Source organism: Mauremys mutica, chromosome 8 (genome assembly GCF_020497125.1).
Source record: "Mauremys mutica isolate MM-2020 ecotype Southern chromosome 8, ASM2049712v1, whole genome shotgun sequence".
Lineage (NCBI taxonomy): Eukaryota > Metazoa > Chordata > Testudines > Geoemydidae > Mauremys > Mauremys mutica.
Window position 1 is genome coordinate 88,345,084 of NC_059079.1, and position 59,874 is coordinate 88,404,957.

Below are 59,874 nucleotides of genomic sequence, written 5' to 3' on the forward strand. Positions count from 1 at the left end.
CCACAAGATCTTTAAATGCCTTTGTTTTACATCACCTCCAACAGCACAGTGCTTGCTAAGGGCTTGTTTATGTGGGGAAATTGATTGAAATAGCTATAATCTGCAATAACTATTCCAATCAATTTTCTTGTGTAGACTAGCCCTAATACAATGCCAGGGCATTCATGTAATACTGACTCTGAGGGAAGACTGTCACTAAATCATCCAATGCAGCACACTGGCTCTTCCCCTTAGAGATCTTCCATTCAAATATGGATAAGGCCCAATCCTGCTCAACTTGGCAAGATCACAGCCCAAGCAATAACTGCTGCTAGCCATATGCTGTACCATAAACTTTAAAACAAAGAAATGTAAATAGGAAACGACAAGTTTCTACCTGAACACAAGACACAGTTTTATCCCCAGTTTAAAATTACAGGGGTAAAGGCTCAGAGACTTTAGAAACACATGTAGCCAGACAGCTCTTAAGTAACTAATCATCAGTACAGTCTCAAAGACGTAATACCATAAGACAGGGGTGGGCAAACTATAGCCCGTGGGCCCATCCTGCCCGGATCCTGAGCTCCTGCCTCAAAAGGCTAGCCCCCGACCCCTCCCCTGCTGTCCCCCTCCCCTGCAGCCTCAGCTCGCTCGCTCCAGCGCTGGCGCAATGCTCTGGGCAGTGGGGCTGTGAGGTCCTGGGGCAGTGCAGCTGCAGAGCCTGGCCTGACCTGGTGCTCTGTGCTGCGCAGTGGCGGCAGTGTGGCCTGGCTCCAGCCGGGCGGCATGGCTGTAGCACTGCCAGCCACCAGTGCTCCAGGCAGCGTGGTAAGGGGGCACTGAGCAGGGAGGGTTGGATATAGGGCTGGGCTGGGGAGTTCTGGGTGGTGGTCAGGGGGCGGGGTGGTCAGGGGGAGGATAGGGAGTTGAATGGGGGCAGGGGTCCCGGGGAGGCAGTCAGGAAGGAGAGGAGGGGTTGGATGGGGCGGCGGTGGTCTGGGGGCAGTCAGGAGACAGGGAGCGGGGGGGTGTGGATGGGGCAGGAGTCTGGGGGAGCGGGACATGACCCCCTCCCCTAACCGGCCCTCCACACAATTTCCAAAACCTGATGCGGCCTTCAGGCCAAAAAGTTTGCCCGCCCCTACCATAAGAAGTCAATTGGGGAGGAGGGAGTGAATTGGAGTCTAGCAACCATAAAGAAAGAAATGTTCCTGGTTAGTTCCCGAGTAAACACAAGGGAAAAAAGCCTGATATAACCTTCATTAGATTAAGGATGGATGCTTTGCAGCAACTTTGTGGGTCACAGACAGTCACAGCTGGGTCCCAGAATAAGAAGTCATGCCCAAAGCCAAGGACAAGTAGATCCAAAGGGTTTCTTCAGATTTAAAACTCTAGCACTGGAATGCTCATTACAGGAGCCATTTTGCTCTTCCCTTCCCTGCTCAACCTAGAAAGCTTCATCCAAGAACTTTCAGAATTACTCTGCCAAAACAGATGGATTTCATACAAAAATGTCTTCTGGAAAGTCAAACTTAAGACCGGAGTGACAGAAATAAATGATTGTGAATGGACTTGTGTCCAAGAACTAGCAGCAGCTGGATATGGTGGAAAGGAACATAAGGAAACAGTCAGTGAAAGAATTAAAATCAGCATTTATACAAAACAGCACAGATAGAAATTACAGAAAACCAAATCCAAGCCCAAAATAGGCAAAGCCCTGGCATTCCTAAAGGAAAATCCAGATCCCTTTGTTATCTTGGAGCAAATGATTCCTTCAATATTACATCTGCAAGTGCAATCTGACTTTATATATGCTAAACAGTATAGGATTCTGGCCAAAGAATAATCTACAATGAACAAAGTAGGCCATACTATCATTGCTCCAATTTCAGATCACAGAAACAGAGGGAGATTTTAGAAGCAGTCGCAGGCAGATGCGGGAGGGAGGAAGGAAAGAAGGAACATAACAGATAAAGGAAACAAAATTTTAATTTCCCTAAATTTTAAACTCAGTGAGATGGTCCCCCAGGATAGAGCTGGTGGAGGTCAGGAGCCTTCCAAAACGAAAACACAAAAGCTACAATTCTGTATTATTTCAAAGCTTGGACTTGCAACAGAAATAGCACATTGTTTTAGAACACAAAATCAACTTAACTAAAACTGTCTAAGGATGCAGATAGGCCCCTAGTGGGATTTTCAAAAGTGCTTAAGCAGATTATGCTCTAAGTGCCTAGGTCACTTGAAAATCAAACCTAGGCTTCTATATCAGTTAGGCACATTAGAAAATTTTATCCATAAACCTTTGTTCTGTTTGTTCAAGTGTTTTGGTGACATATTTGAGTAGAGGTTTTTTACTGCTTCCTCCCCAACAAAATGGACTAACGTACCTGGGGACTACAGAATATGAAGTTATATCACAAAGAAGGTAAACTTGACATTTACGTATTTGGTATATTTGATTAAAGGATCTTTGGGGCAGGGACTATGCCTTTTATGTTTATACAGCCTGTACCACATGGTGGACTCTCTTGAAAACAGGTAATAATCTTCCCGCAGCTCCCATTGGCCAGAAACGGTGAACCGCAGCCACTGGGAGCTGCGGGCGGCCATGCAAATGTAAACAAACGGTCTGGCAGCCCACCAGGGCCTTACCCTGGTGGGCCACAGTTTGCCCACCACTGCTTTAGACCCAAGTTACATTTGTGCATCTTGGATTTAGTTTCTTCTGTATTAAGATATTAAAAGAATAAAGATTTTTTAAATAAAAAGTCAGTTGTAACTTATGCATCCAAAATTAGAAGAATGTGACTACAGAATATGAAAAAAAAAATCAGCATTTTAGTAACCTGGATTTTTGTTTGTTTGTTTGTTTGTTTGTTTAAATGCACTGCTATGCAGAGATTCATTTCCATTAATGTGGGTGGCATGGCTATCTCAAGATGCATGCATTTTAGAAGACAGATGAAATCACACAGATTGCAAGACCATACAGGAAGCAGATTCCAACCTTGGGCTCTTTAACTTATAAATAAGCAAGGGACATGCCAGAATAGATTTAATAGCAGAATTTGGCCCCAGGTGCTCACTGACATTTGTACATTTTTATATCATCTGGTCTATGATTACAGCTTTGGATGGAGTGAATAATGGATTTAAATCAATTCCCTGTATGGACATTAGATGAAGCCCCAATCCTTAACTTCTCACATGTTCACAAGAAACTTAGCATATAATTAACTTTTCAAATTCAAGCAGAGACTTCTGGGGCATGTGTGTATATGTTGGGATTTTACAAATCCTTTAAGAATCATTCACAAATCTGACAAAAATGAGCTCTGAATTTTTATGACCAGGAATATCATTTGCTGATCACAAGGGAAAATAACTGATTATTTTTTCACCCCAGCCAATTTTCTGTAATAAATCATGACAATGTTTAAAACCAATTATTTTAAATTAAAGCTAAAAACTGTTTTTCAGAGCACTGCTTCTCATTCAAACCTTCTCATCTAGACTGTTCGTGAAGCAGTTTAGCTCTGCTGTATGCAACTAAACCTCGATCTTCATTTTCTGTCTCTGCTTTAGTTTTATCCATGTATGCTATTTGCAATTTACCTATCCATTTGTAATTCATTCGGCATCTGATCTGATTTTGTATTGGTTAAAAGGTGCCTTTTGTAAATAGGGAAGCTTTGCAAACTTATCAAAAAAGGTACCAGCCCAGGTTAGAATGGGTTAGCTAACATATGCTGTGGGAGCCATAAGCTTTGTCTATACTGCACTTTTGTCATTAAAACGTTTGTCACTCAGGGGTGTGACACCCCCCCCCCCACCTCTGAATGACAAAAGTTTTGACGATGAAAAGTGCCAGTGTGGACAGCACTTCGTTGGTGGGAGCCACTCCTGTTGACGAATATACCGCCTGGCTGCTGAGGCACAGCCGCACCACTGTAAGGTGTGCAGTGTAGACATAGTCTAAGAGAGGTAGCTATCATGTTCCAGCATCACACCTTTACATCCTAAACTGCATCTACACTAGGAGGGTTGGCCAGTATAGCTATACAAGTATAGCTATGCCAGCAAAACCTGTCTAGTGTAGCTCAGGCCTATACTACCAAGTTTTGTCAGCGTAGCTGTGTCAGTCAAGGATGTGAAAAAAACACACCCCCTATCTGATGTAGCTATGCCAGCAAAACCCCCAGTGCAGATGCAACTTTAGTCTAGATAAGGCCCTAGAAAAAATATCTATTAACCTACCCCTGCCATGACACGAGCACATAGCACCTCCATTTTCCCCTCCTCAGGTCATAAATACCCCCTATAAAACCATACATATACCTCAGGCCTGTCTATATTGTTCTTATTTGCATTGATGTGTTTTTCCCAGTGACACTGCCATGTGTAGATGTCCTGCATCAGTGCAATTTATCCTGGTATATTACTGGGGTAAGTTGCACCAGTTCACACCGTGTTTTACCCCAGTGCAGTGCGTCTACATGAGTGGTTTACCTCAGTGTAATTATGTAATTACACCACTACAAACTTCCTTAGTCTAGATAAGCCCTAAGTGCACGTACATACATACACAACGCACAGACAGCCACTCTCTCTCTTTCTCTCACACCCCTAGATTTTCTTTTTTACACAGTTCAATTCAGTAATACTTTGTCATGACAAGCTTCTATACCAGTGTTGCTACTGTGCATGCACATCTGAAAACAAACTCACACTTATGCACATGCAAACATTCATGCCCCGTTAACTCATTCACTCTCATAATCCTAGGCATATACACACAACCAACTCTCTCTCTCACACACACACAGATCTCTGTTTCTCACAGTCACAATACACTGATGTTTGCTCACTCAGGGCTACACTGCAAACATGCAAGTTACGTCAGCATAAAGGCACCCCAATTAGTATATCACTTGTGTGTGTGCATGCATTCTTGGCTCCTTGTGTCAGCGCTGCTCATACTCTCCAGGAGTGTTTATACTGATGCATGGTGCAGTGCCCCGTGGGTAGGTGTCCCAGTGTACAATGTGCTAGCATCCAGCTCACTGTCTTTTGAGAAGTTTTGACAAGCATGATGGGGCAGAAACAAGTTACGCGGGGATGACTGGGAGCAAAGGGTCAACTTCCCATCGTGCATCTGTCTCCATCTCACAATGTCATCTATATTCCATAATTTTAATGCCGTTTTAAAAAATCCCACGAACCCCCAGCCCTCCTCACTGTCTACCATCTATAACAGATGCCTGAAGCCTGCACAGCTTTACATTATTGTCATAAGCATTGCAAGCACGATCCTCCAGTAAATTTGCAGAGTCATAAGAAACAAATCAGCGGGGGCTATGACAATTTCTTCAAGGACTGATTGCTGTGGGACATGGCACGAACCAATTTAAGGTTGCTGGTGGCGTTCACAGAGCACCTGCAGATGGTGGAGTGTCGCTTCTGGGCCTGAGACACAGGGCCGGTGCAACCAATTAGGCGACCTCGGCGGTCGCATAGGGCACTACCATTTGGGGGGCAGCATTTTGGGTCCTTTGGCGGCAACTGCTGATTGGCGCCGCAAGTCTGGGAGATGGGAGAAGTGGAACGGCGACAGAATGCTCGGAGAGGAGGCGGAGCAGAGGTGAGCTGGGGCAGGGAGCTGCCGCACGGCTCCCTGGGCTGGGGGGAGCTGCTGCAGGGGGGGACCCTCGGGGGGGTAGGGGAGAGCTGCCGCGGGGGGGGTGCCTGAGGGTGGAGGGGGGGGGGCGGAGAGCTGCCATAGGGCTCGGGGGAGGGGGCACAAGGTGGAAGTTTCGCCTAGGGCTTGAAACATCCTTGCACCCGCCCTGCTGAGACAGGAGCACTAACTGGTGGGATTGCATTGTAATGCAGACTTGAAATGACAAGCAGTGGTGGCTGCAGAACTTTTGAATGCAGGTGGCCACATTCCTGGATCTGAGTGCCAAGCCTCGCCCTAGCCTTCCATTGCAGTGAGAGCAAATAGTGGTTACAGCTTTGGATGGAGTGAATAATGGATTTAAATCAATTCCCTGTATGGACATTAAATGAAGCCCCAATCCTTAACTTCTCACATGTTCAAAAGAAATTTAGGATATAATTAACTTTTCAAATTCAAGCAGAGACTTCTGGGGCATGTGTGTATATGTTGGGATTTTACAAATCCTTTAAGAACCATTCACAAATCTAACAAAAATGAGCTCTGAATTTTTATGACCAGGAATATCATTTGCTGATCACAAGGGAAAATGACTGATTATTTTTTCACCCAGTCAGCGGGAAGTCATTTTGGAATTGGAAAATCCACTGTGGTGGCCACTGTGATGCAACTGCGCAGGGCCATGAATATGTCTCCTGTTACACAGGGCTGTGACTCTCAGCAATGTCTAAGACATAGTGGGTGGATCTGCAGCAATGGGATTCCCAAATTCACTAGTTCTATTCTCTCTCCACAAAAACTAACTACTTCCCTTCCCTCAGATTCATCAATCTCTTCCTTCCATTTTCACCACTGATTATTACTTGCATTATAGTAATGCCTAGGGCAGGGGTCGGCAACCTTTCAGAAGTGGTGTGCTGAGTATTCATTTATTCACTCTAATTTAAGGTTTTGTGTGCCAGTAATACCGTTTAATGTTTTTAGAAGGTCTCTTTCTATAAGTCTATAATAGGAAATGAAACTATTGTTGTATATAAAGTAAGCAAGGTTTTTAAAATGTTTAAGAAGCTTCATTTAAAATTAAATTAAAATGCAGACCCCGCTGGACCGGTGGCCAAGACCCAGGCAGTGAGAGTGCCAATGAAAATGAGCTCGCGTGCCGCCTTTGGCATGCGTGCCATAGGTTGCCTACCCCTGGCTTAAGGTCTCCAAAAACAGAACAGGGCCCCACTGTGCTAGGCACAGGGAACAAAAAAGACAATCCCAGCCTAAAGTTTACAGGCTAGGTTTATGACGGGATGAAAGAGCAGGGTGAAACAGGGAGATAATGGTCAAGGGAGCACCTGAGGGGACAAAAACAGTAAAACAAGCAAGTTTTTGCATAATAAGTAAGTCTCTTCTCCTAACCACCTAGCCTTTGGCATAACCTACTTCTGAAGACAGGGATAGCCTATGCTACTATATTTCTGCATCTGCCATTAGATCAGAGTGGCATACACATTTGTTTACATCTTTTCACAAACACTGGGCTTTTGAAATGTAAATTAAATTATAAAAAATCCTTTTACATTCATTCTCAGGACTGCTGGAAACTTTATTAGGTATAAATTGATGACAATGTTAGCATTTTAATGCTTGCTGTATGACATAAGCAACACTTCTGGCAAAGCAGGGTGATTTCAGAAAACAACACTGCAGTTTTGGAAGAGGAATTCTTCCATGTTACTCCCATCCTTTGGAAGTCTGAATTTAACATAACAAAGAGCCTGCTGGGCTGAGCTACTGGATCTCAGTGTCCCATTAGTTCAATGACTGAGTAGCCTCTTTGTATTGATTGGTGACTTTTTGTAGGCTAGAAATTACTGCCATTCTTCTCTACTAGGTCCTAGCTACACTACAGAAATGAACTGTGGCTAACTGAACTGATGGGATCTCTCTGTTCTAAGCACCAACGGTACAGTGTATCCACCATGCTGTTTTGAGATAAAACCCATGACAGTTTTGGCCTCCTCTACACAAGTGCTGTTTTACAGCTTTGCCATTGCCCTACTCCCTGGGTATCTCACGATTCCTATCACAGACTTCTGGAACTTATTTTTGTGCTGCTTTCACTGGGGAGTAATAGCTTGCCCTGCTACTGTTGCTTAATTGAGTAAGGCCTGGTCTACACTAGGACTTTAATTCGAATTTAGCAGCGTTAATTCGAACTAACCGCTCAACCGTCCACACCAGGAAGCCATTTAATTCGAACTAGAGGGCTCTTTAGTTCGAATTCGGTACTCCACCCCGACAGGTGGAGTAACACTAAATTCGACATGGCTAGCTCGAATTAGGCTAGGTGTGGATGCAAATCGAACTTAGTAGCTCCGGGAGCTATCCCACAGTGCACCACTCTGTTAACGCTCTGGACAGCAGTCGGAGCTTGGATTCTCTGACCAGCCACACAGGAAATGACCCGGGAAAATTTGAATTCATTTTCCTGTCTGGGCACTTTGAATCTGACGTCCTGGCTGGACATCGGGGCGAGCTCCGCAGCACCTGCAACGATGCAGAGCTCTCCAGCAGAGGAGTCCGGCCAATCCAAGAATAGAAAGAGGTCCCCAGCATGGACAGACCGGGAAGTCCTGGATCTGATCGGTGTGTGGGGCGAGGAGTCTGTGCTGTCGGAGCTGCGCTCCAGCAAGCGGAATGCAAAGACCTTCGAGAAGGTCTCCAAAGCAATGATAGAGAAAGGATACAGCCGGGATGCAATGCAGTGCAGCGTGAAAATCAAGGACCTGAGACAAGGCTACCAAAAAGTCAGAGCGGCAAACGGACGCTCCGGAGCCCGGCCCCAGACATGCCGCTTCTACGAGGCACTGCATGCCATTCTAGGTGGGTCTGCCACCACTGCCCCACCAGTGACCGTGGACTCACTGGATGGCATAGTGAACCTGGACAGTTCCTCCTCGATGTTCGCCGATGGGGAAGATGAGGAAGGGTCTGTGGAGGACGGCGCAGGCGACAGCGAACACAATACCGCTTTCCCTGACAGCCAGGATCTCTCCATCACCCTCACAGAGATCCCCTACCAACCCTCCCCGGCCGTTAACCCGGTCTCTGAATCAGGGGAAGGATCAGGCGGTAAGTGCTATAAACATGTAAACATTTATTTTTTATAAAACAGGTATAAAAATAGAAATACTATATATAAAATTTTCAATGAAAAACTATATGAAAAGTAGGTCCACACATATAGGGATTGAACAATAATCCTCCAGGGACAATTCAAGAAAGGTCTCATTTAGGTCCTCGAAAAGCCTCCGCAGGAGGTTCCTGGGGAGAGGTGCCTTGTTGGGTGCTCCGTGGAAGCACACTCTTCCGCGCCAGGACATCCTTATGTAGATGGGAATCATCGCCTCCACAAGCATGGCCGCATATGGTCCTGGTCTCTGCAGGGCTTCCCTTAGCATCCGCTCTTTGTGACTCCGAGGGACCCGCCTCAGGGTGATCTCGTTCATGAAATGCTGCATCTAATTAGGGCAATTAGTGTATTGTTACTGTTGTGAATGGTTGACTTTTACTTTGCATAACAATGACCCTCGCTTAACAGCCACGTGTTGTAGGCCACATAGGAAAAGCATACATTGATCTTTCCCGTGCACTGGCGGGAGTGGCTGGAAAAGGGTCAGAGTATATGATTTCCAGATTGCCTTTAGCGGGAGGGCACAGCTATCCATTAACTGATAAGCAGAATGTACTGTAAGGCTTACCAGGACTGTCTGCTAGACGGATTCAGCTGTCTCTCCCCACTTGTCCGCTCTCCTGTGCAATGCCGCAGCCAATGAGAGCGTATTCCGAAATCTCGAACTTGTCCTGAGATCTCGTGAGACTTGTTGCCCTGTATGGTCTTGTTCAGAGAAACTGACTAGACTGTGTTCACTGTTCGCAAACATGTATCTGTTCAAGGAAATCAGTTACTTTTCCCATCACACAGCTTCGGCTCTTTCCCGGACTGCCCCGGCATCCCCCTCGCAGAGGCTGGCGCAGATTAGGCGGCGAAAGAAAAAGACTAGGGACGAGATGTTCGCGGAACTGATGGCCTGCTCCAGAGCCGAGGCGGCAGAGCAGAGACAGTGGAGGGAGACCCTATGTCAACAGCATCGCACACACATCGAACGGGAGGACAGGTGGCGGCAGGAAGACCAGCAGGCGACTCAAACGCTGCTTGGGCTAATGAGGGAGCAAACGGACACGCTCCGGCGCCTTGTTGATGTTCTGCAGGACCGCAGGCAGGAGGACAGAGCCCCCCTGCAGTGTATCTGCAACCGCCCTCCCCCGCCAAGAAGTCCTGCCCCCCCCTCACCCAAAAGTACAAGACGGAGGGGCGGTAGGGGCCGTGAGAACTGTCACTGCACCACTGCATAGCGCTAATGTACCACACACCTCTCACGCTATAAATTTGTAGAAGTGCTTCCCTTACAGGCTCACCTAGTCCCAAATCCAAGTTTCATCCCCCCACTGTGTATTAGATTATTAAAAGCTGTTTGCTGTTATTCACTGTTTCGGTCACGTCTTTCGTGTCAGAGGATTTTTTTGTGTAGGGGGGGGAGGGGATTTATAATTGCACGGTATAGCCTACATTACCAGGGTACAGACTTGGGGGCATGATCAACTGCAGGGCACACACACATTGCAGTCAGTAGGCACCAGGGTCACTCTGTGTGGCGTATGCTGCCCCGGGTCATTCTGTGATGTGTATGCTTGTCCAGGGTCCTAGCGCCTGCCACCCCCTTAATGTTAAGGCACGCTGCCCTTACCATGCACTTCCACCGTAGCAACGAGCCTCTCCACTGCCCTGAGCCCCAACAAGAGCCCTCATCCACGGACAGATACTCACCCTTCCCCCACACCCCTCACCCCTTCCTACGCCCAAACCTGCAGCCCACTGCCGTCATCCAAACCCCTATCCAAAGAAGGCACCACTCGCCCCTTCCTGCAAACCCACCCCTTCCTGCAATCCCTCCCCTTCATGCACAACCACTTGCAACCGTCCCCCACCCCAGAGACCTATGTAGGAGCAGGAGGATGTCATTCCTCTATGGAACAAGCGGTCTGTACATCAGTGCACACCGTGCCCAGCACAGTATGCGTCCATGTTTCAACACCTGAACAGAAATGCAAAGTAAAACAAAGATTTATTAATAATGAGTGTAACAATTAATTTGCTTTAAAACGTGCTTTGGAAGTGGGGGAAACTTGGAGAACGGGGTATGTAACCGCAGATCGAAATCGACACATACAGACACAGGCCCAGGGTCAGTTTCTCTTGAAAGCAAGTGGAGAGTCATAGGTTACCCTGCTCTCCGAGGAAACTTGCTTTCAAAGCCTCCCGGATAAACAGCGCTTCCCGCTGGGATATTCTCTCGGCACGGGTGTCTGGCTGAGCGTAAACTGCAGCCAGGCGATTTGCCTCAACCTCCCATCCGGACAAAAAGGTCTCGCCCTTGCTCTCACAGAGATTGTGTAGCACACAGCAAGCAGCAATAACTACAGGGATATTCTTTTCGCTGATGTCCGAGCGAGTCAGTAAGCTCCGCCATCTCCCCTTGAGACGTCCGAAAGCACACTCCACCACCATTCTGCACTTGCTCAGCCGGTAGTTGAAGAGTTCCTTCTCTCTGTCCAAGGCGCCTGTATAGGGCTTCATGAGCCAGGGCATTAGCGGGTAGGCTGGGTCCCCGAGGATCACTGTAGGCATCTGCACATCCCCAACCGTTATTTTGTGGTCCGGGAAGAAAGTACCTGCCTGGAGGCGTTTAAACAGACCAGAGTTCCTGAACACACGCGCGTCATGAACCTTGCCCGCCCACCCAACGAAGATGTTGGTAAAACGTCCCCTATGGTCTACCAGTGCTTGCAGCACCATTGAAAAGTAGCCCTTTCGGTTAATGTACTCGCTGGCCTGGTGGGCTGGTGCCAGGATAGGGATGTGAGTCCCATCTATAGCCCCACCGCAGTTTGGGAATCCCATCGCGGCGAAGCCATCTATGATGTCCTGGACGTTTCCGAGAGTCACTACCTTTGAGAGAAGTTGCTCAACGATTGCGTGGGCTACTTCAATCACAGCAACCCCCACGGTAGATTTGCCCACGCCAAAGTGGTTTGCTTCTGACCAGTAGCTGTCTGGCGTTGCAAGTTTCCAGAGGGCTATGGCCACTCGCTTCTGCACACTCAGGGCTGTTCGCATCCGGGTGTCCTTGCGCTTCAGGGCAGGGGCCAGCAAGTCACACAGTTCAAGGAAAGTGCTCTTACGCATCCTGAAGTTTCGCAGCCACTGTGATTCATCCCAGACCTGCAGCGCTATGCAGTCCCACCAGTCCGTGCTTGTTTCCCGGGCCCAGAATCGCCGTTCCACACCATGAACTTGACCCATTGCCACCATGATCTCCACGGCGCGGCGTACCCTGCTTTGTGAGAGGTCTGCGCCACTCTGTGAATTCCTGTCCTCACCGCGCTGCCGGAGCCTCCTCGCCCGATTTCTCAGCAGCTGACTGTGGAAGAGGTGGACGATAAGGTGCGAGGAGTTGACAACGGCCATAAGTGCAGCGATGATCGCAGCGGGCTCCATGCTCGCAGTGCTGTGGCGTCCGCGCTGTAACCGACCAGAGAAGGGCGCGAACAGATTTCCCGCCGGAGCTTTCAGGGAGGGAGGGCGTGATTGACGGTTCAATGACAACAGTTACCCAAAACCACCCTCAACACATTTTTCCCCCAGGAGGCATTGGGAGCTCTACCCAGCATTCCAATGGGCAGCGGGGACTGCGGGAACTGTGGGATAGCTTCCCACAGTGCACCGCTTCCAAAGTCGATGCCAGCCCCGTTACTGTGGACTCAGAAATTCGAATTAGTGTATTTACTGTGGATACACAAATTCGACTTCATAAGGTCGAATCCACAAATTCGACTTAAGTAGATTCGAAATAGTCTTGTAGTGTAGACAAGGCCTAAGATAGTAAGTTCCTGATTTTGGGGAAGGGAGTCTCAGTTTTCTAGGAGTCTCTCATCTGTTGTCACAATTCTGGAGAGTTGCAATAAAATAGGAAGGAAGAGCAGAGACCTAATTCTCCTTACTGTCCCCTCCTGCATCCCTCTGAAATGAAAAATATTTCTGAGGGTATGGCTACACTTGCAGCTGTACAGCGCTGCCGCGGCAGCGCTTTGAAGTGTGAGTGTGGTCGTGGCGCCAGCACTGGGAGAGAGCTCTCCCAGCGCTGCAGGTACTCCACCTCCCCGTGGGGATTACCTTACAGCGCTGGGAGCCACGGTCCCAGCACTGGGGCACTGTTTACACTGGTGCTTTACAGCGCTGTAACTTGCTGCGCTCAGGGGTGTGTTTTTTCACACCCCTGAGCGAGAAAGTTGCAGCGCTGTAAAGCGCCAGTGTAGCCAAGGCCTGAGTCATTCATAGCCTTTGAAAACCTTTGGGGGCCAGTGTTATTTTGTCCCCAGTACACATACCAGAATATACAGAACAATTCTGAAACGCAAAACTGAGATCTTACCTCTGATGTGAAACTGAAATCATTGCACAGGTGCAGGTTTTGAAGCTAACGTATTAGTAACTCAGCAGCAAGACAAATCTCACTATTTTGTAGCATACTGGCAACAGACATATTCAGCCCTGCGGGCTCCTAGATGGTTGCCCCTCTTTCAAAGCATGATGGCCTCAGGAAACAGTATGCAGGCCTTTAAAAATAAGCCCCAACAGAATGTTTAGAGACAGTTTAGGCATTAATATTAATGTTGGGTAGTTCTGGAAAACCCTCACATCGACTTGGTTTTGTTTTAGGCACAAATCATACAGCTCTGAGTCCATCTGCTGTTTCTCCCTGACAGAGACTGACAAAGATCCAGGGATGATGGAGAATAAACACTGCAATTCAATATGCTACTCTGTAGTACTAACCTCCTCACAAACACATATTTTATTCCAACCACACATCCCTTCAAACAGTAGATTACCTAAGAATATGGTAGATTGTATAATACTGAGCTATTCAACTATTTTATATTTTAAAATTTCATTTAACTCAAGAGCTACATTTCTAAGGCATTTTCTGTCTCTAGAAATGTATGTACACATAAGCCCTTTACAAACTATATGAGGCTGATGCTGCAAGCATTAGGACCTAATTCACTGTTGCCCTGCAGCTTGTACAGTCAGTTACACCAGTGCAAAGTGAGCATAGAGCGTTATCAAACCCGAATGGTGTTATATGCCTTCCTTGCATTTGTGCAAGTCACTACACATGATGGATAGCACTGGGATGGTGAATCTGGTCCTTTGGACTACAATGGGACTATGTATGTGGTAGTACTAGTATGCATTATGTTTAGCATTTGCAGGATCAGGTTCTGTTTACATACAGATCTCTCCAGCCCCTTCTGCTGTGATGGGAGGCTTCAAACCCAGCTCTTGGTTTATAACAGGGGTCGGCAACCTTTCAGAAGTGGTGTGCTGAGTCTTCATTTATTCACTATAATTTAAGGTTTTGCGTGCCAGTAATAAATTTTAACGTTTTTAGAAGGTCTCTTTCTATAAGTCTATAATATATAACTATTGTTGTATGTAAAGTAAATAAGGGTTTTAAAATGTTTAAGAAGCTTCATTTAAAATGAAATTAAAATGCAGAGCCCCCCGGACCAGTGGCCAGGACCTGGGCAGTGTGAGTGTCACTGAAAATCAGCTCACGTGCTGCCTTCGGCACGCATGCCATAGGTTGCCTACCCCTGGTTTATAAGGTTTTATAAGAAAGATTATTTTTATTACTTGCATTACTGTACTGCTATAACTGCATGACATTCAATTTTCCCAGTGTGGAAAGATTAAAGGCAGTGTATACAACTAGGCTTTGAAACTGCGGCGGGATTTGCTTCGGTATCCTTTGCCAAAATTTCACTACTCCCTCACTGTCATTGCTTTATGTTAGTTGCCTGCCTAATTACTGCCTTCCAACAGAGAGGTGGCTACATTTCAGTGACGCTATAAACCTCTTTAGAATCCTTCAGAAAGGATAACTATACATTTATTATTAAAACTATGTATTAAAACTATGTAAAATTTAAAAATTAATTTATTATTAAAACTATGTAAAAAAACCCTCAAAACATTAGAGATTCAGGTCATTACTCTTCCACAAATTTCACTCTCTGCCAATAGTTTATCCCCTATAATTGCATTGGTGGGGATTAAGGACTACAAATTACATTCATGCTAAGCATCTCTGGTCTAGCTCTTCCCCTTGCATTCTTTCTTTCACAGATCTTCTCCTTCTGCCCTTTAACTGTCCATCTATCTCCTCTGCTTCATCCTTCCACATCCATGTCAACTTTCCAAAATATATAATGTGGCTGATTTATAGCATCCCAAGGGGTTTGAATCTGAGGAGGAATGACCAAAACTGGGAAAATGTTCATAGTTTTGGGAAGAAAAGGCAAGTATTGATTCAAAGTACCATATGAGCCACACTGTAAAATATACAAGTGTCATTTGCTTTTTTTCTCCCTTCGCTCCCTATTCTCCACTTCTCCTTTGATACCCTGAGTCTTTTCTTCAATCTCTTTGTGTCTAATTTTTCACCTTTAAGAAAATGTTATAGTTCACTCCCTGCTTCCCCTTAAAATCCTCTTTCTTCCAGACATTTTTTCTTTTCTGATTTGGCCACCCTTTATTGACTTTCAATATTTTTTTCCTTCTCTTTTCCCATTTCTCTCCATCTTTTGTCCCTTTTGCAATGGGTCCTGCTCACCCGCCCAATGTGGGAGTCTTGAAACTAGAGCTGGTGAGATCACTACATTATTTGTGCTGGAGCAACACCTGAGTCAGAATCAGGACACCAAGGTGCTAGGTGCTGTATGGACAGTCTCTGTCCCAATAAGCATCTAGTCTTGAAGATGAGGCTACTAACCTCTCATTGCAAGTGAGTTAACCTCACACCTCTGTGCCCTTGCCCCCCTCCCACTCAAACAGGAACCTCCCCTTACACTGAACCCCAAGCCAGAGGCGCCCCATCTCAGTTTGATGGATGTAACTCTGTACCAATTAACAGCCTCTCAGAGGGTTGAAGGGGGAGGAGAGTCTTCCCTGCGCCAATAGGAAGGCAGAACTGCCTCATGAGTCGGCCCCTTTGATCTTTAGAGGTCTAAACTCAGCCCCTTCTTCCTCTTCCCGACCCCTGAATGAATGAAGTCCCTAATGGCCAATGAGAAGTTTTCGTTCGGCTTGATGGACTTTCCCACTCTCCAATAGGAGCTTAGAATCGTGCCGTAGCCTCCAATGCGATGTCAATGATGAGCGCAATGGGCGGGCTCTGCCTCCCAGGCGGGCGGAGAAGGCCGCGGTTATCGATCCCGCTGCTGGAGGGAGGCGGCGGCGAAGCAGCAGAGAAAATGGCGGCCATGGCTGCGGAGGCGGCGGCGACTGCAGCGGTGCCGGGCGACGGGGGAGCCGGCGAAGCCGAGCCCGAGATGGAGCCCACCCCGGGCAGCGAGGCCGGCGCAGACCCCCTCCCCGCTGTCAGCGAGGCCGTGGAGTCGGCCGTGCCCGATGGGGACGAGGCCGACGGGGGAAAACCCGCTCCGGGGGAGGCCGAGGAGCCGCCGCCGCCCGTAGAGCTCGCCCGGAGCCCGGCTAGGACCCAGGAGCCGGAACCTGCGAGGACGGAGCCGGAGGAGCCGGAGGAACCGGAGCTGGGTTCGCCCCAGTCCGAGCCTAGAGAAGCGCCCAGCCCGGAGCCCGAGGAGGCGCCGCAGCCCTGCCCGCCGCCTGCTGGGCACCCTGAACTTCCCGAGGAGGAGCCGCAGCCCTGCCCGCCGGCTGCTGGGGGCCCCGTGGAGCCGGAGCCCGGGGAGGAGCCGTGCCGGCCGGAGGAGGAGGAGCCGGATGCTGCTGATGCTGCCGCTGTAAAGCCGGAGTCCCCGGCTGCCGGCTCCCCGGTGGCCCCGGCCGCGGGGGAGGCGGAGGCTCCGCTACTGCCTGGCTCGGAGGTGCGGGTCACCCTGGACCACATCATCGAGGACGCGCTGGTGGTGTCGTTCCGGCTGGGGGAGAAGCTCTTCTCCGGGGTCCTCATGGACCTCTCCAAAAGGTGAGATGCCGCTGGAGACCAGCTCCTCCCGGCCGGGGGAGATCAGCGCTTCGGGGGGATCCCCGGGCCTGACCCCGAGGCCCTCAGGGACTTCCGCAAAGGGGGAGAGCGGGCCCGGGCTCCGCAGCTCTCCGTCAGCCGCCTCCTCCCCTCCCCGTTGGGAGATGGCGTGTAGGGGACTCAGACTCCGTACAGAAGGAGTCCTTGGCCCTCCATCCTTCCTGGAGGTGGAGGCGAGGTGCTTGGAGCCGATTTACCCCTTCAGCTCAATCCCGTTGTGTGAGGGAGGAGGAGGAACTGACCCGTGTTAATTACTCCCTATCTAAAGAACCCGGCCCTTATCGCAGGGTAAGCCCCAGGCCGTGCCATGATGGGTGGGAACGGTGCCCCAGCAGCCTCGTTGCATTGAGACAATGCCTAACAGCACCTTCTCCGACCGCCAGTTCTGATGCGATGTAGCCTCTGCTGCTGCCACGCACGCTCTCTGGTCCTCTGGCCTACTACTGGGTTAAAGGTAAGGGAGAGGCCCTTTCCTTTTAAGTAATAAAAATAGGATAAAAGCTGGTCACCAACCAACAAACCTCCCCCCAGCCCCGCTGTTTTGTGCTGCTGTTTTAAATAATAAGAGTTGTTGCCTTGTGGGAATTAGAAAATATGAGAGAGGCAGGAAGAGCACATGGTCATTTTCCTCTAACTCAGTTAGGATTCATCTTGGGCCTTCCTAATCCTACCGTCCTGGTAACAGTCATGAGCCTGAACTGCAGAGAATTTGCCTGAGCCTCCCTCAAATCATAGGGGTCTTCAGATCCAGAGTTCTGTTTTGGGTGCTTATCACTAACTTACAGCTTGCATTGACCAAGTCACGTCATATTAGCCTTTAAAAGCCCACTGACACTTTTTGGATTACAGTAGTCTTCAAATTGAAGGTTCTTGGAGCCCTGAAGGGTTTACTAGTATGATTCTCCTTGTGTATGGGGTAGGGCTTTCTCTTCAAGGAACCAATATCCACCTAGTAAATCTGGGCCTGAAGAGACAGTTTTGTTAGTTCAAACCTAACATTTTGGGGAAACTTGCACAACTTGATGGGAGTAAAAATTGTTCAGAAAATTTGAAGGAAAGTATTTAAGGATATAAATATCTCCACCGCCCCTCCCTTCTTTGGTGTTTATAGTCTAATACTTCAGCATTAAGCAAGTACAGAACAAAGTGACATTGACTAGGCTATTTTCATTGCCTGTTCTAAATGAAGTGCAAAAAGTAAAAAAACAAAAATCTTGGAAAACGGAATTTGCAAATGTTCTTAAACTCTAGTAATCCAAGATAGTGGTTCTGACACAGAGAACCTGTATCAGTTTTCAGAAATTATTTACCTATGTAGTCTCTCTGTTCTTAGTGCTTCCTTCAGAAATGGGGCCAATGGCTTTGAGCACTTTTGCTTTGGGGTCAGCTTGTTTTTAGGGGCAGATGTTTAGAGAGGTGTATGGCCTTTTCTAAGTTCAATGAAGATGATTTAAGATGTTAGAAACATCTTAAAAATCATGGACGCTAATTCCACAACTCAGAACTTAAACATCTATAGTTTGAAAAGTCTAAAGGCACTTTCACATTTTGTTAAATTGATTTGAGGCTGATCTTTAATTGTGTACATTTCTAGCATGAAATACTGAAAAGCCCCAAACCAGTGACGGGCGCATTCAGTTACCCATCTAGTTAACTTATTTTTTAATTCTATTCTTTTGTAGATCTGAAGTCCAGACCCTCAGAGTTGCTGGCTCTCACTCTGTTCAGTCACTTGCACTATGTGGGTGTCAAATCACTTGCCATTAAATGACTCTGGATCCTGTATGTATGAGTAAGGAAAATCCTGATTTCTTTCCCCTCCTGAAAAAACAAACAAATTACCTGCAACTTATTAAACACTTCCATTTGACCCAGTGTATTCTCTCAGATATAAATGCCTGGGGTTTCTGGGTACAAAAATTGTCTCACCACTGAGGATCCCCCAACATGTGGATTTCCCATATCCCTTTGAGGCACAGAGTCATCTGCATAGAAGCACTATGGCTCCACACAGATGAGGAGGAGCTCCTTGATTCCTTGGTAGTGTGGCTTCAGTGGATCCATGCTTCCAAGATTGCCCCAAACCATTTGTTAAAGGTAGGGGGAAGCATTCCTCATCACAGGGCTTTGTGAAAAAGGTAGTACAGCTAAGGGTTGTATTACCTTTTCTTATGGGCTGATGAGGGAATGATGCATCTTCTGTGTCTGTCCATGTTTCTCCTGGACTTCATGGATGGTTCCTCTTCAGGTGGATGTGGAAGATAGTTTGGACTTTTTTTTTTTTTAATCAAAGCTCGGGAGCGGGCCTAGGGTGAGAATTGGGCTTCCTTACATACAGGCTCTGCAATGTTTTGCTAGTGATACCAGTGTATGTGAACTGGCAAGTGAGATCTGGACTCAAATACCCAAAAGAAGAATAAAGTAGTAAGTGAACTTTAGAAATGTGCTAAGCACTTTTTACCTATAGAATATTTCAGGACTTAAGTGTTAAACACATTTTTTAGATAAACTCAACTTCTGTGCTATTTTTGTTTTGCTGCATTAGCTTATCTAGATTTTTATGCTTTGGAGGCCTGTTACTGCCTTAGGACAGTGCTGTCAATATCAGAAAACTGTGATCATCTCCATTTCATTTTTATGAGATGTATAATTCCTATAGCAGGGTTTGTTTAAAAACATCAATAGTATACAAGTTTTGACTAACCTTAACTCTCTTCTGGGAGTCTGTTTACTGAATGTTGCAGCTTTTTATAGGAATCATTACACTGGGGGAAAAACCAAACCAAAAGCCCCACAAGTTCTAACATGGGTTCACTTGAAATTGTGGGAATCCTAATATAGAAAAAAAATATGTCCATTGGAACTTTGCTCCCACCAGTTCATCTGAATTTGTGGGAATTTTTCTAAACTTATCCAGTGCAGACATGGCCATCGCCTCCAAATCTGCTTCTCCTAGAAATCTTAAACTTACCAGTTCCTATGCAAGTCAAGTAAATTTTTAGTAAGGATAAAAAAAATCTAACCTAGTCCACTCTTTGTTTGTTTGTTTTTAATGGTTACCAACATCTTCAGTTACAGGTGCTAACTCGCCCTACCCACAGTGAACTATGGGTGAGGGAAATCACCTTATGCTCTGAAGAATGAGGATTAATAGCACTTGCATTCTAGCAAATGGAAATGAGACTGCTGTTTGCCTCATTATCATATGGCAATGACGTTGAAGGTTAACTTGGGTGTAAAAAATATATGCATTTCATGCAGGCAAGTTTATTGCCCCTCTAAATTTTAGTGCTATCACTCCTATATTGTGGAATGGAAGCACAGCCAAAATGCCTTCAACCAATTTTTGTTGTTTTTCTTTGAACGTTTACTACTTCTATTTCTGCTGCTGAAATGAAATGCTAGCCTTTGTATTTATTCCTGCAGAGTTTCAAATGAGGTCAACAGTGCATATATAAAGGAACATTGTCAATTACATTTTAATTGACAAATAACATTTTTTCTGTTGGAGTACCCCCTTTAAATAGAATGTCCTGTTTAAGTATTTATGGCCCTCATCACGTTAGTGCAAGTGCCCTAATAACTAATGAATTTTATCCACACAATATCCCTGTGAGATAAGGATGTGTTATACCCACTTTTACAAATGGAGATCTGAGGCACAAAGAAATTTAGCAGTTTTCCCATGGTCACATAGGAGGTCAAAAGTTGATCTGGGAATTCAACCTGGGTCTTCTGGGTCCCAGTCCAATTCCCTACTTAATTCCAATTGAACATTCTTCATATCAATGACCTAGTTCTTATATTTTTATTAAAGGGAGTTTTTGTACCTAAGCTGATGTTCTGAAATGTCTTTTGGGAAATTCAAGAGCAAGCATCACTGAGCCCACACTCTTACATGCATGTCTGATGCTGATTTTAATTCTAGTAGTGCTGCTGCTATTACCTTTAAGCGCCTCTTGCATCGTCTCAGGAAGGTAATGCTTGAGAGCTCCTTCCTAGTGCATATGTGGTGGTGGTATCTTAATGTATGAGATGGGAAGTGCAGCTGACTATCAATGATCATGCACATGGTGAACTTGGATAGAGATATTTTCTCTAACATTTTAATTATAGTAATATCGGTTGCCATCTGCAAAAATTGTTAGATACAATTCCTTTTAAATTAATGTATTTCTATGCTTGCAATGTATTCTGAGGGTCTTATGACACTGCATGCCCCTGTATTGGTTTGTGATACATTAATGCCACCTGCTGGCTCAGAATTGCTGCAAGGCTCACTCTGCACCTGGAGGAAGCAGACAGTAGGAAGTATAGCACTTCTAAATCTTAAGAGGTGGCGTGAGAGTGCTTTTCATCCTGTTGGAACACTATTCCAGGATTTAAAACTACATGGGGCTGAGTCTTAAGACTTCACCGTGTCTAGTTTTTTTAAGTTCTATTTTCTTATGAACAGTCACAGAATTCTTAGTTTAACAACAGAAAGATTTTGTTTCTAGCCCTGGTATATCATGATGTACTGAACCTTAAAAATCATCATTCTGATGTTCAGGGTTTTTTCCCTTTTTGAATTTCATCATAGCAGCCCTGGAAAGAACAACCATGAGAGCTAGAAACCAAAGTCTTCTACTATTTGAAAGCACGAGATACCAGAATTCAGAGGAGAGAGCATTAATCTCTAGCAGTCTGACATATTGGCAGACAAAGTTATATGAAAATTGGGTTTTGGTTGGAACAAAATGGTAATTGAAGTGATTTTTAAAAGCAGAGTTGTCATGTAACTTATCCAGTTGGCTTAACTGAACTTTATAAATCTTCAACTCTTTTTGTAAAATTACTATTTGTTGCTTTGTTATGGTGCTCTCTCCCAATGATACTTCTAAAGTGGTTAGATGCTTATGTTGCTTCTGCTCACATAGAACTTGTACTTCCATATGTAGAAAGAATTTGTGGACCCCAGTGAGGTTACGTGAACTGTCACAGTTTGTTTGATATAAACATATTTTCTCAGTGTTTAAAGCTCAAACGTGGCAGTTTGGTGTTAATTAAAGCATGAGCTTTGGAAAGTGAAATTGATTAGTCTGTCTTCACTTTTAACACCAAGCAAAAGCGAAAAATAAGATTAAACTTGAATCTTTCAGTTTTGAGAGTCTAAGGTTGTGGCAACGATATCTAAAGACAGTTTACCTATATATTTTTACCTGGCTGTCCCTGAAGAGGTAAAGAATTTCCTCCAGTCAGCTTCCTTAAACCAGTGTAGCATTCTATTAAAAAATGCAAGAGAACTGAAAAATGGTCCAAATCCCAGGTTGTCATGAACAACTGCTTAAATTTTGGTTTTCAGAAGGAAATACAGTGCAGGTTAATGTTGTCTTAGGTTTTATGGAACTACTAATGTTTACAAAGTTAATATTCAGTTACAAAAATTGGGGGGAAGACCAACTTCTGCCCATCTTTTGACTCTGTAGTATTATTTCTCCTCCCTTCCTTGCCTAATCTGCAAGTTGTCACTAAGGCTATGGCTACACTAAAGTTTAAGTCGATATAAATTGTCACTTGGGAATGAATTAGCCATTCCCTTGAGTGACATAACTTATGCTGACTTAAGCGCTGGTGTCGATGTTGCCGGGAGAGCCAACATAGCTACCGCTGCTTGCTGGGGCTGGAATCATTAAGCTGATGGGAGCCATCATCTTAGAGCAGCTATGCAGAGAGCTTGCAGTGGCACAGCTGCATTGGTGGAGATGTGTCTCTGAAAGCTTTCTAGCCATATCTTAGGAGTCACAATCTCTTTCTGGTGACTAAAAAGTAGGGAAATGCAGTTGTTCTTTGGACTTGTGAAAAAGCCAGGTAGGACAGCTGTTTAGGAAACAGTCAATGTCAAATTTCTCTGTAGTGTCTGCTCTTTCTTTGTCCATAGTGATGGGCTCTTGGGTGCTAGTGTAATGCAGATAATTAAAAAGAATTATGGAGGTGTCAGTTAAAGTATAGATTCGCTTATGTATGAAAATTACAGCATATTCTTCCCAAAAGCCTAGCACTTCCTCCAAGTATAGAGCAATATTTTTGGAAATTTAAGTAAATCCATTAATCACATTAATATTAATTTTAAAATGAGTCTCCTAAGATATTATGTATCCTTTCAGACCTCTTTATTGTTCCTGATGACAAATTCATTTTAATAATGGAATAAATGTAGACTCTTCAAGCTTCCCATAGAGTAAAAAACTTCACTGGAATCTTGTACAGAGACTACGTTTGAAAGAAATAATATATTAAGTTTGTTCATTTTTCATCTTCATAAAAGAGAGGCTGAACAAGATCTCATCTAAACTTAAATTTTTGCTGGGGTAGTTATACTAAATAAAGCAAAATAAACTTTATAACTACATCTGCACTAGGGCTTCAGTTGTTTTACAAAGGAACCACACCACTAACTGACACTCCTGTGCTGGCAAAAGTTTCCAGTGTTGATAACAGAGAACTCCACAAAGAAATGCCCTATTTTAAAATGGCTGCCATCTTCTGTTGTTCTCAGTTGGACTGACCTTAGAATATATGGCCAATGCATATATCTGCTTCTTATAGTGTTCTTCTCCGCCTTGTGACAACATAGGATGCCACCGTGTTTCCTGAGGGCAACTTCACTTCCCTTCACTTGAGGGAATGTGGGGACAGGAGGGTGGAGGGGAAACTTGGATGTACAACCTGGTATGTTCTGACTGCTTTATGTCACTCTGGAGCACAACTAAATGTGCTAAAAGTTAAAATCGAAAAAGACTTCAGTTGACATTAATCTTTCGATCATTTTGAAATATTGAATGATAGTATTTTCTGACTTTCTGGTTTAGTGTTAGATATTTTAATTAAAAAGGAAATTCCCAGACAAACTACACTGAGGTGAAGTGAAGGCTGAGCATATACATCAGTGATTTTTTTTATTGGTTGAATGACTGTAATCAGTGCAACATGCTTGTTAGTCTTTAATTAAAAGTTCATCTACTAAAAAGGGATTGCACAGTTTTGACAAAACCAATTTAAAAAGAACTTGCGTTTATAGGTATGAAAATTGTCTAGATCAGCCCAGTATCCCCTAGCACTGTGTCATGACAAAAGAAAAAAGCTGTATTGAGTATACAGGTTACAGGTAAAAATAAAAACCTGTTTCAAAATTGGCATGTATTTTTTACCTCAGTGTAACCTGATTATCTAGGCATGCTGATGTGGAGATGAAGCTGCAGAAAACTTTACATGGAGCTTCCTTCCAATTCTTCCAGAAGGAGAGGAGAGGGGCTACATTCCCACCTCTGTGGAAAAATCAGGGGTTTGGACCCACGCCATACACAGATCCTTCAGACTTCTCAGGAGATGGCCCTGTGTTTCTATACTGAATGTGGTTTCACGAAGCTGTAGTTGGCTGGTGTCCGTGGGGTTCCCCCTATTTCAAAGAGGGGTTTCTAGTTTCAGGGTTGCAGTCTAGGTAATACAACTTCTAGCTGTTTTTACATCAATATTTTCTGTTGGTGGTTGGTGAGCTTCTTGCCCCTCGTTTGTAGCCACAGACCCACAGGGTCCTCTATGGGTGGGAAAGATGCAGTGAAAGAAACTGATTCCTCTGTACATAAGGGGAGCTACAAGCATGCAGCTGCAAGCAGTACAGTGTTTTCTCAAATTCAGTGTGCTAGGTGAAGCTCAATCTGGGCCTTCAAAAAGCCCTATTGGATATTGATCCAGTTCCTCTGACAGGTGTAACTGTTAATTCCTGATGTAACTTCATTAAAACACAACTCAATATTTAACTGTAGCAATTTTTGACTTCAATTGGAGGATGTTTACATGCTCAGAAGTTATACCAAATAAAGACTTGATTGATTGTCATTTACATGTAAGTGAAATATATTATCCCATAAGTATTCTGTTTAGATGTAGAGTCCATCAGTCCAACACTGGCTGCACGGGACATGCTTAATTATTACTACTGGCAGATCCTAATAAGCAACGTTTGGGGTGGTGAAAGACATTGGCGTGTACTATGTGCTGTTTCTACAGAAATGGAAGTAACTCAAAGTGTAGATGCAAGCTGTTCTGTAACTTTGACTAAATGAAATACTGCATTTTCTGAACTGTGAACTCTGGTGCCATATTACTCTGGATGGAAATAAACTACAGTGGAGTTGCATCATAGGCGCATTTAACTTATGCAATTTTAACTATATGCACTCGGCCAAACAAAAAGAGAAAAATAACAATTTAAATACTGTACCTGTATTGCGGGCAATTCTGCCCGCCATTCCACTCAGTGAACGTTTGACTATACACGATTTTCACCTTACGCGCTGACTTCAGAACCTAACCCCCACGTAAGATGCGACTCCCCTGTACTGAGAAAATAGTTCAGCTTCTGTGGATACCTATTCAGTAAGGTGTCCCAGTGGATACTTAGTATATATTTAGGTAGACACTTAAAATCTACACTAAGCAGAATAATAGTGAAATATTTGGGGTATGTTCTAGATACCCGTGTTCAGGATACTGTGCTTGGTGTTAAGTAGCTTACATAATATATAACCAATATAGCTATTATGGAATACTCATGTGCATAAACAGTCAGATTGGAGTTTTATTATTAAACTAATTCCTTCAAATTCTGAGTAAAATATTTCAATTAATCAGGTAGATGATGCTTGAAACAAAGATGCTCAGAATTAAGTGGTGCTAAATATTCTAATAAATGTAGCCAATATGCTACAAAATGTTTGAACCTTAAACCAAATGATTCCTGTCTTGGCTGCTGCAGAACACGCGTAAGGAATACTGTACTGGGTATGAATAACAAAAAATCAGACCATTGTAAGCTGTCAGTGATAACACATCAGAGGTCAGTGGACTCCTTGTAAATGATGTGTTAAACCAAATCTGATTCTTTCCTGAAATATCAGCTTCCTGTGCTGATTTAGATTAGTGATCATGCATTCTCATAAGAGTTATGCCCAGACACCATGAAATCATAAGTCTTTTCAAGAGACTGAAGAAACATGGCTCACATTCAGTCATTAGATTTAAAACTATCCTAGTTGGCTTTTCTCTGCAGGAGGTTTCTTTAGCTTGCTAGAAAAGCTTTTTTCCTCTTCCACTCTCCTCCTAATTTGCAAGTGCAGGAAGGGCTCACTTAAGTCCTACCCATTAAAGTAAACCTCCATGCCATCATGCATTGTTTAAATGCTTGTGTGCATATGTTTAGACTAACGAACACTACAGAACTCCTAAATAGGTTCATAATCGTAGAAGAGCGTTTATAATGTGTACCCACATTTCTTGCTTTAGTCTTGACTTAATTCATATACAGGCAGAGGCTCAAATATGTCACGTTTTTCTTGTGGTAGCTCACGCCACTTGAGAACAGAATGCTGAAAGTATACATAATTATTTTCTCCTCGCTACCCTTCAGAGAACTTTAATTTTGATAAACTGATTTAACTAGGAAAAAAGCAAAATCTACATAAATTTGTGAGAAGCTTCTGCAGCTTTTGGTTTTACTGATGTCACTTAACTAGTCTATACATAATTACCTCTGAATATTCATTAATTCTCGTAGCTCACAGGACTTGCACAAAAACCTTATGAAGTACTTGACCAGTGATTACTTCAAAAATGTAGTGATGTGATAAATTTGGTAGTATCAGAAATGGTCTTTGTTTTAAAAGTAAGGCTGATTATGCTTCAGTAAGTTTCCTTATTTTGGTAAAGGTGATCTGGCTGTGTCCTACTTCTGCTACTTCATGTCTGAATCATTCTTCACTCTTCTCTGAGATTGCTAAATCTTTCTTCATTTACTCTGTTTTTAACACTACTTCAAGCCATCCCCTCATACCTAAGCACATAAAATCCCTAACAGCATTAATGCTCATGCATCCAGTTTGTTATCTTGGAGGCTGAAATGACCTCTGATTGATGTGTCAAGCTCATTACTTAAATGCAGTGCATTACTATAAAATGTTAATAGGAATAGTAAAGTCTTCCCTCAGCAATATATATCTGAAACAAGGGTACAGGTCCTGATTCCTACTCTGTCACAAAGCCTCAGGAAAGCCAGGTTAACTAGCCCTCGGAGGGGAATTCCTTGGTTGGTGGCAAAAACTGGCATAGCATTTTCTACATCAACCCCTTCCTGATATAGGTGTGGGTTTTTTTTTTTTTTTTTTTTTGACAAAGGCCTGGAACACACCTTGGAGGCTCATATGCTGCCACTTGTAATTTAGAGCAGCTACAGGTCTGCTCTGAATTATGGCACACCTGGGCTAGTACCTGGGTTAAGTACTCTACCTTTTGCCCTGCCCTCCAGTCCCGGGCCAGGCACAGCTCAGTTACATAAGAGGCTCTAGCACAAGATCTTTCCTGGTTTGCAGATGAGGACCTAGGGTGTAGTTGTAGGTTGTGTAATTACATCACAATGAATGAAAAGCTATAGATTACATTGTCCTATGAACCATATAAATCGCACACGACTGGGAGTCATGCATCAAGAATAAATTTTATTTTTGTATTTAGCAGATCATAGAATCTGTGATGGTAACTTCAAGGGATGTCATTCTGTTTAATAAAAAGTAATATTGTACCTGAGACAGGTTCTTTTTGCATGGAACCCTCTTGCTTAGCTTTACCATTGTATTTGGATATGAGGACAAATTAAAGATATCACTTGCAGTGTTTGCCACTTTGCATTTATTTCAAACTGGATGGTTAATCAGGCCTAACTTATGTTGCATAATTGGTTTTGGTTGTTTTAAAAGATGGCATTCACTACAAACCTTTTAGATTTACAGGATATACTTCAGTTCAGAGCACCGGCCAGTAAAGGTGACTCATGATGGCAAGATTAATCTGAAGAGTGGTGGTGCACTTTTCATCTTAGAATTTTTATAGTGGCATTTTTCTTGTGGTCCTTCTTCACCTTTTCTAATACCAGTTAACCAAAACACTTTCATTAAGAACTTGAAAACATGTAGAAATTCTATCAAAATTAAAACCGTTTGCTCTGTTGTTCGTTTGAAACACTCTAATCTGTATAATACAAAGAAACTGGGAGTGGAGCAAAAACACTTAGCAGAACACCTTTTTGAGGTTTTGTAAATAGTGAGTGACTACAGAAATAGAGATGGGGCTTGATTTTTATTTTTTATTCAGTACGTATTTCATCTGATAAATTAGTGAAAACTGAATAATATTTGGCAAGTTACTTGAGTAATCACCCTTACTGTTTCCTTTGGCTTTGTTAGATCTGCTCCCTTTGTCTTTTTCTTCCTTTTTTTCCCCCCTCATGCAATAGGAAAGAAATACCATTTGTCGTCTTCAGTGTTTTCCTTCCTTCCTTTCTCTATCACCCCTACTCTCTTCTAGTTCTCTCCTTCCCAAACATTTCCACTTCAATTCTCTTTTCTAACTTACCCCGTCAATCTCTTCCTTTATCCCACCTGCATGCTCTCCCCACCCATGCATCCAGACATAAGCTCAGGAACTTTACTAGATGCCTGATAACCAGCAAAATAAACTTATTAATGACGGAGAGATACAAGAGATGGAAGGTAGCCCATTGCTGTGGGGCAATGTCCAAGTAAGAAGCCAGCACCCATTTAGCTGGGGAAAACTGGCTGTACCGAACCTGATTTAGGAGCTTCATCTTTCAATTCATACAGGGCCAAATTTTGGCTCCAGTGAACTCTTCGTACTAGAAGCATGGACTCTTCAGGGGTATTGTCTTGTCTTATCTCATGTTTGAAAACATTGGGGGAAGTCTTGATTAATGTTAAAATACAGTAACTCACTTAACGTTGTGTTATGTTCCTGAAAAATGCAACTTTAAGCGAAACGATGTTAAGCAAATCCAATTTCCCCATAAGAATTAAAGTAAATGGGCGGGTTAGGTTGTCTGGTGAAAAAAAATTCCCTGCAAAAGACTGTGTGTGTACACACACTCTCTCTCTAATTTTTTTTTAAACAATTTAATACTGTACACAGTGATGATGATTGTGAAGCTTGGTTGAGGTTGTGAAGTCAGGGTGGGATATTTCCCAGGGAATGCCTTACTGCTAAATGATGAAGTAGCTTTTGGCTGAGTCCTCAAGGGTTAATCCATTGTTGTTAATGTAGCCTCACAGTCCACAAGGCAGCACGAATGTAGGGAAGGGAGATAGCATGGCGGACAGAGACACACACCTTGTGTGTGTGTGTGTGAGAGAGAGAGAGAGATGCGCATTACCCCTCTAAGTACGCTGACCCCACTCTAAGTACACTGCCTTGTTAAGTAGATCAGCAAGTTGAGACATCAGCTGCTCCCAGGAAGCTCCCTCCATCCTGAGCCGTATCCTGTCGTCCCCCGGCCCCCTCTGGAGATGGGGTAAGTGGGGTGCAGGAGCACGGAGGAGGGGGACACCCTGACATTAGCACCCCTCTCCACCTCCCCTGCACAGCAAGCAGGAGGCTTCCGGGAGCAGCTCCAAGGCAGAGGGCAGGAGCAGCACATGGCAGTGGGGGGAGGGACATCTGAACTGCTGGCAATTGATAGCCTGCTGGGCGGCTACTGCACAGGGAACTTAGGGGAGCGGAGAGCTGATGGGCGGCTGCCAGTTCACCCTGGTTCCAAGCCCCCACCAGCTAGCTCCAACGGGCTGCTCTTCCTGCAAGCAGTGGACAAAGCAGGTGGCTGCCAAACGACATTATAAGGGAGCATTGCACAACTTTAAACGAGCATGTTCCCTAATTGATCAGCAACGAAACAACGTTAACCGGGACGACTTTAAGTGAGGAGTTACTGTACTGTAAACTAGTTCTGACAGTAGAAAGTTACAGCAAACTATGCAATGACAGTTCCCGGTACATCCATTATAAGCACTGCATTTTATAATGAAGAACCCAACTTCACAGTGAGTTAATACAATGTACTCTTAAGTTGGTATGTACCTTTATTTAAACGCATCCCAGAACTGTCTCATGGGTCCTGTGCTTCTAAGTTTCACAGAGCTTTGAGAGGGAAGACAATAGAATTTGTTAAGTAGGAACAGTCGAGCATCATTGCTACTTGTTTTTGCAGCATCCACAGAGGACTAGGTGTTGTGGTCTTAAACCGCCCCCTCCAAAAAAAAAAAAAAAAGTTTTGAAAATCTTATACTATGTAAAGTGATTTAAAAATTGTTTCTGGTTGCTAGATTTATACTATAGCAAATACAACACTTTCCAGTAAGCACTTGATGACCAAAATGAGAGAGAGGTTACTGAGTGTAAAGCTGACCTTAAATTGAGGCTTCTGATTTTGTCCCTCTTTCAACAAGGTCAAACAAGTGTGATTGAAATCATTAGGTGAGCTGCTTATTTGTTACAAACTGTCTAAGTTTGAGCGGTATATGGTATTCACATCTTTATATAAACTTGAATGACCTCTGTTAAAGTGGTGGGACTTAAAAGCCAGTTCTCAGTGTTATTTACCATGGTCTGCAATACTTGCCTGAAACAAACAAAAAACCTAAGAGCAGAGACACCTATCCTCAAAACTAGCTATTGGGGAGGTTTCCAAACTGTCTGCTTCGAATTGGAGGTAAGTAGACCTAGGTGGGACGTGGAGTTTTTAAAAAATGTTTAATGGCAAATGGGGAGTGAAACCCTGCAATGCAACAGAATATAGTTAGTTCCTAAATTAATTTGCTGTCCTTTATTGTTTTTGTTTGGGGAAAGAATGGCTTGATGATAACCCAGTATCATCTAATCAAACTATTATTGTCCTCTTTAGGAAAAATGGCTGGTTATTGGCTCACTGAGACAGTAGACACAAGTCTCTCTAAACTAGAGACAAGGAAAAATATAGAAGTGGACCCAGGATCTGGGGGTGGGGAGAGGAGGAAGGTGGAGTGTCAAATGGCTACATTGTGGTACTTTCCTGTCTGGATATTGCCACTTGACAATGTAGCCCCTCATCTCAGTCTGGTCTGGTAGCAATTTGGGGCTGACACTTGTCAGAAACCCATGTATGAAGGGGTGGGTAGATGTGGAATGAGTAGATGTAACAAAGAGGGAAGAATTGAGTCGATAAGATAGAAAAATAGGATTTTAAGAATATGCAGGTAATTTTTGTGGGGGGGAGAAACAAGAGAAAATATAGGAGAGGTAGTAAAGAGCATAATTGTGACTATAGTAAGGGATGGTATTCCTCTGATGTGAGAGGCCAGCAGCTGTCTGACTGATTAACCCCACCTGCCACACTTGGGAGAAGACCTGAAACCTAATGGGCTGTTCCTCATAAAAAAAGGAGCAGGTAGCAGTAGCCAGTAGAGGCTGGAGCTACTGTTGGGAGGAACTGCACCCAGAAACAAAATGGACAGAAGGGAGACTGGAAAATCCTGTTATCACAAAGGCTCTGAGGTAAAAGTCAGGAACTTCTGGACTGAGGAACTTCTGGGCTTGAGGGACAGACTTAGAAGTTTTGATCTTGTTTTGTTGCGGAAACTTGAAATAAAATAAAAGAAACTGCAAGAACTGACCCTGTTGGAAATGACCTTCTCACAGAGTCCAGGGAAGGCTCACAGGGAGAATGCTGGCTCAACCAGAGCAAGCCTGGGTCCAGCCGGAAGAGAGGGCTATAAGAAAGGCCCCAATCCTTTACAATAATGTAAGGAAAGAGGTGTAAAGAGAGAACACATTGGAAAACACTAGGGAAAAAAACCATTATCTTTAAGAAAAATAATTAAATGGAAAACTTATCTAGGTTTTTAGTTACCATTATCAAGAGTACAGCTCTCTTGTCCTTTTAAATTGTAGGGCTTAGTGCATGGCAGGTAATGTACTATCATATCTTGTCTGGTAGGATTACTTCTTGGGATAATGTCGATTGTATGCATTTTTCAAGTCCTGATACCTTAATCTAACTGATCAAAAAGTGGATACAGATCTTCCTTAACAGTATGGAAGAAATTAAAGTTTCTTGATAGCAGTGACTATGTAATGCAGTAAAAAACATTGCATTTTAAGTATTGTGAATTTAATAGCTGATACTGTAAATACTTTCCTAAAATTTAACTTTGCTTTGAATAAATTACCTCTGAGCCTCAACAAGACCAGAGTGCTATTTGTGTAATGTAAGTATTTTTTGACCTGATAAACATAATGGTCTATTTGGTGGACCTTTAAGGCAGTTAGAATCTCAGATTTTCAAAAATGAGTCCCCAGTGGATTTATGCCAGGTGTACTCTTTCTCCAAATAACTGTAGAGGTATTTGTTCTTTTCTGAGTGTATATATAATGTCTGAAGCTTTCAATAATGAATCAGAGAAATAGTTAAAATGAACAAAAAGAACAGGAGTACTTGTGGCACCTTAAGAGACTAACAAATTTATTTGAGCATAAGCATTTGTGGGCTATAAATTTGTTAGTCTCTAAGGTGCCACGAGTACTCCTGTTCTTTTTGGTGATACAGACTAACACGGCTGCTACTCCGAAACCTGTTAAAATGAAGAGTGTTCTTCTGAATTAATGGAGGCGTGTCTAAACTTTAGATATTAAGCAGGTCGAGCCCCCTGAACTGAATTTCAAAGGGAAGCTAGTTTATTTTGTGGGGAAGGGAAGAGCAATACACACCAGCATGTGTAGAGGTGCACTGTACTTCTTAAACCAGGGGTCCCCAACGCGATGCCCGTGGGCGCCCTGGCGCCCACCGGGGCGTCTAAGTGCACCCGCGTACTGGCCATCAGATGAGCATCTGCTGAATTGCCGCCAACAAGCTGGGTCATCCAGAGGCGTCGCCGATATTCGGCGGCATTTTGGTGGCGACGCCTCTGGATGACCCAGCTTGTTGGCGGTATTTTGGCGGCGACGCCTATTGACGTCGCCGCTTGTCAGTGGCATTTCAGCGGATGCTTGTCCGCCGCCACGGTCCTCCATGGCTCGTCATCTGGCGCCCGCCACACGAAAAAGGTTGGGAACCACTGGCTTAAACTGTTAACACATACTATTCTTGTTCTCTTTCCTTATAGCTCAAAAGTCAGATGAACAAAACAGTAGCTGGTGTGTAGGTAACAGTCATGACTATGTCAATATGTTAGTTTTCTGTAAGTTTTCGGGTGTTTACTTTCAGCACTTTTGTGGAAACCAAACTCCACTGAGGTTGCTCTTCCTCTGCAAAATTATATATGGTCTACAACTGGGAGGAATAATAGCCCAGGTCAGTTTGGATGCAACATATTCATTTCAGCTTTGTCTGAAGATTACTTTGTTTATAACCTCTAACTTTTTTTTTACCACATTTAATCAGTATGCATTAAAGTAAATCAGTAAAGACTTGTGTTGACAATGTAAAGAATCTTCTAGCACATACAACGCCCTGTTTCATAATAGAGCAACATACTTGCATTTAGTTAAGCTGTAAGTGACACTGGTCTATAAGTACCCGACTTCATTTACTGCAATTATGCACTTAGTTCATGTTGAAAAGAAAGAATGGTACAGCCAACACTAATGTATGCTGCATGACAGCCTCTTATCTATGGGCTTGTCTGAACAGCAGTGGTTAGCTCAAGTTAATGTACTCAGAGTGGTTGGTTAGCAACTAGTGAGTTGTAACTATCTGTTGATCCCCACTGCATATTAGCTCATTTGAACCTCAGTAGCACTTGAGCTTCAAACCATGTCCCTAATGGTGTAGCTAGCTTGAGTTTAAAATACCACTTAACTTGAGCTAGAGATCTTGTGTGTGAATCGGAATCAAGTTAGGGGCAAAACTCAAGTTATACCTTAAGCTAATAAGGCAGTGATGTAAACACAAGTGGAAAAGAGTTTAATCCTACAAGCATCAGGTTTCTTTAGGGATATTTGAAAGTGGGTAGGTAGTTATGAAACTTGGGAGATTACCATTTCCCCCACTTGTTTTTGCCTCAGAGGTGTTGTAGAATGACAAAACATGGCTTTCTCTGTATAGCGTGTGACAGGAAATGTTGCATGCCTATGGGTAGTCACTGCAGAAGCGTGTTGCCCAGTCAAAATTGAGCCAGTGCCCACTCTCCTTTCAGGGATTTATTTTCCATTGGATTAGAATTAAGCGTTTGGGTCTGCTGCACATACTCCACCAAAACAGTTGTAGCTTGTTAAAACTTGTCTAGGGCTAGCTGGGAGAAATAGAATGGCATAAGACATGCTGTGAGGTGGGGGAAGAGAAGGGAGAGCATATTTGTACCAAGTGTATTGAAGTAACAAGGATATCTTTGCCAGAATAAATCCAAAGTCGCTTGGCATTCTGTCTCAGACTGTACGTAATGCATCAAATGATCAAATACTGTTCTTAAGGAAAACTTCTTGTGTATGAAGCATGAAGTTTGCTATCACTTACATTTTATTTTATCCATTATAACAGGTACTAGCATGTATATATTGAATACTTTTAAAACATACTGAATCTGCTTTGATAACCCTCAAAAAATGTTCTAAATATTTTTGTATTTCACAAAAGACTTCTAGGAATTATGTGCCTCAATTGGATTATCATGCTATTTAATTTGTGCTGACTTTCTGGGGAGGTAATAAATCCACTCTCCTTTGGAATCAGCTATCTCTCAGCATTCATTTTGTGTAGAACTAGAAAGTAGATCCTGTTTCCATTAGTGAGATCTTGAGACTAGACCAGGGGTAGGCAACCTATGGCACGCGTGCCGAAGGCGGCACGCAAACTGATTTTCAGTGGCACTCACACTGCCCGGGTCCTGGCCACTGGTCTTGGGGGCTCTGCATTTTAATTTAATTTTAAATGAAGCGTCTTAAACATTTTTAAAACCTTATTTACTTTACATACAACAATAGTTTGTTATATATTATAGACTTATAGAAAGAGACCATCTAAAAACATGAAAATTATTACTGGCACGTGAAACCTTAAATTAGAGCAAATAAATGAAGACTCGGCACACTACTTCTGAAAGGTTGCCGACCCCTGGACTAGACTACAGTAATGTGTGTTTAGGGCTACTTGTAGCAACCACTTAAACTGTAGCTACCGCAGAAATTGGTACTACTGTTTAAGATTTGTTCATGAGTCTGGAGCCTGTGTTCAGTGGCTTATACTAACTATATATTGTTAAACGTATAGGTCCGGTGTCTTGTTTTGAGGAGGAGAAAAACTACATTCTTACACTCTGGATAAATAGCTAAAATGTTTTAAAAATAGCAATTCCTTAGCATGAACGTCTTAAAAATATGTTTGTGTAGTAAAAAATGAAGACACTTAAAATTATCGTTTTTTCCCCTTTAAGGTTTGGACCCCATGGAATCCCTGTGACCATATTTCCTAAAAGGGAATACAAGGATAAACCTGAAGCCATGCAGCTCCAAAGTAAACCATTCCAAGATGAGACACAGGTGAAGTGTGAAACCAGTGGTGCAGTCCCTGATGACTCTTCTTCTCCCATTCAGCCATCAGAACCTAGCCTTGCTAAAAGCCTATGGACTTCTAAACCACCTCCCCTCTTCCATGAGGGAGCGCCATATCCTCCTCCTTTATTTATCAGGGACACGTATAACCAATCAATACCTCAGCCTCCGCCCCGAAAAATTAAGCGGCCCAAGCGGAAAATGTACAGGGAGGAACCCACTTCTATTATGAATGCTATCAAATTACGACCCAGGCAGGTCTTATGTGACAAATGTAAAAACAGTGTTGTTGCAGAAAAAAAAGAAATTAAAAAAAGTGGCAATGCAAGTGACTGCTTAAAATATGAGGATCATAAAAAGCGAAGAAATGAGAGTGTAACTACTGTGAATAAAAAACTTAAAACTGACCATAAAGTAGATGGAAAAAGCCAAAATGAAAGCCAGAAAAGAAATGCTGTGGTCAAAGTTTCAAATATTGCCCACAGTAGAAGCAAAGTAGTTAAAGTTTCTGCTCAAGCAAACACTTCGAAAGCTCAGTTAAATACTAAAAAAGTTCTCCAGAGCAAAAACATGGATCATGCAAAAGCTCGGGAAGTTTTGAAAATGGCCAAAGAAAAGGCACAAAAGAAACAGAGTGCAACTTCCACTTCCAAAAATGCACATTCAAAGGTCCATTTTACACGACGTCTTCAGAACACCAGCTCAGGTTCCCTTCCACCCCGATTGCGTTTAAAACCACAAAGGTACCGGAATGAAGAAAACGACTCATCTCTCAAGACAGGACTTGAGAAAATACGGAGTGGCAAGATGGCAACTAAGCCCCAGTCTCGCTGCTCCTCCACCCGCTCAGCAGGTGAGGCCCCTTCAGAAAATCAGAGCCCCTCAGAAGGCCCTGAAGAGGCCAGCGGTGAGGTTCAGGACACGAGTGAAGTGCATGTAACTGTTGATCAGGATGAACACCAGACATTGGGCAAGAGAGGCAGCAAAAGCAATATAACAGTTTACATGACCCTTAATCAAAAGAAATCTGACTCTTCCAGTGCATCAGTGTGTAGTAGTGATAGCACAGACGATTTGAAATCCACCAACTCAGAGTGTAGTTCTACTGAAAGCTTTGATTTTCCTCCAGGCAGCATGCATGCACCTTCCTCCTCTTCCTCCTCCTCCTCTTCAAAGGAAGAGAAAAAGCTCAGTAATTCCTTGAAAATGAAAGTCTTTTCCAAAAACGTCTCTAAATGTGTCACACCAGATGGCAGGACCATATGTGTAGGGGACATTGTTTGGGCCAAGATTTATGGCTTCCCTTGGTGGCCAGCCCGTATTCTTACTATAACTGTGAGCCGGAAAGATAATGGCCTTTTAGTTCGACAGGAGGCCCGCATTTCGTGGTTTGGGTCCCCAACAACATCTTTTCTTGCTCTTTCACAACTGTCCCCCTTTTTAGAAAACTTTCAGTCGCGCTTTAATAAGAAGAGAAAGGGCCTTTACCGCAAGGCCATCACAGAGGCAGCTAAGGCTGCTAAGCAGCTGACTCCCGAAGTTCGGGCCCTGCTGACACAGTTTGAAACGTGAACGTGGAAAGTAAGGTAGGCAAGAATTTGGAGGCTCCACAAATTTTATAGCCTAATTAGAGAGCTACCATGAAGGACTTGGCCAATTCAAAACGTTGCACTCAGTTGGCTGCTCTTTTTATACTAAAATTGTTCTGATTTGTAGCAGTTTCTTAAAAGTTAAACTAAACAAATTGAACATGCAATCAAAATTAATCTAAAGTGAGAACTTCAGTATTTTTCAAATGAAAATCTTTTTTTTTTTTTAAATTAAAAACTCCTCCCATGCATAGGAGCCATAGCCTCAGCTGAAAGGCAGTTTATTTGCAGGGAATTTTTAGTAGTTTCTAGCCGGTATGTATCTAGTCACTATATGGCAAAGGGTAAACAAGGGATGGAAGTAATAGCTGTGACCTGGGTGGCCCACCAGGGAAAGTGCAGAAACTTAAGCCCTGTTTATGTTGGCCTTTAAACCTTGTTTCAACACTTCTGCATTAAGTAGCTTCTGTACATATATCTGGTCAGTGTGAATGGGGCCAAAGTGAGTTCAAACCATGTTTAAAAACATGCTTGGTTTCATCCACACCGGCCAGTTTAAATTATGTTAGAAACCAATTTAACAAACCCCTTTAAACAGCGTTTAAAGGCCACATTAAATGGGGTCTTGGTGACCACTTTTTTCCCAAACACTCAGCCTTTCTATGCACACAGGGGCACAAGTACGACACTTCAGGGTCTGACAAGCTGAGGGGATGCCTCTTGCCCAAAGGCAAAGCTGAAATGTTACTCAGTATTTTGGGATCAAGGGCTGTTAATGCTGCATAGGTGTGAATCATAACTTCCTGTCTTTCTTCCACTGAAAAATCTTCCAGGCCACTTGTCTGGGAGTTTAGAGCAAGAGAGGTTTTGTTTGAGTGTGTAAATAATTGATTGCTGAAATTAGTCAGATTTTCTTCTGACTGGTTGTTCCTAAATTCTTAGGATACGTCCTAGTAAATTACACTTTGTGAATTGTCAGATGTGTAATTGTTGCATTTTGGATGTATCTAACTTCATATTTTTTTTAATATTTCCGTTTTAAGGTATCTGTTTGCAGGTCAGAAAATGAGAATATGTAATTGTGTAATGCTCTGAAATGTACAAAAATTGTAAATAAAATTGACTAAATCTGAATTACTTGTGTGTGTTTCTCAAAAAGCTTTGAAAATTTTTTAGGGTGTATTCTGTGTACATGATATTTAGAGGAGACATCCCCTTTTAAAATGTAAATTCTTTCTCATTCAGCACTTTTAAAAGATCATTTGCTGTAAAGTACTATTGGTATATACTTAGTGTTCTAATTTTGAGACTAAGCATTCATCTATTTCCCCAAAAACTGGCTCTTGTAGAGAGCTCTTGTCTTAGGTAAAGCTTGTCAAATTATTTCTCCATAAATTCAGTTCTGTTCCATAGATTTGAATAAAGACAGAAAATATGACTTATACAGTAGGGAAATGTTTTCAATCACCATTTTTTCCATCTTGCAAAAGCTAATTAAGCCCTATCTCCACTATTGTTACCTACTCTTGCATGTCTGTTGCTCAGTGTTGGGGCATTTTCATGCAGTTGATTTACATTTTTCCTTCCTAGTTTTGGTCTATACCTGACCATTTGAGTTACTATCTTTTTTTTCCTGTTCCAGCTTTGCACGATCTTATGAAGAATTTGGCTGCCTTCATTCCAGAGCAATTCCCATCCCAAGTTTTTCCATTTTGCCCATATTGGCAAAGCAGAGATGAGGAATACAAATTTAAACTTAAATTGAATGTAGTTGTAAAACTAAAACACACATTGTCAGGATTTAGTGATTGAACCCATTAAAGAATCTTTATTGTGATGCAGTTTTAGAAGATTAATATGCCGCCTTGCAACTGACAAGTCAGTTGGTTTCCAAAACACTGAGTGTCTTCCAACCTTGTTCAGTTACTCTATCATCAAGTTCATGTAACTACTGAATATCTAGTGTGTTTGAGAAAACAAACAAACCACACAAATACACGTTGGTCCAAATTGATTTTGCTCAGATTTCCTGAGGATCTCACTGCAATCAGTGTGGTAGATGCTAATTAACTTTCCAACTATACTAGGTTTTTTTCCCTGAACAATTAAACAAATTCCAAGAGGTCAGTCAATGCTTTTTGAATGGAATAAACACACAATGAAAATTTTCATAATGTGAAATCCTGTTTCACTCTTGTATTTATATATTCTTTCCTGCAAACAGAAACAATTACAGTATTTCAGTAAATAAGCCTTACTTTGTGATTTAAAGCAGGCTGTTTTCAGAAGACAAAAAATTCACTCTGTGGTTTTTTTAAGACATCTCTCTCTATATATATAGAGCAGATACCTAGTTTGTCAGGCAGCTCAAAATGAACTGATCCCACATCATAAAAGCCATCTGATGTTCTGAGCCAAAAATCTGAGGTAAAATACTTGGATATTTAAGTTGCTGCAACTTTTTAAAATATTTAGAACTTTTGGATAGTATCTTCTGTAATACATTAACTCCTCACTTAATGTTGTTCCTCAAAAATGTGACTGTAAGCGCATCGATGTTAAGTGATGGGGGGGCGCTAGGTTCCAGGAAAAGAGATTTTGCCAGACAAAAGACATTATATGTGGTTTGACTCACAGCTGTGACTAGGTAAATGAATATCCTCTGGCCCCAGGGCTCTGGTGAGGGTGTGGGCCAACAACACCCCCCCTCCTAGGCCTGCTGAGTCCTCCCTGTGCAAACTGCGGGTTTGGGCTCAACATGGGAGCCAGGCAGAGCAGGCAAGCAGCAGCACATTGGAAGTGACACTGTGCTGAATCCTTCCCCAGCACCCGATGGAGATGTCTGCTAGCCTCTGAGCAGCAGATCACACAAATGCCTGCTCAAGTTAGTCACTGAACGCATCTCCCCCCACCTTCGCCGGGTGCTGGGGAGACCAGTCATCTCCTAAGGGAACCAATCTGCCAGGTTGCATGGTACGCTTGGGACACACAACACAGAGGCACTTGGCCTCTAGATCCCTGCACAGCTGGAGACAGCCATAGGCTTCTGGGGCCACAGGCGCTGACATTTCAAACTGCCAGGGGGAGCTTGACCCCCCGGCTCTACCCCAGGCCCTGCCCTCACCCCACTCCTTCTCCCAAGGCCCCACCATCCTCTTCCCACCCAGTTCTGCCCCTGAGCATGTCCCCCTCCCTCCCTGCATGCCACAAAACAGCTGATTGTGGGAGGTGCGGAGAGGGGAGGTGCTGATTTGTGGGGGTGGGGGTGTTACAACATTGCGCAACTTTAAACAAGCATGTTCTCTAATAGAATAGCAACTTCTTCAACCAGGACAACTTTAAGTGAGGAGTTGCTGTACCATATAAGAGTAGCATAGTACTAGTGTATATAGTCAGTTCAGAGACTTTGTTCAGTGAGATGGGAAAGAAATCTATTTCAAATATAAGTTCACAAGAAACTCTGTGTGCGTGTCTTATGTAATGAGTGGTCATCATGACATACACACACACTGTCTTTGTAGTGAATGACTTTTTGTAATACAGATAGCACAAATCTTGCACATGTAATATTAAGAACAAAAACTGTTCGTTAGTATAGTACTTAGTCTCGTAACCTAAAACCCGTCAGTTCTTTGTACCACAACACTTCATATGAATTGCCTAAAATGCTTGCTTAAGTGAATTTCTTACTTTCACCACTGTCTTCCTTTTAAATCATGGAAAAGTAGCTGTGGTGTACTCTCCGTCCAAAGATTTAGTTGAGTTAGTGGTGGAGCAAATGTTAAGGATTGTTAAAACTTTTTAACTGTAAACAGCTGCAACTGTACCTCATACCTTATTACCCTGTCCTTGGGGACTATTAAGTGATGGAAAATTTGAAGTTAATCCAATGCAACCTGCTCTGTACTTGCCAGAAATTGTTTAATGTGTTTACCGGATCCCAATGGATGTTTCCACTGTGAGCACAGGCTGTGCTGTACCTGTGGTTTTCAGTATATTCACAATCTAATATCTCTTAAATCAATTTTAGATCATTTTAATGACTCACAAATACCTGATAGTAGGTGCATTTGTTTTTACAGTGCTTGGATGGTGCATCTTGTGTAACTAAGCTATGTAATTGATAGTGCACATGGTACTGCTGGAATCATAGAATAGTAGTTAAAAGGGAGCGCAAGGGTCATCTAGTCTAACCTCCTGCCAAGATGCACGATTTATTGTGTTTAAACCATCCAAGACAAATGGCTATCCAGCCTCATTTTCAAAATCTCCAGCGAAGGAGCTTCCACAACCTCCCAAGGCAGTCTTTTTCTTTGTCCTACTGTTCTTAGTTAGGAATTTTTTCCTGAGATTTAATCTAAGTCTATGCTGTAGTTTGAACCCATTGCCGCTTGTCCTGCTGTCTGTGGCAAGAGAGAACACCTTTTCTCCATCTTTTTTTTTTTTTTAGGCAGCCTTTCAAGTATTTGAAGACTGCTATCATGCCACCCTCAATCTCCTTTTTTTCTAAACTAAACATACCTGGTTCCTTCAGCCTTTGCTTGCATTCCATCCCTTTGATCATCTTTGTTGCTTGCCTCTGGATCCTTTTCAGTATCTCCACATCCTTTCCATACATTGGTGACCAAAATTGGGCACAGTACTCCAGCTGAGGCCTAACCAGTGCCGAAGTGAAAATGTACTATTTGATCATCGATCAGCAGCCTATGTATTATGAAGGAAAGTGTTACGCTGCAGTAAAGGGTAGTGGTGATTTGACTAACTTGCTGCCATCCTAAGAAAATACATCACAGCAAGTGGATTATGGGGGTTGCAATTCTGCAGTTCTTTGTCAGTACATCTGTTATCTACTCAAATTATTTCAAGTGAGAAAATAGGTGGCTGTCAGCCATGAATGTGGATACAAAACATAACTTTGCTTTGAAGGCCTCTAAAGCTAAATTAGAAGCATCTGATGTGAAGGGGAGAGAATATAATCCCAATAAATCCCTGTAAGTATCATTGTCTCAGAGGTTTGGAGTAAAAATACAGTCATTCATCCACATATGAAATTGAATGTGAATGTTGTTTGCATCTTCTACTGAGCAAAGTTCTACAGGAAATTAAAAACAAATGTTTAAGAACGCTATTTCATTAAATCTCTACGAGCTATAACTTTTAATACAGATATTTAAAAGACAACATTCATGCTACTTAGCTTCTAATATTTGTCGAGTAAAACAGTTTCTTCATTCAATTTCAGCATTGAAAGGATTTTTATTTGGCTAAACTGTATTAGGTCTAAGAAACGTCAAGATTTTTCAAGGTATGATAAAACCACATTTTTAAAAAAAAAGTGTCTTGTTCTCAGTGTAGCCAGACTCTCTCCTTAATGGATCATACCAATGATAAATTGACAAGAGACTTGTAACGTTCAGTGCCAGTTTAAGGTGCAATGCAAGCTACTTAAATTTCTTAAATTTTGAAATGCCACATGACTTGCATGCTGTGCTTCAACTTTTGCTTTTGGATGTACAATAGGAGCACTTAATTAGACCAGAGTAGCAGTAGGAAGGTGTATCACGATGTCCTCTTGAATCATTACTCATCATCCTGATGGGTGTTTTGTGAAGCAGTGTTAGGAAATGGAATTGGTCTATTTCCTGAGATTAGGAAACAAGCTAATAAACAAGAACAAGCAATGAAGCACAATAAGTTAATTCAGCTCCTGTCTCCTTTCATTTACAATTTATAATTTATTCAAATGGATAATTATAAGAAGGGGCATAAAATATACCTGAGGTTATACAGGCAGCTATATAAATAGGAACAGCAGATACACAGTGACTAAACACAAAGTAACAGGCATATTAGCAGTCTGTTGTTATGTGGGTAGGAGTTGGCTATTTTGTGCAATATATCAGTTAGTAAACATGGAGGTGAGTGAAGTTACACACAACACTTACAATGACGAAAGGTGGAGATGAGAGATCTTGTCCCTATTTACTTTATTTTCACCTAGGTGTTGTAAAGGTAGCCATAAGAACTGGGCGTTGTGGGACTAGAAGGAGAGCAAAGCTGAATGGCACACAGGATCAAAAATAATGTAGGAGTGGCGTGAGTTGCTTGTGGGGGAATAGTTTGTTACACCGACATAAGTGCTATCGTGCACATCGCTATGTCAGCAGGAGAGCTTCTCCCACCGACATAGCTTATGCTGCTCACGGCAGTGCTTTTTTTTTATGCCAACAGGAGAGCTCCTGTCGGCATAGAGTGTCTTCACCAGATGCACTGCAGCAGCGCAGCAGTATCGATACAACTGCAGCGCTGTACATGTAGACATGGCCTAAGACACCTCCTTATCCAGCTGTGTAGGCTCCCCACATCATTGGTCTATGTATGGTGGGGGAGAGCTGGTGCTTCAGGATTGTTTCTCCACCTTCACAGGATGGGGAGTCTGGATGTTGTCTTATTTTTCTCCTTCAACCCCCAATCCAAAGAAGCTGGTGCAGAGGGTAAGTAAGCGGTACAAGGTATAGTTTGGACCAAAGGGGAAGCAGGAATCAAATGGTGACTCTGAATCAAAATATGGTGCTTAATGTGCTCCTGGGGTAGCCCAGGGCTTGTAGTAACTCCATGATCTAGTCCTTAGGGAGCAGATTCAGGTCCTGCTCCTGCATTATCATCAGTAATAGATTCTGCAACTGGAACTCAGTTTAATGATGGTGATACATGAACTAAATCCAGCCTACTCTCCCACCTGTATTTGCTTTGCAGTGATAACAGGTGTATAAAATAGGGAAGACTGACTGTGATACAGCACACATCACTATTGAATTAGAAGTTATTGCTTTTCTGACCCTAACTGTGCCTAGACTTTTTGCTGGGCTCTGGAGAAGATATTTATATTTATTGTTGGTATTTGATTATACCCTGCCAGCATTTCAAAATTGTAGATACTGTGAAACAAGTTCTGATAGTTCCTTTGAAGATGAGCCAAATTGTAGGTGTCTAAGAAGTGTTAGCTTGAGTCTAAGGTGTAGTGATGTCTTTGCTCAGGTGTGGCCAAACTGCACATGTGGCTCTTTTACAGTTAAAGTGCAGCTTTTGGAGCCCCACACGTCCCCCTCCCCTCCATTCCTTGTCTACCAGACTGGGGACGGGGGGGGGGGGGCGCGAAACTAGGGGCTTCTGTCCTGGGGCATGTTGGACAAGCCTGCTGTGGCTCAGGACGCAGCCTTCCATGGGGCCGAAGCCAGCAAGCATGCACCACATGGCTAAAGCTCTGTCAGGCACCTCCCGTGGGTCTGAAACCTCAAGACCTCCCTCCGCGCAGGACAGAAGCCCCAGTAGGCATGCCAGGTTCTGGAACTTCTGAAGATTATCTCATGCGGCTCAGAGGGTCAGTAAGTTTGGCCACCTCTACTTTCACTGCTTTGTGATTCTATCAAGAACCGAAGAAATACTTTTTAAGGATCAATAAAAATATATCTTCAGAATATACTGACATCTGTGTGAATAAGCACTTCATAAAGAATTGCATGTTGTTTAATAAAAGCAGCAGAGTGTCCTATAGCACCTTATAGACTAACAGATGTATTGGAGCATGAGCTTTCGTGGGTGGATACCCACTTCGTCGGATGCATGCACATGCATATGCATCCGACGAAGTGGGTATTCACCCACGAAAGCTCATGCTGCAATACATCTGTTAGTCTATAAGGTGCTACAGGACTCTCTGCTGCTTTTACAGATCCAGACTAACACGGCTACCCCTCTGATACATGTTATTTAATGTTCTTTGGTCTTTTTGAGACCAAAACTCATCATTTCAGTATTGATATTAATAAAGTGCATGTTAGGACCTGTTTTTCTAAAACATCCAGCACTAAAATTAACCTTATGTACTAATTTATTTTCATAAAATATCTGGGTTGGAAGGGCCCTCAGGAGATCTAGTCCAACCTCCTGCTCAAAGCAAGACCAATCCCCAGATAGATTTTTGCCCCCGATCCCTAAGTGGCCCCCTCAAGGACTGAGCTCACAATGCTGGGTTTAGTAGGCCAGTGCTCAAACCACTGATCTATCCCTCCCAATGAATGATGAAAAAACTAGTAACATAGTTAAAATTCTCTGTCTTAGTGGTCTTTCTGGACAGGATCCTGGGTTTAATACCTTTTTAGAGATTTAGATTTGATTGGTTGGAATATAATGGAAGAGCCTTATACCGTCTCAGAGAATTACTTTTCACAGGAAGGTAAATGTGTACAGCAAGTTTCATTATAGCTGCTGGAATTGGAAATGGACCAGTTGCCTTTTGCTGACAGGTTGAAACTGTGTGATCTATCAGGGACATTCATGAAATCTTAATTTAAAGGTGATTGGCAAAGAGAAGAAAATATTCATTGCACCCTTTTTATGAATTAAGGAGTTTCCTACCTTGTTTCTCTCCCATGGGAAAAGTTATTTTCTCTTATTTTTTCATTAGAAATTATAGGGCATATTGAGGATTTCTTAGTAGACTGTGGAATTCTAACATCAAAAGGGGAAGAGATTTTTCATCAGATTGGTGGTGGTGTTGATAACACTCATTTAACTCTGTTGCCTGGAAGACAGTGGGGAGGCAAGCTTGCAACCAACGGCTAAGGGAGCTGCCTCTTCAATCTTGTAGTTCTCCAAGGAGTCTCTAGAAAACAAGGGAGACAAAACTTGATGTGAAAAATGCCTCTTCTCAAAAACGAATAAGTTTTCATGTCATCTTTATACACCAAAAAAGGAGGAGAAAGGGTGCAAACACATTTACTTTCTTTGCAGGCTGCCTTTAAGAATGAAAATAAAAATGGCTTTGGGCCAATGCTTGCTTTTAGGCTGGAATATCATGTTAACATGATATTTTGCTGGGATTTTCCAAACAGTTTAAGGGAATTGGGTGCCTAATCCTATTAAAATTCAATGGGAGTTGGGCATCAAACTCTCTAAGACGCCATGGAAAATCCAGGCTTTTATTTTTAGCTGTCGTTGAGGTTTCAGAATATATCACAGAGCTGGTTTTGCTATTTTTTGGAAATTCTTCTCAGTCTGTATGTTTGAGTGAGTGACAACTGATGTAAAGAAAGGAAAATATGAATCTGTTGGTGGGTCGGCTGTAATTTAGTTAAAAGCACTACATTTTCTAAAATAGGCTTGGGGGAAGGGATGCAACAGCCAGACTTACTTTTTTGTAGTTCATTAATTGGAGAATAAAGTTAACCTCATTCCAAAAACTGGTTAAAAGATGGGTGTTTATAAACTAGTAGCAGTAATACAGAGTGTACTGCTTCTCGTGGGGTGTGGTTTTATGTGTAGCAAAACTTTACTGTTAGTTCTCTATGCAGAAACAGACAATTGGGTAATTGTAAGTGCTGTTTTAAATTTTTGGGCTTCCAGTTGAGAACCAGGGCTCCTTCCTCTTTTTAGAGCCTCCCTCCCTTTTTCAGGCACACTAGGAGGGATATTGAGATTTTAACTTGCTTTATCATTCTGAGCTGCTTTTTCTCTTCCTGCCTCTTCCCCTTGCTGACTGCCATTGTCTGCTTCAGAATAAATAGTGTGTCACCTCTTGAATTCAAGGCCACCTCCAGAGAGCGTACATTAAAAAAATTAGAACCTGTATTACAGTGATAGCACTAGTGTAGCTGTATCACTGCTGACTAAGCTACAGGTATCAGCATGGGTCCGGTAGAGCACGTTTACATGATACAGTGGTAAACGTGCCTAAGTCCTGTCCATACTAGTCCTGCAACGATAGCTTGCAGTTGCTTTGATAATGACACTAATTTTTCTAATGTGGAAAAGGTGAAAGAGTATTACACTACTTTTATCCATAGTCTCCAGCAGTCCACGTAAATAGGGCCCTCCCAAATTCACGGCTGTGAAATCTTGTCTTTGGTCTTTTGTGTACTTTTACTGTATACTATACAGATTTTACAAGGGAGACCAGCGTGTCTCAAATTGGGGGTCCTGACCCAAAAAAGGGTCATGAGGGGGTGTCACAAGGTTATGGTAGTGGGGTTGCAGTATTGGTAACCTTATTTCTGCACTGCCTTCAGAGCTGGGAGGCCGGAGAGCAGCAGCTGCTGGCCAGGCGCCCAGCTCTGAACGCAGCACCCCGCCAGCAACAGCACAGAAGTAAGAGTGGCTATACCATACCAGGCCACCCTTACTTCTACACTGCTGCCTTCAGAGTTGGATCAGGACCCCTACAGTTACAACATCCTGAAATTTCAGATGTAACTATCTGAAATCATGGATTTTAAAAATTGTAAATTTCTCTGTGAAATTGACCAAAATGGACCATGAATTTGGTAGGGCCCTACACATAAATAGTCCCACCGTACGGTCTAGACCACTGTAGGTCTGCTTACAGCATTTTGACTGCTGCTGCTGTCAAAATGTCTTTGCTATCAGAGATTTTCAAATCACTGATTATACGATGCAGTGAAACCCACTGAATGAAATAACAGATAAAACAGATAAACAGCTGCATTCACAGGGGTGATGGCATTTAAGGACACAGACATTGTACCGACACAGACAGCTTAGAAACGTAGAAGTATTGGCCTCTGAAGATCCAATCACACTTCATTCTTTTCAGCAACTCCAGTTTTCAACCATTCTTTGTACCTTTTGTCCTTTACCTCAGTAGTCAGCATTTTGCGTAACTCACAACAAGGGATTCCTCAGCATAAGAAATGTTCCTCCAGGGTATTTGTTTTGAGGGGCCTGGAAGGAGAGTAGGAAATGTGTGACAGCAATAGGTGGTTTCATTTGAAAGAGACACTGATTCTCTACTCTTGCTACGTCAGGCCTTGTCTACAAACAAAAGTTGTATTGATTTAAGTAAATTGATTTAGAAACCAGCAAAGTTAAATTGGGGCAACCCCTGTGTCTGGATGCTCTGCAGTTGGTTTAAGTCCTTATATCAATTTAACACATTGATTCCTTATTGACCTCTAATAAATCAGTGTAAGGCACTCTCAAACCAATTTAAGGGTACCTTACAGGGTGGTTGCCCTGACTTAACTACACTGGTTTCTAAATCAATTTAGTTACGTGTAGACAAGGCCTCAAGAAGTGAAAAGGCTTTTTTTGTTTTGTTTTGTTTTGTTTTTTTTATGCCACTGTTTTCTCATTACCAGTAGCTCTCATTAAACCTGTTTGCTGGAGCATAAGGAACCTTTTACTAACTGATTTAGAAAATGAATCACAAGTGATTTCCTAGATGCTTGTTCTACACTATTTTTTCAGTAATGCTGGTGGCAGTACAGCTAATATAGCTGTTGTGCTCATCTGATGTTTTTGAATAAGGATTTGAGGCAGCAGGAAGAGAAACTCTGCAATGATAAGAACTTATTTTGATATAACTGGTTTGTTAGGAGTGGACTCGGTGAATCTTTTTGTTTGTACAGCATCTGGCACACTTGCACCCAACCTGGTTGTGGGCTCTAGGCATTACGGCAATTTACATGTTTAATAATAATTAATAATAGCTTTATTGTGCAAGGAGTGGGCTGGTGATAAGGCATCCTAAGTGAAATTTCTCATCAAGATTAATAAAACACTGGACCAGTGTCAGCTGGACCAGTAATCACTTTATAGAAAACTTAAAAAAAAATATTTTCATTAACCACTGGGAGACCCATTGCAAATTCTTGAACTCTACAAATTAGCAGATGAACAAACTCAAGAAAATAAAATGTATCTTATTCATTCATTTTGCCAGTTGTAGTTTAGTTTTAATTATTTATTATAGTACTTCATATTACTGTAGTATTAGTAATATGGGAGCTCACTAAAACACCTACCTTTAAATCATTAGTGGGAGTGAGGTAAGACCATCAGTTTTTGGGTGGGTGGATTAGTAAGGTTTTACTGTATTCAGAAGCATTATTTCTTGTAAATCTGTTTTTCTGGGTTTTCCTTTATTTGTCTTTTTACTAAGTATCTTTGCCTGAAATCAGGACCCTTGTTTCCTAAGAGAGCAACTGCCCCATTTGCTTTTTCACCATGTGTGATCATAATATTCTTTCATACCATACTCACATCAACAGACATGGATATCCTAGGTGGAACATTTTTTACTTCAACTGAAGAATTGTTTGAAGGACCACATGCTCTCTTAAAAAATAAATAATAGGAGATATACCAATCTCCTAGAACTGGAAGGGACCTTGAAAGATTATTAAGTCCAGCCCCCTGCCTTCACTAGCAGAACCAATTACTGATTTTTGCCCCAGATCCCTAAGTGGCCCCCTCAAGGATTGAACTCACAACCCTGGGTTTAGCAGGCCAATGCTCAAACCACTGAGCTATTTCTCCCCCTGATTATGGAGGGTTTTTTAAATGTGATTGCTCTTAATAAAGAATGAGAAGCAAAATACAGAAACTGTATTTTATATCTGTTGGGGTTTTTTTAAGCAAATTACCACAATTAAGAATACAAGTTTTGATGTTTTGTACAAATACAACGTGCAGCACTGTGAACTGTTTTTACACATATGTAGAGCCCTAGATAAGACATAATCTCAGCTTCCTACCTCTTTAAGATAGATCTTGAAAATCCTGAAAAACAGATTGGTGTCCTTTCTGTGGACCTTCTTGCAAGGGAGAACAGCAGGTATTTTCGTGATGTCCTTTCTTAGGAAGCAAGAGAAATCTAGAACAGTGAGCATAGTGATGGTTAACCATGGATGTAGGTTAACAGTCACTCTGCCACAGTGGCAAGTCAGCTTTTGAATATAGTGAAAAAACAAAATACACGGGCCTGATTAACTTCTTCCCTGCTCCTTATGTTGAGATTTACACCAGTGCAAAATGGGTGTAAAACACTACCTGATCAAAAAGTAGTGCTCTAGGCTCCCTTGAAAGGCATAAATGACAGCACAAGGTGCAGGTCCACAGTGAATCAAGCCCTGTGACTTTCAGTTATTCTGCATAATTATTTTGTCACATTGGATCTAATACAAAGTCCTTCTATGTGTATAATATATAAATGATGTTTACTAGAATCTAGTTCTGTTTGCTAAATGTTATTTCTATGAGAGAGACTTGAGCCCTGCAAATCCAGTCTAGTTTAAGTTCTTAAAAGGTTGTTGATGCCTCCTTATTTTCCATTTGGTTTTCAGTACTTTTTCGTGTCATTTCTTGCTTTCTGTAAAGCTAAATAAGTCTACCCGGAAGGAATTCAGGAAGATAGGCAACTAAATTGTGATTTAAAAAAGAAAAAAAAAACGTCATGAATGAATGCTCTATTTTTGTTAACTTGGTCTTTTCTACCATAGGTCTCAACAAATGGCAGCATATTACATCAGACAGTGACGAGTCCTGCTGCTCCCTTACAGTATCTGACAGACCACTGTGGATTCAGATTGGGGGCATTGAAGTTAACAGTGAATTGGCAGGTCTGTCTGTTTTAAGCCCTGCCTAAAGTGAAGGGGGCATTATGTCATCAATTAATCATCCCCCAAGACAAGTTAGGTTAGAGCTGATGAATTCATCACTCACTTAATGTCCTACTTCCATTTGAACTTGGCGCACCTGTACCTCATGTACAGACAGTACATTTCAGCTGTTTCCACTGACACATACTTGGTGATAAGGTTGATGTGTATTAGCTTCAATTTATTCTAGAAAATTTCCTTTTCACATTGGCTTCCGGGATTTGCATTATATGATCATATTGAAATAACAGAGCTCTGGGTAAAGGTAAAAATGTTTCATAACAAACTGAGTACTGTATCTTTTAAAATGAGGATCTTAAGGTCACTTAAGATAAGGACACTTTCTCATAGTGTCGACAACATCTTAATAGAGACAGTCTTTTGGACACCTGCCCTTCCATTTGTGATCATGTGGACTGCCTCTTCCTGCTACTGGCAGTTACATAACATACTGGTGGCTACTACAGCAATGGCTTACCTGGACAAGTAAAATTAGGAAAGTATTTAGTGTTGTTTAAGTTGCATTTAATGTGTTTTAGCAGCTGGAAACAAGGAGGGATAGCTCAGTGGTTTGAGCATTGGCTTGCTAAACCCAGGGTTGTGAGGTCAATCTTTGAGGAGGCCACTTAGGGATCTGGGGCAAAAATTGGTCTTGCTAGTGAAGGCAGGGGGCTGGACTCCATGACCTTTCAAAGTCCTTTCCAGTTCTAGGAGATTGGTATATCTCCAATTATAAAATAAAAAAAAGGAGGAGAATTAAAACCATGTGACCAGCCAGATCTCTGCAGGCTTCTAGAAAGTGGTCCATGGACCACAGTTTAGGATCCCCTGCTCAAAGAACATGTTTGATTGTCATTTTAAACATTGACATTTTTTTTCTTCCTAATTCCCCAATCTAGGAGATCGTCCATACTCAGGATAGCACTTAACTTTAAGCATGTGCCTTAATCCCATTGAAATCAATGGAATTTAAAGCACATGCTGAAAATTAAGCAGATGCTTAAGTGCTTTCCTGAATTGAGGTCTAAATTAGTATTTGCTACTTGGTAAGGTATTCATGTTTGATATGGACATATGCATATTTTTATGCATTTTTCTTTAAGGTTTTTTTATAGGACAGTGTTGAGTGTTTCTGACTTATAATAAATAGAGCTTATTTGGTATGTTGCTTTTACTTCACAAGAAAAAAGTTATGGTTTATGGACTTGGAGGAGTTTGATCCACTACTATCCCATTTTGTTAGGTCTAGTAATCCAGACATGTTTTGGGTTGTTCTAAAAATAATCTAAGGAATTTTTGTGGTCAGCTGGTACTACAGCAGCTTGTGAACTGTCTTAAAGGACATGAGGCTAGAGTAGCTATTATGAGGTAAGGTAAAAGGCAAAACTGTGTGCTCCTTTAGGGTCCAGAATGCTGTTAAGCATCATTTAAAGGAAGCACATGGCCTTAAACTTAAATTAGAACTGCTTCAAACACTATTAAAGGCCAGTAGAAAACCACATGGTTTGTAAATGCCATCTGCCCATTACTTACTTTAAACAAACAGTAATGTTAGTGTACAGATTAGACTCATTGGGCCAAATTCTTCCCTCATTTACTCCTGTGTAAAGCCCCTGAAGTTAGTTGACTGATGGTGGCAGTATTGCTGAAGAGTAAATCAGGGCTGAAGTTGGAGTATGGATTATTGGCTCTTCATCTACTGACTGATTTGAAGACACAAGGTCCCTCTCCTATATGTGTTTGTGCTGCTTAGTTTTTTAGCAAAGGCATTTAAACATGTTGGGAAAAACTGTAAGCTTACATTTTTACAGTATTGTTGAATTTCTGACAAGAATTTGTTTCTGTAATACTTACGTTATGGAGGTTTCCATCAGAGAGATTTCCTGGGTGCAGTGATGCTAGTTAATACAATGCTTATCTAATCCTAGGCTGCTGCTATAGTCCTGTGTTGCCCTAGGCCTGCCAGCATGGAAGAGCAAGACCCATACTGTGTGTTAGGCAACCTGTCATATTTTTTTGAGATTAGAAAGTCTATTTTAACATTTGTGGAAAGCAAATGTAAATTTTTCTTCATACTCCGTGCACAGTGACCTGCACCAATGGTAAATGTCATTTGATTTCAGTTACAAAATATACTTTGCAAAAATCAGCACTTGCTCCCTATGCGGAAGTATAAGATTAGCATCCTTTTATTTGTAGAAGCTCTGCTTGCTCAATTCATTCATCTCTGAAGGGCATATGGACTTGATTTTCTTGCAGACAAAACATAGTACCCAAATGGAGGACGTATCAGATATTAAAACTAATGCAACAGATTTTTAGCCAAAATGCCAAGATGCAGCAATTGGATGTATCTCAGCTTGGATCCACAATTCTATTAAACCTCGCTTCCTCCCCTTCTATTGCTCCTCGCTTCCTCCCCTTTGTGTCCAATCACTCCCAAATTCCCACTCCATCTGACTTCCCTTTACTGCAGAGCAAAGGACATAAAATGATCTGTTTTTCAAACTCTTATGCTACTATTAAAGTCAACTTTCCAGGCACAGTAAGCACCTTAGTATATACCCCTTGCCCACTCCTATGTCAGATCAATATTCTTCTGTTTTTCATCCCTCTCTTCTCATCCCACCCCCTATGTATCAAGTGATTTCTCAAGCTTCCCTTCCCCTCTCTTCTCTGAAGTTACTTCTTTTCAGCAACAGCCTCAGGGCTTAGGCCCACCCCTGGTCTTTTCTGTTAATCAGGATGTATTGTTTAAGGCATTGTGTTGGAGGGAGTGGAAAACATATGTATAGCTATCTAAAGCAATTCTAGTCTGAGCAAGCTCCAGCCGGACTGTAAAAAGAGCCAGCACAACTGGGCAGGTTTTGTTGGAACCTCCTTCGCTTTCCTAACCAGGCCTAAATGGCAGGTGCACCTATACTAATAACACTGAATCTTTGTAATACGCTAAGTGCTTAGCTACTGGCGATGGTGTTGTAGAAGAACTGTTTATTGCTTGGATTGCTTCTGGTCAGTTGCCATTTTCATCTGTGTGTCGTGGGGCAACTGCAGACTGTGAACCAAGTGGTTGCTGAAAGGCAACATGTTCGGTAGCTTTATTTTTGCTGCTCCATTGCATGCTTTCAGGTTCTCTGTAGCCAAGTACAAATGTGTTGACACTTACGAGTTATATATTAGTGAGTTATACATGGTCCCAGAGGCATTGTATATTAATCATTCCCATTTGATTAATAACCCCTAAGCTTCTCTGAAAATTTAAATGAATGCTTGATGTTGAAAGTGGGTGAGATTTAAAATGGGCTGGGCAGGTGGCTTGGGCTTTTAACTCCAAACAGATGAGGGGTCTGTTCACTTGCATATGTTTTATAACAATTTTAAGACCGCCCTCCACCCCCTGGCTTCTCTTACTGTGGAATGCACCAAATGTAACAGATGAAACAATAACTGTTCTGATCACCTCAGATTCTGCTTGCCACATATGCAATACTCTGGAAGAAGCTTAACCATTTTCCCTTTCTCTCCCCTTTTCAGCTCAGAGACACTAGGCACCTGCTGTTTTTATGGAACCTCACCACACTGCCACGAGGAACACCAGCTCATCAGGAATGACAAACCTTTGAGACTGAATTGTCATATTTTTCCTCTGAAATCTTAAACAGAGGGAAGAGAGGGCAGGGTGAATGTGTTAAACAAACAAAACCACCCCCACTAATCCTATTGGGGCACCTGTATCTATTGTACATTTCCTTTGAAATTTAAAAAGATGTTAGGAAATATTTTATAAAACTTTTTTGCAATAAATGACGCATGAGATGGGGAGAGACTATACGAAGTGTTCATGCAAGGAACCACTTGAATTATTAGTATGAAGAATCACTGCGAATATTTTTTTTTAATGTGACGGTCTAATCAATATGTTTGACAGGCCCCAGTGATGGAGCCAATTGCCTGGAAAGATGACTGTAACTTTTGAACTTTTGTTTTGATTCTTAGCTTTAGCACTGCATTTTCCATTCTCCAAGGCTTAGTTAGTATTTAGTATGGGTGTTAGCAGAGCTATAACCTGTGATCTAAAGCATGTCTGAAAGCAGCTGTATTGTAAAATATGAACAGTCTTGCTAAATGAGACCAATGTTTCCAAGAGAGGTGATGGGCAGGATGACAACAGTAACTCCATGTATCTCTAATTTATGGGAAAAATCTTCTCCCATGAAAATGGTGGTTCTATTCTTATGCTGATGTAACACTTTGGGAATTGAGGATTGTTGGAAACGTATCAAGAAGGGCTACATCTCTGACAGCATAGTCATTTCGATTTGCTTGTGATGCTATAGCAGTATGGGATTCAAGAATGGATACTGCTAAGATAGGATAGCAGTCGTTTGCCAGGTCATTGTTTCCCCGACCCCCTCCCCCTTCCAGCCCAGAATAGAGCTCGTGCAGGCAGCTAGTACAGCAAGAGTTTCCATTAGTGGTTCTAATGGTAGTTGATTTAATAGAATCATAGAAATGTCGGGCTGGAGGGGACCTCGAGCGTCCAGCCCCCTGCTCGATTTGCATTGCCTCAACTTCTTTGGATACCATTAAATCAAAATTAGAAGGCCAAATCTTTTATTCTCTTTCTTCCTTTCTCCAAAAGATGTTTATTAATAGTTATTTCAGCTGAAGCTAGTGAATGTTGACCATACTGCTAGAATATTGGCTTGTTAATTTATTTGCCACTGATTGTTTTAATATTGTGTGCACGTTTTCTTGACAATATGGTTTCCTGTGCTATTCTTAATGATAGAAGGGGATTCACTGGATGCCTGACTTGGGAGAGTAAATATTTATTTTGGAAAATGAAAATGTGCACATAATCTAAAGATATAATAAAGTACAAGCTCCTCTTTCGATGGAAATGCAAAGGCTTGTACTAAACTCTTTTCCTATTTACAAATATTCTGATCTTATCAGGGAATGTAAAATATCTTTCTACAGGTTATCTGCAAAGAGAGCACCTTTTCCAAAAGTCTCTGGTTTCCAAAGGCACAAATATGGTTTCATAACCTGTGTGCATGGATCATGAATTAAGTAACCTTTGATTTCAAATCATGGTGACCATAGATGTATATTTTTTCCTCGCTGCTTGGTATTTGGTAACAAATCCATATTTTTAGCAGAGCAGGGGAAACAATAATCCACACCCAGGAAAGATATATTGGTGGTACATATAGTCAAAGGCAGTTCGATATTAGATAGTTAGTAGTTACTTTAGTTTGATTAGTGGTAACTTCATAATTTATTTATAAAACCAGAAACCGAAACCATAGCACCTATTTCTTTAAAAAACTATTTTAGCTGCACATTGCTGTTGTACAGTAGATTCAAATTGTGCTACTTTTCATCATAAACTGCAGATCTTTTTTTTTTTTTAATAGAGAATAGTAATTATTGTTCTGCAGTACTCTTCCTTTCTAATGTAGTCAAAGCAGAGGGTCAGCAGTCTGGTCCTGCTCCACTGCCCGAAATATGACCAAGATTTATCATAAATTAAAGCATCTCACTCTTAGGTTAAATCTGCACCATGAGCTAGGTGTGTGAGGCCCAGTTTCTGTACACATACATGTGCTAATTCTCATGGAGCTAGCATGAGTATAAATAGCAGTGTAGCCGCAGTAGCCTGGGTACCAGCAGCAGAGCCATAGCTTAGTGGGGCCTAGAATGTACCCGTCAGGCTCAAGCAGGTTTGTATTCAGCAGAGCTAAGCCATGCCACCACTGCAGCTACATGTGCTACCGCAGCTACGCTACTGTTTACACTCACGGTAGCTTAGGGACACCTCATGCAAGAATGCGTAGGCAAGTTGGGATCACACCCCTAGGTGGTAGTGTAGACGTAACCTTAGAGAGAGAGGGGGACAGGGTGCAGTGAGTTAATGTGCTAGCCTTTTACCTCTGGAGACCAAACCCTGATTGTATTGCAAGTAGATGGGGGGTCTCATCCCCAGTGGGGGAGTCACTTTTATCCACGTGAAAACAAAAAACAAAACCACACCAGACAACATGGCACAAAACAGTTTCTGCTCAGGAAAAAGGCCCAGGACTGTAATAGCAGGGTTATTCCATGCTGGGATTGAAATGATTGACGTGTGTGGAAGCCAGTAGTGCCTGCCTATATGACATCTGACTCTTATGTGCTCTTACTGCCTCTCCTGCAAGAGCACTAGCACACATCAGTTGGAGTATACAGAACATTATAGTTGGAGAGAAATGCAGGTCTCTGCATTGGAGAATATGGGTAAATTAAGCAAATAGAAAGCTTAAAAAATAGACAAGGTAGCAAACTGTATTTGCTCATAAAAATGAGTTTATTTTCATGGGAAGTAGTGCAGCCATTTTGTTTGAAACCAGATTTTCATTTTGAAGTGAAACTGTCAGGGATATTTTAATGACTGAGAAGTACAGTAATGTATTGCTTTTCACTTTTTGGCTTTAGTTGCTTAATATTTAAGCTTTGCTCCATGCTACCTTTTTGTCTGTATATTGAATGGTCACTATGCCTCCTTCATTTTGTAGACTTGAATGAGGGGGTGGAAAACGATTCACTTTTAAGGTTTGCTCAAAGGTAGATGTTAAAGAATGTTGTGTAACATTTATTCAAATAAAGCCTTGATTTTTTTTTCAGCACTTGTTGAAGGGAAATGATGTGGAACAACATTTCTATGCTATACTTTTGTTTATATTTTCCTTTCCGAAACCAGCAAGTTTTGATTACATCTTATGTCTGTTACATTTTCTGAATTAAAGTGAGGATGCGGATCTGCTCTTGAGAGTGCATCCTCCAGCCTAAATTCCTACTTGACTAACGCTGTCCATCTGTGAGTTTGGCCCATGGTGGCTGGTTCATGTTCAATCTTCCTTGACCGGTTGGATGTTTTCCACAAGAAATAGCAAAAGCCCCCACATAGACAATGAGAAAAGCTACTGTGCACCATGAAGAGGCAGAGACAAAGAAAACATGACTGTAATCCATGGCTGCAGTCAAGGAGCACTGGATACAGCTCACGATGGAGGCACACCATGGCAGATGGGGATTGCTGCAGCTGAAGGACACAGTGGCTATACCCCCTGCATTGGCCATAGCAATAGAGAGTGGCATAAGAGCGCTGGGCCATCCATGAATTCCCCTGTGGAGTGGGGAATCGTCTGGTGACCAGCTAATACTGTCTTTGGTACCACTTTGTTCTGACGGTGTTGCACAAAGCAGCTGGAACACAGGAAAGAGCTGAGGCCTTTGAAGAACAAGCTCTGCATGCTATTCAATCACTGGTTTCTTGTGATATTAACAGCTTCAGACAAATCCATCTGTTGCAGGTAAGGGTAATGGAATCTTTCTCCATTTAGTTAGGAAACTCCCCACATTGAGTTGCACTATCTCATAATTTTCCCTGAAGGAGGTGAACTGGTTATGCCATGATGGGTAATTCGCTATAAATTTGTAGTATTGGGTCAAAGCAAGGTCAATTGTTGCATATCTCCTCAAATTCCAGAATCTATAGGAGCTGTACTGTCTGGTAAAAGAAAAAAATGCTCTCAATTCCTGCAAATTAAATCTTCCATACTTAGGAAAAACTAGCACATCTTTTATTTGTGTCTAGGTTAATCAAATATAAAGTAGATAAGAAAGCTATTTGGAAATGTTTATTGAGCATGTTACTGACTAAGCATTTTCCTCTTTCAATGGTGTACAATTTGTCTGAAGTGACAGATCAACTGTGCAATACAGTTGGTAATAGAGTCAGCCAAATACCTTTCCGAAATATTAAAACTAATTTGCTGGAGTTAAATGATTGTGCAGATGCACCGAGTCTGTTGTGACAGCTACCTTGGATCTATCTTCCATGCTATTCAGACATTTTTGGTCCAGTATAACTGTGAAGTGCATCATATCTCTTCTCCTCGAGTCTCTTGGGTGGAGCAGAAATAGGGCATATGCTTTTTCTGTTCGTTTTATAAATGTTCCATTTTCTACTCCTGTTTTGATTATAGGAACTCCCATCTTCCTTCTTCCATTAGTCATTCATTCTTGCAGCAGGCTCTCCTGTCGTGGTTTTCTCTCATTAGGCTTATAGGTGGAGAGAGGAAATCATGCTAAAATGTAATTGGTCACTAATAACTTCATGCCTTTGGCTCTATAGCTCCTCACTGTGGCGACATGGCCATGGAACCCATGAGAGTAATTAACTATAGTTCACAGAGTTCTACAGATATGATACTGATTAAGCCTCACTATGGTAGCACTATAATGAAGGTATAAAAGTAACGCCATCCCTACCAATGATGATGTCATGTAGACTCCTGTTTATTGCTCCCTGGAAGCATCAACTAGGTGATACTACTCTGCCCTCATTAAGCATGTGTCACAGCTCCTTAATGAACTTCATGATGCAGGAAGATTTTATAAGCACTTGCCAGCTAAATAGTGGGAAGCAGGTATAAAGGGGTACAATTTCCTCTGAGGGAAAGAGGGAAATGGATTCCATCAAGGCCAGCCTTCAGTCATGCAGGAGGAGTTATAGAAAGAGAGGGACTATGGTAAAAGTCAAGAGAATATTGGCTGACCTTCGTACACCCAAATTAGAGATCTAGTAAACACTGCAGTACCAGAATTGCATTCTAGAAATCTTCATCTGTACCCTGAGATGCCTCCAAGAAACTCACAGGGGAGGGAGGAGGTACAAAGGTGGCTTTACATTACCTTTGTGCTCTGTGATCTTGGGCTGGGTTAGTTCCAGCGCTGCTAGCCATCTGCATGTGTGCCCAGTGTCTTGGACGAGTACAGAGCCAGGGCAGTTAGCCCCTCCAACCACCACAGCTACACTATTTTTTAGCGTACTAGCTTGATCAGAACTAGTGCAAGTTTGTCTTCTCAACCTGGGAATTGCATCCCTATCTCCAAGTGCAGACATACCAACACTGGTTAGTTCCCCAGCATAGGCAAACAGTCTGGCTCCCGGTGACCCGATGGAGTGGTCAGCCTGGTGATTGCTGAGATACATTCAAGCCATTTCCATGCCCCCTTTCCCTCAGCCATGCCCTTCTCTCCAGATGCAGGGGATAGCAGTTATAATGCCTGTTCTTTACTTTTGGAGGACTGTGTTTTCCCCTGATTGAGGTGAATAGCCCATCGCTGGTTATGGCAGCTTTAGGGCTGCTTTGCATAGAGCAGTCCTAATGCAGAGGAGAATTTGGGCCATTTTTTCCACAAACCATCTTTTCTCTCTTCATCCTCTGTCAGGTGGCAGAGAAATACACACACTGACAAATGCTAAGTGTGTGTGCGTGCAAGGAAACTGAGAATGTCAACAGAATTACATAGCAGTGTTAGCCCTGCAAGCAGCTGCTGGAATATCAACAGGCCAATGTGAATTTTCATATTAACTGCCACTCCCTCTGTTTTTTTTTTCTTGCTTGCTTGTCCTCCCTAAAGTTGTTTTCAGATGGCCTTGTCAGTTACCTCACTTATCTCTTCATGCAGGAAGACTATGTAATAATGACTCTTGAAAGGAAGTGGACGTAGAGATACAGCATGCTATGTGT

General features: G+C 42.4%; 1 protein-coding gene across 8 annotated transcripts; it reads left to right on the forward strand.

The window, feature by feature from the left end:
• Window positions 1–15,896: 15,896 nt before the first annotated feature.
• On the forward strand, window positions 15,897–56,964 carry PWWP2A (PWWP domain containing 2A). Of its 8 annotated transcripts, none has more exons than XM_045028773.1 (4): window positions 15,897–16,785; window positions 35,127–36,097; window positions 50,132–50,251; window positions 53,825–56,964. In XM_045028773.1, exons 1-4 carry the CDS (start codon window positions 15,980–15,982, stop codon window positions 53,836–53,838), a joined length of 1,911 nt encoding a protein of 636 aa, XP_044884708.1. In that variant the 5' UTR covers window positions 15,897–15,979; the 3' UTR covers window positions 53,839–56,964. The 8 variants fall into 8 exon arrangements, 7 of the variants coding, with proteins under 7 accessions (XP_044884708.1, XP_044884706.1, XP_044884709.1 ...); XR_006581851.1 differs by lacking the exon at window positions 50,132–50,251 and adding an exon at window positions 39,175–39,260 and having other exon boundaries at window positions 35,127–36,830; XM_045028771.1 differs by lacking the exon at window positions 50,132–50,251 and having other exon boundaries at window positions 35,127–36,830.
• The last annotated feature ends 2,910 nt before the right edge of the window (window positions 56,965–59,874 follow it).

What these genes read in the sequence shown, in the direction of transcription:
- PWWP2A (XM_045028771.1), top strand. Translation starts at nt 15,980, where the DNA reads ATGTCAATGATGAGCGCAATGGGCGGGCTCTGCCTCCCAGGCGGGCGG. An exon ending in CTCATGGACCTCTCCAAAAG is followed by an intron (nt 16,786 to 35,126) that starts GTGAGATGCCGC and finishes TTCCCCTTTAAG; the next exon opens with GTTTGGACCCCATGGAATCC.